Below are 72,089 nucleotides of genomic sequence, written 5' to 3' on the forward strand. Positions count from 1 at the left end.
AGTTGATAAATCTAATCTACCTATTGCTCAAAGAAAGGATATCCGAAAGTGCATGCTCATCTTATACAACAATATTTTCCCTATGGAAAATTGATGTCATCGTTCAAAGCCTTAACTGTTAAACTTAATCAAGTGATCATTCACGAGTCTGTAAATGAAGCTTTAAAGGATCTGAGGTGGACAAAGGCTATTGAAGAGGAAATTTAGGCACTCGAAGATAACAAGACTTGGGTCTTGACCGATTTACCTATGGGAAAAAGGGTAGTGAGTTGTAAATGGGTGTTCACGGTGAAATATAATGCCGATGGGATCATTGAGAGATTCAAAGCTTGCTGGTAGCAATGGGTTTCACACAATCATATGTGATTGACTATCAGGAAACGTTTGCTCATGTGGAAAAACTAAATATAGTCTATATTTTGTTATCACTTGCATCAAATCTTGACTGGCCTCTTCATCAACTTGACATTAAGAATGTTTTTCTTAATGGAAACCTGGAGGATAAGGTATATATGAAACAACCTCCTGGATTAAACACAAACTCTAGTCCAGTCAAGGTATATAAGCTTCTGAAATCCTTATATGTCCTTAAACAATCACCTAGAGCTTGGTTTGATAGGTTTACTAAGGCTATATTGCAATGTGGTTATCTTCAATGTCAATCCGGTCATACTATGTTTGTCAATACTTCTTAAGAAAATAAAAAAAAAACTATTCTAATTGTTTATGTTGATTGCATAATCATCATGGGTGATGATTCCTTGGAAATCTGAAAACTGAAGGCTTTTTTAGCAACCAAATTTGAAACCAAGGACCTTGATTTTTTGCGATATTTCCTCGATATGGAGGTGGTTAGATCGAACATTAGAATTGTGATTAATCAACAGAAGGACATCTTGGACTTACTTTCGGAGGCTGATATGATAGGTTGTAAGCTTGCTGAGACGCCTATGGAACATAATATGAAGTTTCAAACTAATAGAGAAAGTGTTCTCGTTGACAAGGAACATTATCAACGGTTGGTAGGGAAGTTTATTTCTCTTACAAGACCGGATATTGTTTTTTTTAGTTAGCATTGTAAGTCAGTTTATGCATGACCTAGAGACGAGCATCTTGCAGCAGTAATTAGGATCTTGCGATACCTTAAAATGGCACCAGGATATGGGTTGTTTTTAACAAGAATATGAGCAGGCAAGTGGAAGTCTTTACCGATACAAGATGAGCAGGAGAACTTACATCTCGAAGGTCTATCAGTGGGTATTGCACTCAAGTTTGGGGTAATTATGTAACTTGGAGAAGAAAAAATAGAATGTAGTGGTAAGGAGTAGTGCTGAAGACGAGTATTAAGCTTTGGCACAAGGAATTTGTGAAGGTATTTGGGTTCAACGATTGCTAAAAGAACTTCAAAATAAATCATAATGAGGATTTTGAACTTAATTATGATAATCAATATGTCATTTGCATTGCTAAGAATCCAATATAGCACAACCGAACAAAGCATGTGGAGATAGATCATCACTTTATCTTTGAGAAGGTCACAAATGGAACAATCAAGCTTAATTTTATCTCTACTCGAGAGTAGTTGGCTATCAGCTTGACGAACCTACATCCAAGCTGGGACTGTATAGTATATACTTACCAGCTTGAGGGGGGAGTGTAGATTGTAGATAAGATTTGTTTTATTTTGTAAATAGTTAGTTAATTAGTTTATGATATATCTCCTAGTTTATCTCTAATTTAAATTTTAAATTGAGTTTGAATTAGATTAGACTAATTGTACAAAGTCCTTAAAATGATGAGGATTTTCTTTTGTATCCTGACTTAAAAATAGAAAATTAAGAATTCTATTTCTGCATAAACACATACTCTTTTGAGAATTTGCAGACATATGACATTTAGAGTGTGACACAACTTTCCCCTAGTATAAACCATGAATTATATAGAATGTATCTTTATACTCTCAGTTGGAGACTTCTCTAGGTCATGTAAATTGACAATGGAGTAATTCCTACTACTAAGATGGAGGCATCCTAATTTTATTGGCCAGTGTTAGGAAGAGTTTCTAAAGGAGCAAAGGCACATTGACTTTCTTGACTCTTGGCGGATACATCTCGATGATGTTCGTGAGTGGAGGCATCTACATTTCCTTTAGATAATAGAGGCATTTTAGTTTATCTAATCAATTGATACAAAGGCAACTCAACGCATTCGATCAGATCGAATGCATCTCCACTATGACAGAATAATGGAGTTATTTCAATGTCATGGTAACACGATAAAAGATACAATACACCTCATTCTAGAACTAGAAGAGTTTAAAAAGTTTTAGAACTTAAACGAGTAAAAGGAGCCTAATATTTTTTTTATATTAGAAATGTTTGAGTGATAAACATTATGCTATAAGGAAGTTTTCCCTAACTTTGTTTAAGCAGTTAAGTTTTAGTGTATGATTTGTCTAATTTTTCCCTAGCCACTAAGCTTTACTTAACATATTATAAAATTATGTATATATTTTAGTTAGTGCGAAAAAAGATAACTAAGATAAGATTTAAACCCAAACCAAATAAAGAACATGAGAACACTTAAACTACTAAAACAAATACACTATTTAGTTAATAATAGAATAAATAACATATATATTTTAAGATTTAGTTAATACAAGATTTAAAAGAATAAATGTATTTGTACGAACCAAGTGACATCCGTGGTAAAGAAATAGATGTTATTCCTGAGGACTCGGGTTCGAGCACCATAGATGTTAGGGGTGTGAGCGATCATTTTCGAAAGAGTGAGAGTTTATCTTTAAACAAATATTGTCTTATACTTACCCCAAATTAAAAAAAAAATATTCACATTTTTTATATTTTTTAATTAAAATTTATTATATAATCATTAAATTGAGTATTTTTAATTTAGTTAATAATTTTATTTTTATTAAATAATATATGAATCATTTATATTTAGTTAATTTTCTATTAGATTATGTGGTTTAAAATATGTAATTTAAGTTGAAATATTAACATAATTAAAACAGTCTCTAGCTAAATGAAAAATAATTCTCAAATAACCTTTTCACGGCAAAAAAAATTTAAATTTTATGAGTAAATTATACTCATAATTACTTAAGTACGAGGAGATTTTAATTTGATCATCGATATTTTAATTTTGTCAATCAGATCATTTCACTATCGTTAGTAATTGATAGAAGAGAAGACGTGACAATTAACAAAAATTTTATAATTATATATTTAGTCTTCAATACTTAAGCATTCTTTAAAATTAGTTGTAATTTTAATTTAATAAATTGAATCTCTAATAAAATGATAACACATATTATTATTTGATTGGATTTTTTTTTATAATTTAAACATATTTAATACAATTATGTCTATACCTTATACTATAGTTAATAAAAAAAAGGAGGTGAGGATGGGAATCAAACATGGGTCCTAAAGATGAGTTGGGCACATCATAGCCACTGAACCAAAATAAACATTTGCGTTATGTGTTATAAAATTATGTATATATCTTATACTATAGTTTTTTTTATTAACATGGGTCCTAATGAAGTATATGTTTAAAGATAAATTTCAATTATTTAACATTAAGCGCTTATACCCTTGATATTTTTTGTGCTTGAATTCAGGACCTAAAAAAATAACAGTCATTTACCATCGAGATTACTATTCGTACCTTATACTATAATTAATACAATAAAAAATTGCCAAGGTGAAATTTGAACCCAAGCCAAATAGAGAACTTAAATGATTAAATAAAATCTAATATTTGGATAAATTTCGTATATGTTTTAAACTCCAGTTAATACAAGATAAAAATAAAAAATTGAGTTTAAGATTTTTATATTTTTAAAATTAAATTTAATATTTTTCATATTTATAATTTAATAGTTATATAATATAAATAACAAGTATATATATAATAAGATTCAAACCTCAATATTAAAATGTGTAACATTTCAGACTTGATGAACACGACTAAGATGAATCCACTAAGGGGACGTTTGGATCAAGGAAAAGATCATTATTGAGGGAATATTCTTTTCTAAAATCACATACTCATGTTTGATTCAAAAGCATTCCCATCGGAAGGTAATGAAACATTACCTACAATACCTTTTTTACCTTGTATTCTCATGAAACTCATTCCCCTCTTCTTATGTATTAAACAATTACATTCACTTTGAACAATAATACCTTGAATAATATAATTATTTCAAAATGATCATTTCTTTTGTATATAATTACACGAGAATAAATCTATTTTATTTATTTTTAATACTTATTATAAAATAATATGATGTATATAAAATAAAATGTAAAATAAAATATATCAATTTTTATTGATTTTTTTCATATAATTTGATATGATATTTTTTATACAACTCATACATATAACATAAATAAAAAGGTGTAGTAATCAACACATACTTACACTAGTGTAAGTATGTACAAATTTTATTAAAAATATTAAAATTAGAAATAACGGAAAATTATATTTTATCAACTTTCATATAAATATGTTAACTCTAATATTGAGAGTTCTATTTGTTAAAAAGGAAAATATATCTCAATAATAATTTGATAAAACATATGTTTTTTCTATTTTATATTCTTTCATCCAAACACTATAATCTTACATCACTGCTAAACAAATCAAACAAGGTAATACAACATCACCAATAAAATGTTAAGTAATTTAACATTCCAGTAATCTCATTCATAAAGAAATCTTACATTCCATGAACCGAACGACCCCTAAGTGGCTTCAATGATAAAATAAATTATTGTAACCATTCAATTAATTTAGAAAAGTATAAACAATTTAAACACGAATAAAACAATATAGAAGGTAACATATTTATATTAAACTAGTTTGATCTTTTAATTTTATATAAAATAAATAAATAAATATTATGGGTTTCATTGTAATCACTCAATTTTCTTTCCTAATTTCATTATAATGAATGCTTTATTGAACGCAACAATGAGGATGTTATTTTGACACGGAATGGGACTTTGTAGTTGTGAATCAGCTCACCAGAATTAATTAAATGCATAATAATGTGGATTTATGAATTTATATAATTATAAATGTATAAATGATTACCCTATGTCAACATATCACTCACGTTCATAAAAAAAATAATTTACTATATATTGCATGTAATAATTTTTTTTTATGAAGAACAGATCACAATGACGCTCACCCTAGCTCAACTGCTCTCTCATAAAACTGAATAAAGTTATATTTTAAACATTAAAAATGGACAAGTATCTTGTCTACTGTAATCGGATTTTGCGAACTCCATTATTAGGGTTAGGGATAAAAATATAATTTTATAATAAAGGGTGAATTATTAAAATTTTAAAAGGAAACAACTTCATAAAATTGTAGGAATAAACATAAATTATTAACAAAAAAATTAAAAATATATTAAAAATATATAATAATTTAAAATATTTAGGAGAAAAACTCTACTTTATTCTATTCTTTTTTCCTTCAGTTCCAACTATTCTGGACCGACCCGGATTGTACATGTAGTTTTGGTAGGTGAGCCTCCCAGTAGGAATTTTCTGCGTACACAAGTATTCAAACTTAAGACTTTACTTAATCAATATTAAACTGCTTACCGCTCGAACCAATTCATATTCTATTCTATTCTATTATACTGCTTTTCGGATCTATCCTGCTCAGGTTACATGAAACCGGTGAAGGTTTAATGAGACGTCGAACCCCCAAATAACCAATTTCCAAAATCAAATTCGCAAACGTCATAATTAACAATTATTTTTCAGTCTCATATCCTGTCTTCAAACACAAACCATGGGTTCCCCCCAAGATCTTGTCGACAACATCAAGCTGTCGTCGGTCGGACCAGGTCGAGTCGCCGGTTCAGACGTGGTTCATGACCTTACTGGCCTTGACTTAGCCATGAAACTCCACTACCTCAAAGCCGTGTACTTGTTGAGCGGCCATGCAGCGGAAGGGCTGAACGTGAAGAGCATAAAAGAAGCCATGTTTTAATGCTGCAACAATTATTTCGTGGCCTGTGGGAGGATCAGGAGATCGGAGCCGTCGGGTCGACCGTACATAAAGTGCAACGATTGGGGCATAAGGTTCGTGGGGCTGGTCGTTCGTATATTCTACTTCTTATGTATTTTTACATAACAACATAAATATATCTATATATAATTTTTTTGAAAACTAATAATTCATATTTTTATAATCTTGATGTATTTGTTTTTACGTTGCTGTTACTTCATTCTCTTGTTGAATTTTTTTTTGGTGTCGATGTTTGTGCATAATTAATGTATATATCCACCTAAATGCACTTCAATTCCAAATGCCTAGTCCTCTAGATTGGAGGACTAAATATCATTCATGGTAATCTTATATTACTAATAGTGGATTTTTTGAGGTATATTACCTGGAATGTCATTATCTCTCTTTCCTTAGATATTGTTGGATTACCGGCGTTTTGGACTAAAATGCCATTAAATTTTTTTCTTTAAAAATATCCTTATTCTGTAATTGAATAATAAAAATTATACGAAGGTTAAATTATAAATTTATCCTTAAACTATTTTATATTTACAAAAAATATCTATAATTAAAATTTTATATAAAGTTCAGGGGTTAAAATAAAATGTTACCATTTCATTAAACCTTTTTATATTTTTAATTTTGTAAAAAAAATTATATAAATTTAAATTTTTTAAAGAAAATATATAAATATTTTCTAACTTGTTAAAAAACCAAATATATAATAATGACAATTTGGTCAAATATACATTCTAATAATCTTTTATTCCTTTAACCAAACACGATGATCTTACATTCCTATTAAACCAACCAAACAAAAAATACAACATTCTCAGTAATCATATTTCTTGATAATCTTTTATTCTCACTGATAATCTTATATTCCGTGAACCAAATGTACGAAAAACCTAGCCAAACTAAATCCTTAGTACTCGTTCTTACGTGGCCAATCTTAATTGGCCGTTTGACTTTGTATGAGCACGATTCCACAACATTTTTTTATCCGTGTAACACATGGACCCACTTCTTCAACTAATGGGTCCTTTTTGGAGATAATAAAAAAGTCGGGCAGCGCAACTCACTGAGTCGAATAACTCGGGGTGAACTCGTTTCCCCTTTAACTCTTTCTTTTTAGGGCTTTGTTTATATACTTTTGGAGTTTGAGCTTTCTTCTGAAGTCCCCGAGGATTTAATCCGTCGTTTTACTCGCAGTTTCTCTTGTTTTCTCTTCTATGTTTGAAGCCTTATCGGCTCTCCTCGGCTAGATCTCTGGTTCGGTAGTTTTTTTTTCCGCCTTTAATTTTCTTGTCTCGCTGTTGTTAAAAATTAAATTATCCGTGTTTCAATTTAAATGATGTCGAAGGCAATTCGTTTTTATTTAGTAGAATCGATGGTTCTTCTTTGTTTTAGGTTTATTTTATTTAGGAGTTGCGTTTCGCATTTACTTCCGTTTTCTCAATATTTTCCGGGACTCTGCTTTTTTTGCTATATATATTGTCACGCAACCGCATGTGCATGCCTTAAGGATTTGTTTGCTTTTAAGCAATTTGTTAGATTTCTTGGTTCAACGTGAATTTTCGTGGGAAGAACTCTAATAGTTTGAAATTACCTGGAATATTTGCTTTATTTGGTTTTATCTTTTTATTCTTGTGCTGTTTTGTGTTCAATTTCAATTTGCTATAATTGAAGGATATCTGTTTCTCTATAGTTTTTTTTAATTTGTTTATGATTTAATAAATTCTAAATACCTTAAGCTATTGATGAAATTTTTGCATATTAAAAATAAAATTGGATTTCACGAGGTTAATTGGACTGTGTTATTGTTGAAGTTTCTGAAAACGAATGGAGGGGGGGAACTTTCAAAAAGTAAGATCTTGAGAGATTAACCATGTCTTCTTTCTACTTTGCAGCAGTGCTGATCTCGCTGTGGAGAAAGCATTGTGTGCCTTTTACTCAAATGTGTTTTTTGTACAGATTTTGAATGGATTTTAAAGGAGAGGGATTGTTATATGCTCTCAAGCATTTAAGTTTAGAAAGTGACAAAAAGCCCTTTGATGGTTCTCTACCATCTTTAGAGCCCCTCTCATTCCCTTCTGCTGCTTTCCCTCTTTCTATTAAACATGTCTTTTTTGTGAAAGCCTAGTTCTTAGGACTATCTGTATATTGTCTGTTCTTTAATCCTTAGTTCCTGGTTGAAGAATTTCCTTTGCCTCTAGTAAGCATCATTGGTCCCCAAACTCAACATACTCCAAAGGAAATGTGTAGCTACTAACAGGGAGTAATATGTCTTGTCTAAGAGATACTTTTACCATACTATGATCTTTTTTCCCTCATCGTTCAAATTTTCTTTCTTAACATTTAAAAAAAAGATGTTGACGATAATTTCTCTGAATTTTCGTTACTTTATTCTGTTGCATCTAAATAGCCTTTGTTAATGTGCAGTGTATATCCCTTATCTGTATCATCATTATGCTTGACTAATAAACATAAACTGAGGACTAAGAATGTTTTCCTGAAATGGAAAGATGATCTGGTTCATAGAGAGAATTCTTGCTTGTATTTAGCTTAAAAGAGGGTATATTAACTTTGTTATTTAAAATATTCTATTCTTGTAATCTACTATGTGAAAAAGGCTCCTGTTTCTAAGTAAGTAGTGTCATTAAAATTTCACATGTTTAATTGAGATTATTCTTAGAAATATTATTTATTGGTAATCATCTACAATCATGTGTGATTAACAGTGCCATTTAGGTTAGATGATTGAAAGTTGTGCATTCATGAAAATCTACATAAAGTAATTTGGAATCTCTTCTTTTTATTATGACTACTACTTTTCTCTTTAGGATGTAGTTACGCTTGAAAGTTTATGGAAGAATACAATCACCAAAGCTAGTGTTTGTCAATGTATTCAAAAAGTTCTGGTCAAGGAGATGGGCCAATTTCTGGGCCTGTGCGCACAAGTGATAGGCTCAGGAGAAGGCCAAAAGTGTATGGGCGTACATATTTGTATTACAGTCCAACCATCATTCGGACTAGGAAAAGCAAGACAAAGTCAAGGACAGTAGCTTCTCGCATTGCTAGAATGTTGAGCTCAGGGGATCGATCAGTTCGGACTTCAAAAAACAAGGTAACTTACGGATCCTTATCGACTGGATATACCATGATGACAGTCTTTTATGCAGTTTGAGGGAGAATTTTCAGTTCATGCATTTGAATCTTCTATGTAATTATAGTTTCTCTCCCTCTCTCTAAAATATATTGCAATTATTAAGGTGCTTATCTGTTTGTGGCTTTTGCTACTTTCTTTTGCTTCTTGAAAAGCTGCTACAAGACAATGTAAAAATTAATAATCTTAATCTTAATTTTAATACGGATAACTTATTAAAATGTGTTAGAGCAGCCTTGTAGTAGTAGTCCTATTAGTAGTAGGTATAATAGTAGTCTCATTTGTTTGGAGTCTTTTATGATAAGAAAGATAAGTCTTGTGAGTCTTTGTAATCTAGATAGAAGTTTATCTTTAAAGTCCTATTAGAAGTCAGCTACTCGGTCTATTTAAACTCTTGTAATCTCCTACTTCAGAAATCAGATTTTTTTCTTGTGTTAACTCCGTTATTCTTTCCTTCTCTGTCAATTTATTCGCTTAGATTTCAACAAAACTTGACACAGAGATAACACAATTTGTCTATGTGACTGTAGGATGTTTCATTTTGTTATCTAAAGAAATAAAAATATTATTTATTTTTCTTGTAAATAATGTTTGATTATTCGAACATGCTTTTTACTTTAGGAAGCAAAAACAATAGCCAAAAGGAGTTTCTGGTGGTTTTCTACTGCCATGATTAAAGCTGAGAGACTTTAGTGGATGCTTTTGTTTATTACTAAAAAATGGTTCATTTGTTTCTTAATAACAGATATGCAAAAGACCATCAACAATCACTTGTTTGAAGTGCATAGGATTACAACTTGTATTAATTTAGAGACTGTTTAAAATCGGAAGGACTTATCTTGACTGTTTAAAATCGGAAGGACTTATCTCTTCTTTGTGCCATGTATATAACCTACTTCTATTGTTAGCTCAACCTTTGACTGCTTTCGAGGTGGATACATCACTTGAACCTAGGATGGTCCATGCATTGTTAAAGTGAACTAGAAAACTATTTACTTTGTGCTAGAGCTTTTCCTAACCTAGCATAGAGCTTGTTTATGTTGTTAATATGAATTCATGCTTCATTCTTTCTGACACGTATTGGTGGATCTTGATATTAAGTTTTTGGGCCCAACTATATATGCGGTGCATTTAGTTCGCTAAAATGGAATAGGGAGTGAATGTATTAAAACAAGTTATATGCATATTTGTTTAGTTTAGTATGCATCATATGTTTGTTTAGTTTATTAAAACAATACTTTTAATTAAGATATCTTGTTATATTTTACCAATATAAAAACATACAAGCGAGTAATATACTAGTAAAGATAAGAACTTATGAAACTATAACTTTTATCGGTTCATAAATCAAAGGATAAAAACATTTGTATTCTTTCTTTTGATATTATTTGCAAGATACTCCGATATTTAGAGCTTGTTGCACATTTTTTAACAACTATTTAGCAAATACTCATTGTATAATAGGAACAAAAGAACCACTTGCAATATTATAACTATAAAACCCAATTAGTTTGTTAGTTTATGAATAATGATTGATAGTAAAATAAAAAGATAATAACAATGTATTTTTGTCTTTATCTTATTATAATTTATAAATGGATTAATACCAAAATAAGTGCCCAAACTATATCTAAATTCTCGAATAGGTGTCTAAACTATTTGTTGACCCATCCAGGTGCCTAACGTTACAAACGTTACCCATTTAGGTGCTTGGCCTGTCAGCGGCGTTAATCTCTCCGTTAAGTGACACATGTCACAATCTGATGGTTTTGATTTTTTTTTAAAACATTATTATATTTATAAAAACTCTAATTTCTCTTAAATTATAAAAAATCCCCCAAATCCTAACCTTAACCCGCCACCGTCCCCTTTCCGTCCACTGCCATCGCCGTCGATGTAGTCCCTGACTACCTCTTAGGCATACGCCGTCGTAGTTCCCTTCGAGATCGCATGGGGTTGCGATTTTCATCCTAGGGTTTGCGGGGTATAAAACTTCGATTCGCCGTCAATCTATCACGATTTTATGGGGGTTTTGGCTGTCGGGGGAGATGAGGTTGAGTGGAGCTTCGCCGACGGCAAAGGGCGATGGTCAATGTGGGTTTATGGGTTGAAATGAAGGTTTTTAAAGTTTTTGGGCTCGTTTCAAAATGTTTATGTTTTTCTTTAAAAATATATATAATTTTTTTAATTTTAAATAAAATTTATAAAATCACTAGATTGTGACATGTCACTTAACGGGAAAATTAAGCCCTAGATTCTGACACGCGTCACTTAACAGGAAAATTAAAATCGTAGACGGCCCGGACACCTAAATATGTAACGTTAGGCACCTGAATGGGTCAAAAAATAGTTTAGGCACCTATTCGAGAATTTAGGTATAGTTTGGGCACTTATTTTGTTATTAAGCCTATATAAATTGAAGTTATAGACATATATACAATTTATTTTTAGGGTACCTATTTAATTTAATATATAGAAACATATAAATATATTAACTAATGAACATTTTAAAAAATCTTGCGGGACTTGATGAAAATTTTTTAAAACTTTGGGGCAATGGAACTTCTCATTTTGGGAGTGGAGGGTGGGGGAAGGCCTGCCTTGGTCCCCATTTTGCTATGCCATTGGTGGTACTTGGGGTATCATATTACTTTCAAGTTCATTGTCCTTTTGCTTTTTAGATCAACTTATAGATTCCTTTTTCTCCGTTATCTCAGGCGTTTCTATTGGAGGGTGTGTTTCATGTTGGTTTTCTTGAATATTTTGCATCTTTGCACACATTTCATATTACCACCTCTTCTCTTGAAGCTTAATTGGATCAAATGATTCATTTGTCAGTGATGTCATGTATTCTGAATCTGATTATTTCTTAATCCTCTTTTTGCAGTCAGGCACACCCAATCTTCGGCGTTCATCCAGAAAGAGGAGAGTTTCTGTGAATCTTAATGGTTTTACTGATAGTTCTGGTTCTGGGGATGAAGACATGATGGTACCTTCCAAGCATGCAAAATTTTTGTAATTCAATTACCTTTCTCGGATTTGATGCATCATCAATATTATCACGTCATAGAAAGTGTATTCTATTTCAACTTGCAATTTTTTTTTCAGAGACCTTCATATCGACCTTTGAGAAACCGTGTTGATAACAGTGTTAGTCAAGATGAGTCTCCTTCTCCCAAACACAAAAAGATCATGGAGACTAAAGAAACTCCTCGTCGTGAAGGATTGCGCCCTCGTCGTTCAAAAGGAGTTGCAATTAAGCGAATGAATTTGGATTCTGGTGCTGAGCAAGACATTTCAGAGGAGAAAGCTGGTGAAGATGAAACTGAAAATGGGAATGATTTAGATGACGGCCAAAATGAGAGTGAGGGTGATGGAGAGGCTGAGGGTGAGGGTGAAGATGAAGGAGAGGATGATGGTGATGATGAAGACGGTGAAGAAGAGCGGGAAGGAAGGAGGCGGTATGATCTTCGAAACCGTACTGAAGTACGCAGACTTTCTATGGATGAGAGCAAGCAAAGAGATAGATCTCCTCGGAGGGTTTTGCATCAAGGAATGGGGACTAAGGTCAGTAGGGATGTTAGAAGGGGTGGCTCACGAGTTCATAAGCGTCATCGTCTAACAAGAACAGAGGATTCTGATGATTCTCTTCTTGTGGATGAGTTGGATCAGGGCCCTGCTATTCCTTGGGGCCGAGGTGGGAGCAAATCAGGACCACCTTGGTTGTTTGGGGGACTAGACATGCATGGGACAACAACATGGGGATTAAATGTTGCTGCATCTGGTTGGGGTCATCAAAGTGATGTTTTTGCCACGTTGACTTCTGGAATTCAGACTGCTGGACCAAGCTCTAAAGGAGGGGCAGATATTCAACCCTTACAGGTTGATGAAAGTGTAAGCTTTGATGAAATAGGTGGGCTTTCTGAATATATTGATGCTCTAAAGGAAATGGTTTTTTTCCCCTTGTTGTATCCAGATTTCTTTGCAAGTTATCACATCACCCCACCTAGGGGTGTCCTGTTGTGTGGTCCTCCTGGCACTGGTAAGACATTGATTGCCAGAGCATTAGCATGTGCTGCTTCAAAGGCAGGTCAAAAAGTCAGTTTTTACATGCGAAAGGGTGCTGATGTACTTAGCAAGTGGGTTGGTGAGGCTGAAAGACAATTGAAACTTCTTTTTGAAGAGGCACAAAGGAATCAACCTTCTATCATTTTCTTTGATGAGATAGATGGGCTTGCTCCTGTAAGGTCTAGTAAACAAGAGCAGATTCACAATTCTATAGTGTCTACTTTGCTTGCCCTCATGGATGGTCTGGATTCCCGTGGGCAAGTTGTTTTGATTGGAGCAACCAATAGGGTTGATGCTATTGATGGTGCCTTAAGACGCCCTGGACGATTTGATCGTGAATTCAATTTTCCTTTGCCTGGTTGTGAAGCACGTGCTGAAATACTAGATATTCACACTCGGAAGTGGAAGCAACCTCCATCTAAGGAACTTAAAGTGGAACTTGCAGCTAGTTGTGTGGGATATTGTGGTGCAGATTTGAAAGCCCTATGCACTGAAGCTGCCATTCGTGCTTTCCGTGAAAAGTACCCTCAAGTGTACACCAGTGATGACAAATTTCTGATAGATGTCGACTCAGTAAAGGTTGAAAAGTATCACTTTATAGAGGCCATGTCGACGATTACCCCTGCTGCTCACAGAGGTTCCATTGTTCAATCTAGACCGTTGTCTTTGGTGGTTGCACCATGCCTGCAAAGACATCTCCAGAATGTCATGAATTATATATCTGACATATTTCCTCCCCTAACACTGTTATCTGAGTTGACCAAGTTATCTATGCTCTCATATGGATCTGCAATTCCTCTTGTTTATAGGCCTCGGCTTATCCTTTGTGGCGCCGATGGTTTTGGCTTGGTAAATATTTTGCATCCACTTGATTTTGAGTAACTGTAAATGTTAAAGCCAAAAACTAAATATACTTACTGATCTAGTTCTACAGGATCATCTTGGACCCGCAATATTGCATGAGCTAGAGAAATTTCCAGTACATTCTCTTGGTCTTCCATCTCTTCTTTCGGATCCTAGCGCAAAGACTCCAGAGGAAGCAGTGGTGCATATATTTGGTGAAGCAAGAAGAGTAACACCTTCTATACTCTATATACCTCAGTTTAATCTATGGTGGGATAACGTGAGTGCTTCCTTTCATTGACGGACTTTTCATATCTGATTCTAATTAAATTGTATTAAGAAACGAAGTGCACTTATTTATTTATTTTATATAAATTTTCAGATACGTCAGTGCTAGTTTCTTAGCATATTTCTCTACTCTTTTTTATCTTCTGAGTTTAAGGAATTTGGTGTTGCAGGCACATGAACAGCTTAGGGCTGTTCTGCTTACTCTTTTGGAAGAGTTGCCATCGGACTTACCTATATTATTGCTTGGAACATCCACAGTTTCACTTGCCGATTTTGATGGGAATCCATATTCAGTATTTCCTCAGCGTAGTGTGTATGTCAAACTAGCCCTTGAAGTAACCTTTTTATGCATTTCTACATATATATTTTTGTGTTTTGGAAATCATATTCACCATTGGCAATCATCATTCATAACATAGGCTTGTAATCATGATGTTTTGATTTTCAGTAACTAAACCTGTCTTGTCCTTTCTTGCAAGAATGGATCTTGGCATCCCATAGCAAAATGCAGTGACAGCTCTCTTTTATGCTGATATGACGTGGAATGTTGAGATTTTCACTTTTTTCTTTAAAGAATTAAGTAGATGAATAGAATGATAATACTGTATTGCTGAACTGCAGAAAATTTTGTTATCATCATTGTTCGACTCATCATGGGTATTTATTTACTAATTTTTTCAATTAAAACTTAGTTCACCTGTTTTGTATAATTTTTATTGTCAGCTATCAAGTGGGAAAACCATCAACTGCAGACAGAACTTTGTTTTGTGACCGTTTAATTGAAGCTGCTATGTCAATATTGTTGGAGGCTGTGACCAAAAAGCCCCAGGAATCAGTATCTCTTCCTGAACTTCCCAGAGTGCCAAAAGTGACAACTGGACTGAAGGTCTCAGAATTGAAGGCCAAAGTAGAAGCTGAGCAACATGCTCTTCGCCGCTTACGGATGTGCCTTAGAGATGTTTGCAATCGGTAAAGTTACATGGTCCTATTAGAATCTATAACATATTATATCGTACTATATAACTTAGGCCACCAGTTTTTCATCCCTCTACCCCTTTTATCTTCCTTTCTATCACTTTATCTTGGTGATGGAAATTCTGTTTAACTGTGATACATATTTCAATTGATTTGGGTAGAATTTTGGACAAATAGTTTAGGGAACTGGAGCTCAGATTTTACTTTTGAATTAAAATTTCATAAATGGAAAAATTATAATGAAGATCAGAAGAATATCTAAAGGTTTCCAAAGAGTTATGTGTGGCACATTAGGTGTATTCTGTGGAATTGTTCTGTCAGGTGACCTTGAGATAAATTGTGCTTTTAGGAAAAGAAAAGTTGTGAAACTATTCAAAACTTTGAGAACAGAATCAGAGAGAAAAATTGACCTTTAGACATGCAATAAATCTAGTTTCTATATTTAGGCCTTGATCATGAATGGAAAAGGGGTTATTTGGTTTTTGATTTTTTCTACTCATTTCACATTTATCAACCCTTTTAGATTATGGTTGATCCTGTTGCAGGATATTGTATGATAAAAGATTTAGTGCTTTCCATTATCCCGTCACTGATGAGGATGCCCCAAACTACCACTCAGTAATCCAGAACCCTATGGACATTGCTACACTATTGCAGCGGGTTGACTCTGGGCAATATCTTACTTGTTCATCTTTTCTACAAGATGTTGACCTGGTTGTAGCCAATGCAAAGGTTTGGGTTTGTCAAATTTTAGATGCAGTCTATTCCGAGATTCTTTTTTATATTAAACTTAGTTGAACATGTACCTTGCTACTCATGGAGGGTAAACATTTGCACATTTACTAATACATGTAGGAAAGGATAGAGGGCATTCACTTGCTTAGTTTTTTTGAGATGTTAGATATATAACTAGGGCTCAAAATTTTGGAATTTTGGAGTTTATTGTTATATTTTGGGGCTCAAGTTGATTGAATCTTTAAAGGGAAAAAGTGTGGCTGGTTGCAGAGAAAGAAATTCCAAAGAATACTTTCGCGGCTGCAAGGTTGCAGTTTGGAACTGGTTCTGGAAACCCATTCATTAAGTGGGTAATAAATTACCTTTCAAAAAAAAGGGGGGGGGGGTTTAATAAATTTGCTGGTATAAGTTATCTGAAGTAGTTAATAGAAATGGGTAGGATATAGGAATAGAAAAGTAAAAGATCCAAGGTTTGATAGCGGTACCTCACCTGAAAATAGAGGTCCTTCTCTCAAGATGGAAACAGAAACTCAGAAAGGGAGCATTAGATATTCCTTGACATAAAAGCTTCAACAACTCAAAATCTTCTCCTCCATTAGGTTCATAATTTGTTATAGGAGAGTATCTACTAAATATGTAAAACAACCAATTCAGACAACCAAGAAAATAAACTTTAACCCTTGTAAAATGCTATAATAAACAAAAGTCAGTATCTAAGTATCATGTTTAAGCAAAGGATAGAGGAACTAAAAAGTGCACTTCTGACCATTAACGAAATAAATCTAGAAATATAAAGTCCTAATTACCAAGTAAAATATTTACCACATGCCATGTACAGAAGAGTAGGGTCTGAATATTTTACTTCATGTTAATTGTCTTTACTGTCAGTGTATTATTGTAATCAGTTTTTCCATTAATTTAAACATTAGATTTTATTTTCATGTTACTTGAAGAGATCACTTGGAAGTTCGTTTTATTGCTGGATATAAACCATAAATGATTCTTCTGCTGATTTCAGGACTGGAATTTATAACTAATCTTCCAGTGTATAACATGCACTACTGTGTGCTTCATTAATAATTTTTTTCCATTTGAAGGGTGTGTGGAAGTTTACATACTGAAAAAGAATTCATTAATAGGCCACATGTTCGTATTGCTTGTTTGGTTTTTAGCACTCTATTTATTCATCTCTTGTAACCATCACAAATTTGCCAAAAATCTTGATTTTCTGATAGGGTACCAATGCTTCTGTAAGCCAAAGTCTGAAACCATAGCATCCTCTGATTTGTCTTATTTTTTTGGCTTGTTTCTGGTGCCTGATTTGCTTTTACCTTCTTGAATTGCAGGCTTATAATGGAGATGATTATAATGGTGCTAGAATTGTTAGCAGAGCTTATGAACTACGAGATTCAGTTCGTCCACTTATTTGCTTTTGAATTTTATTCTCATTATATGGGGCTTTTTCCCCTTTCATTCTTTGCATAATATTTAATTTTTTTTCAGGTACATGGTATGCTGTCGCAGATGGACCCTTCACTGGTTACTTCTTGTGACAAAATTGCTGCCCAAGGGGGTCCAACACATGTGCCAGATGACATGGGTGTGACTACACTCCCCTCAGTACCTGTAGTGCAGCTAGGAACTGTCACTCGAGCAAGTGCCCGACTTCGCAATGTCCAGCCAGAGGCCAATCTTCAAAGTTACGAGGCTTTGAAAAGGCCAAAGAAGAATGCCGATACTGCCCTTTCAGGTATTTTGATGTCAACTATGTGTATGCATAGATTAGCCGGCTCTCATTTGGTGTCTTGATGAGGGTTTTAGGGTTTTAGGGTTTAGTTTGTTACATATTTAATTACTAAGCATTGGATTTAGTTATCTCAGTTGGTATCCGATACCAGGATAGGCATATGCTTTTACATTTATATTTTTAAAGGGCCTTTCCCTCCTAAAAGTTCCACTCAACCTTAAATCTCATTTAATTAAATTCACCTCTCAGTTAGGATAGGAATGTGCCCATCTACCTGCTCTTAAGCACCTGTCAGGGATATATTATCGTTTTATTTGGTGGTTTTATTCTTTTAGTGGTAATTTTGTTTTCCCATTGATGTGGAGTATTGTGAAAGTAGAAGGTTTTGGTGTTTCCTATTTTAGGTTATCATGGGAAGCAACTATACTCCATATTAATTTCAGAAATCTCATCCCATTCAATACCCTAATTCTATGAAGTGTTGACTATTTTTTTTCTTTGAACAAACTTAAGAAAATGAAATGGTAGTGTGGTTTGTGAAAACTTATATTATATGTACTCTAAATGTTCATATATGGCATATATTCAGACATGGTTATGAGAGAATGATCCTCCGAATATATTGAAAATTTTGGAAAGAAAATGGAGTATACCCATGCTTGACATATCCATATTTAACACATAACTTAGATGAAAACCGTCGTATATCAATCTTGATAAAGAACACTGTAGGAAATGAAGAATTATTTCCGTATTGTAGTTTCTTTGATCATGGTATTGTTTTTGTAGCTTCTGTGACATTTATATCGCAGTTGATTCTTTTTTCTACATTAGAAGTGTTATGATTGGCTATGTCTGGGACTTATCCCGTTAATCTATGCAGCAGAAGACAAATCACGGGTAGCGGATTCAACACTAACGAAGTCATCATCTCAAACCCAGGAAGCAAACGAGATAAACTGCGAGGGGCCTGAGCCTGGTTTCGGAGATGGAAACCAGCAAGAAACTTGTATGGAATCTGATGGTCAAATCGATGGGAGCGGATCCGAGGACATTAGAATATCGAGTGGTGAGATTTCTAAGCAAGTAGAAAGGATAAAGCAACTGATTCTGGAACGAACGGAAAACAAGGGAATTCCAGAGCTTGAAAGGGTGTACAGTCGTGTTATGAAAGACATATTTGAAAGTAGGGAGAAAGGAGTTGGAGATGATGCCAAGACATCAATTTTGAAGTTTTTAATGCAATTTGCGGAGGACGAGGCAAACTTCTGATCTCAAATGGCCTCTTCATCATTTAGGTTGGGTAGGCTGTTGTCAAATCGGAATTTTCTCTTTCTAATTCACGAAGGCCATCTCTTTTTCTGTCTCAATCGTACATACTGCACCACGCAGCTAAATCACAGTGAATAGATTAGTTTTCATCCGTAACAAATACTTATTATAATCGTAAAATATTTTGACCATAACATTGCTATTGCTATCATGCGCCGATATAATGTTGCGTTACTATAACTGAGTGGGATTAGGACGTTTTCCTTGCACCATTTTGCCTATGATGCCTCAAAATTGTTTTGATTATTTATTCATAAAAAAATGTTGTGATAATTTACAATGATTCCAAATATATAACTAGTCGGTTTAACCTTCCATTGCTTTCCAACAGTAGCAATAAACGTCGAGTATATTTTGTTTCTCTTATTCGAATCTGTGAACCCAAGCCTCCTTGTCTCTCTCCTTTGAAAATCTAGATTTTTAAAAGAACATAATTTAATAGTAAGCATATTTAATGTTAATATAATATTTTTTTTATTAAAGTGAGGTGATTCTAAGGTAGGTGTGTACAAATATCCGATATGAACAATTCGATCTGAAATTTATCCGGATAATTCAGATCGGATATCCGGTACAAAATTCGGAAAATCAGATTGGGTATGTATAGGAGAAATCTTAATTTCGGATTAAACGAATATTTCAAAAAATAAATGGGCCTTTAGCCTTAAGCCCAATAGCACTATCTTCTATGATCGTATGGAAAGTCCCATTCAGTCCCCCTAGAAAAGGCCACTGTTGCTTCTATGCTTTGTTCCATCTCCAACATATTCTGTTAGGAGAGTGGGGAGCTATTCTGGCATATGTTGCATGCATAGACAGAGCAACAGAAACTCGCCAACTCCATTGTTATCAAACCAACCATGAAGGCTGCATATAATTCCAAGTAAATAAAAAAAAAATAAAGGGAATTAATCGATTATATTTGTCTTCTTTTGTATGCACAGAGTTTTCATTATGAAAAACTTAAGTTGTCTCTATAAATGCATTAGAATATTGAAGCAACACTTAAAACTTGACTTATTGCTTCTTAAAAAAAAACTGATGCTTAATTATACAAGTAAAAGCACTTTAAAACTGTTCTATGCAATGCATAGATTAAATAAGCTCAAAATTTTCTGGAAACTTGTACAAAAAAACCATCATAAGGATGGAACAATACTATCCAGCAACATTAAGAATAGTTTCAATACTGCAGATTCACAAATGCCTCCTCTATCCGCTGATAGTTGAACACTAAACGGATTAATTCTAGGATAAATAAATGATATATTCAGATCAGATATTTGATCCGAAAATTCAAATATATGATTATTTCGAATCGAATTTGGATCACTCACCCTTTTAATCAATGAAATCGTTTGGTTTACGCATATTAATATAATAATTTCATGTTAACTATAAAAATTAAAGATTCATTTGCTATTACGTTTTTAAAAAACTTTTTTACTACCCTACTAAATAATCAGGGAGAAGCCAAGGAATTTTTATGGACCGAAAGTCCATGATAAAATTTTAAAAAGTTAAATAATTATTTTAAATTATACTTTTTATAAAATTTAAATGAATCGAATTAAATTTTATCATTTAATGGGTCAAAGATTCAAAGATATTGAATAACGAATATATAATAGATTTGTAAAGATAATAGGATAGTTAATGGAATGTTCAAAAATCAAATTGATATAGATTAAGCCGGTTTCGAGTTCTATTATGTATGTAGAAAATCCTCGCTGGGAGATTCGCCCACCAAAGTCAGGTGTACGATCCGAATTAATTAAGGCAAAGCCATGAGATCCGGGAGGACAAAGAAAAAAAATCAAATTGATAGATTCTCAACACTTCAGACAATCATTTATGGTGTTAGTTCGAAAAAAATATTCGATATTAAATTATCAAATATATTTATCGTAGAACAATTATTTCTTAGTTCTATGGCCCATTACTCATTACAATTATTTTTAGCTGTAATGAAAGTCATAACAACGGCATATTAATGTTTAAACTGTCCTAAGAAAATGTCGGAACAAATCTAACAAAAACCAATCACTTTCTTCTCAGATTCTTTAACCTCTCTAATACTAATAAAAAAAAACTTCCAAATTTAGTATTCTTTTCTTTTGCAATTTGCCAGGGTTTACATTTTTTCTTTCTCAAATGCTAGAACAATAATAAAAGTTATTTTCTTCTCACGGGATGTTTATGATTCCAAAAATGGAATCAAATCAAACTTAATTAACTACAATCCCTTCGTTATTGTCGTTGCCATCGCCTTTATTATCATCGTTAAATGGGAAATTGCATATCGGCGCCAAAAAAACTAGTAGATATAATATCGAAGAAATATCATTACAATTGCAAGTCGAAACCGAAAACCAACTCGAAACATGCACGTTTCGGCCACGAAGGTGGATGGAGATCGGTAAACTTACGCACTAGGGTTTTGAAGGATTCGTCGGGAAGCAACATCTTTGAGAGGTACAAGATCGGGGAAGAGTTTGGGAGAGGTGAGTTCGGGGTGACGAGCAAATGTTTCGATTTAAAAACCGGAGAAGCTTTCGCGTGCAAGAAGATATCGAAGGCAAGGTTGCGGGCGGAGATCGACATCGAAGATGTAAGGAGAGAAGTTGAGATCATGAAGCATTTGCCAAAGCATCCAAATATTGTTGCCTTTAGGGAAGCATTTGAAGATAAAGAGTTTGTATATCTTGTAATGGAGCTTTGCCATGGGGTGAACTTCTTGATAGAATCGTCACTAAAGGTCATTATACGGAACGAGCCGCCGCTAGAGTTGTTAAAACCATTTTTGGAGATTATAAAGGTAATATCACTAATCCATGGTTTTAATACGATAAATGTCCCTATACTATTTAAAATTTACTACACTTTATTTTTACAAGAGTTCTGGTACTTTTTATATTTAAAAAGCTTTAAAAAAAGGTAAATTAACTTTTAGTCTTTTATACTTATAATTTTTTTTTTATCAATTTCACCCTTAAGAAGCTGTAAACATAGATGATTGAAAATTGTATAGTTTAATTAATAATAATAATTTTTATTTGTTTTTAAAGATTAAAGTCAAATTGACAATAACTGTAAATGTAGGAGACTAGAAAAGTTATTTTACCTCTTCTACAACTGTCAGATCAACAATTGACAGTAAAATTAGACAGAAGTTAGAGGAAGGACCAATATTTTAAATTTAAAAATTGTGCAAGGACTCAATTTCACAAAATTAATATATGTGAACTAAAATTTAAATTTTAAAATGATACATGTACCTATTTAAACCGTTACCAATCAATCAAATCCTTTTTTGTTTTCTAGATTTTTTGTCTTTTCCGTCGTCTTTATGTGTGAGGTTTTAGGATATAATTTAAACCTAAAATGACATTGTTTGGGTAATTTTATTTTCTTTTTATTTTAAAATGCATATATTCTTCCTAATAAAATAAAAAAAAAATCGATGTAAATTTTGGTTCTTTCTTGGCTTACAAAATAATTAATTTTCGGTTCATAAAATATTGCTGATTCAAAATCTCAATTGCACGTTTTGTTTGTTAATTCTGGGGGATTTAAACTTAATTTAAAAGTCAATAATAAGAAAGACATATACAATTTTTTATTCACTAAAATGAATTAACTAGCATTGGAAAGGGCGAAATGTAAATATTTTAAAATGAAAAAAATAAGAAATTAACATAAATTCCAAGTAATTTAGTAGATCCCATAGAAATGTGCAATTAGTTGAATAACATTTGGTGCAGGCATGCCATGAACATGGAGTGGTACATGGGGATTTAAAACCAGAGAATTTCTTGTTGGCAGCCAATAAAAGCAATTGATTTTGGCCTTTCCATATTTCATAAACCAGGTACAATTTATGTTCAAATTTAAAGATTCATTTGTTTTATCCGATCAAGAAATGAAAAACGATGAACAAACATACGAAGCCCGATCGAATCGAATGAACCGAAATTCATCAGCAGGCCAGCAGTTCAATGACGTTGTTGGAAGTCCTTGTTAGATGGCCCCAGAGGTTTTAAGAAGAAACTATGGCAAAGAAGTAGATATTTGGAGTGCTGGTGTTATCCTCTATATCTTGCTTTGTGGAATTCCTCCCTTTTGGGCCGGTAATTATAATTTTATCATTGCATTGTTAAAATTTTAGTCCTAAAAAATATATAAAATTTATATTAATATAATTAAATCCTTATTCCATATATATATATATATATATATATATTATTAACAGTTGAATTTTACATTCATCCAACGGTCATAACTATGTATAAAACTATTTTTTTTTAATATTTTGTAAATGAATCCTAACCTTTTATATATATATTATTAACATCCAAATCATTGAATTTTTCTAACACTGTTGATCTGTGCTATTTTAATTTTTCTTTAAAATATATAAAATATCTACCACATTCGAGAGTCATACCTTTAATCCGAATAATAATATTGTAGATTGTGAAGAAGGCATTGCAAGAGCAATAATAAGAGAGAAAATAGATTTTCAAAGGGATCCTTGGCCTAAAGTTTCCAGTGAAGCAAAGGATCCAGTTAGAAGAATGCTGGATCAAAATCGGATAAGTGTTCAACAAGCTTTCAGTTTGTACGTTGTCTAATTCATTATTATGGTAATGCCTTGCATCCATAAAATCTTAATGTTGATAATCATGATGTGTACGATATGAAGAACATCCATGGATCCAAAACTTGGAAAATGCTCGAAATGTGAATCTTGGGGAACACGTGAGAACAAGGATTAAGCAATTCTCATTGATGAACAAGATAGTATATTGGAAAATAATAATATTGTAGGTTGTGAGTCTTTCAAGCTACCTTGTAATCCGCCTCAAACTAATCAAAGTCATATGTCAACTTTTAGGTACCTAGATGAAAAAGATAATATATTTTAGCCACTTACTTTGAAAAAAAAAACAATAATTTAACTTCTTGTATGAAAAATATAATAATATTATAGATACCTACTTTGACAAAAAAATTTCTTTAGGTACTTACATAAAAATATAATATATTTTAAATATTTATTTTAAATAAGCATTTTTATAAAAGAAAAGGCAAACTACACTAGATATCATTGAACTTTAATTTTTGTATTGGATTTTTTACTTAACTATAAATTGATACTATTGTAGCACTCAACTTTAGGTATTTTACCCTTTTATCCACAGCTGATAATCGTCACTCTTCAATGTCTTTTGCAGCTACCCTAAACGTCGATGAACTCACCTCCTCATTAGGGATTCAGATAGCGGCTACGTCGCGATATAACAACCGTTATATCGCAGTCGTGGCGTTGTTCGTTAACGATATTGTCCAAAATAGCGGTGTGAAGTGGATTCACACCAATAGCAATCGATAACGGCCGCAACATAACGACTAACGGCCGATCGCGGTGATAACAGACTGTTATTGTCACGGTGATAATTTAACTCTATATTTTTGTACATCAAATTCCTCCATCAACGATCGACACAATTCCCTCCGAATTATGGAGTTCAATTACGGAGTTCAGTCTTTTGATGCTACACTTTGTCGACACTTCCTATATTTTTTTAAAAATATATAATGTTAGTATTCTTATATATCGTTTATCACAATATTTACAAGTTTAATGATTACTTTTTTTCATGTGCATTCCGCCAAGCTTTATATTGTTGTCTATCTTTTTTGGACCGTGTCACATACAGTTCCTTCTCAGCATCAGTCATCGACTCCCACTTCTCCAACACCTCATGTTTTACCTGAAATTAAGCATAAATATTTCTTAATCAATACATTAACGCTAAATAATACTCAATGTCAATTTTATTTTACATACTGAACATATGTTGTAATTACCAGCTTCCTTCATCCTTTGGCATTTATTTATACTGTCAACACTTAAAATTTGTAATAAATTTAAAGTAATTAAATATTTTAATCCAATTACCATTTCAACAACAATTACACAAATACATTGATACTTACTAGAAGTACATATATCCACCCAGTGGTTGCTTTCGATTTACTTCATTGTTGATACTCTCGGACTCCATTTTAATGTCATCTTCGCGAGCAACAATTGCAAGATTCATTGATTTCATTTTTCCTTCATATATCAGTTTACGAACAATCAAGCATTAAATTAACTCAAATCAAATCAAATACAAATTACATACAGTTTATTCAATATACAAATATCGATAACTAATCTTGTAATAAAACAATTTCCTTCAAAGGAATGGGCATACTCTCTACTACAAGTATCAGTACATTTATACAACTTACAATATTATTTTCTACATATAATATTATATAAAAGTATCAATATTTATTTTCTACCTATAATATCACTTTCTAACTGTGATCGTTCCAAAATTCTTCTTTACTTTGAAAATCCCAAACTCATAAACCCTAATCCCTATTTCCAAATAATGTAATACTAAAAAAAACTAGGGTTTCCTTCAAATGAATGAGAATACTCTCTACTACAAGTATCAGGGGTTGTCTTAGGAAAGTATCAGTACATTTATACAACATACAATATCATTTTTTACCTATAATATTATATAAAAGTAACGATTTTTATTTTCTACCTAGATTATCACTTTCTACATGTAATCAGTCTCATATGTTTTTTTACTTTGAAAACCCCAAACCCATACATCTATCCCCTATTTTCGATTACTCTACTACTAAAAAACTAGGGTTTCGACAATATACTTTTCGATTCGACTGTAGCAACAAACAAACAACTACGCTTTCAAAAACGCTTTGCTTCTATTTCACAACAACTAATACGCTTCGATTTCGATTACTACGGCCGTCTTCTATTTATTTTCAGAGGAAATGTAGCTATGCCTTTGATATTTTAACCGGATATGTTATTTATATTTAATCGATATAATTACCCAAGTCTCGATACTTTCGTTTAAGGTATCGATACTTTCGATACGTTTTCATTTTTTTCTTTTCTTTTCAATTCCTAAAGTACTGATACTATGATACATATACTTATAAAAGTATCGATACATTCAACATATCCGATATTGCTTTACCGGTTTTGTCATATTGAAACCGGTTTTGTCAAATTTTAACCTGTTATATTGTCATGTATCGATAGATGTTTCTAAGGTATCGATACTTTCAAGTAGCTATTATTGCAATTATTTTAAATTTCTAAAGTACCGATACTTTGGTGCATATACTTAGAAAAATATCGATACAAATTTCAACAATTCCGGTATCTCTACCGGTTTTGTCAAACTTCAACCGGTTATATTGTTATGCATCGATACATGTGTGTAAGTATCGATGCCTAACGATAAGCTAAGTTTACCTTCAACATATCTCTTAGCGCTTTACTGGTTGTCATATTGAAACCGGTTTTGTCAAATTTTAACATGTTATATTGTCGTGTATCGATACATGTTTTTAAGGTATCGATACTTTCTAGGCCCTATTATTACAATTCTTTTAAATTTCTAAAGTACCGATACTTTGGTGCATATACTTAGAAAAGTATCGATACAAATTTCAACAATGCCGTTATCTCTACTGGTTTTCTCTACCGGTTTTGTCTGAAACCTGTTTTGTCAAACTTTAACCTGTTATATTGTTATGTATCGATACTTCTGTGCAAGGTATCGATACCTACTGATAAGCTAAGTTTGCCGGTTGCCAAATTTTTAAATATTTCTTCATATTTTCCACCTACAACATTATTATTACTCAACATTTCCGATAACGCTAAACCGACTTTATTAAATATCTTATTATATTTCCGATAATACCATATATTAACCATATATTAATCTACCTTTCTTCATACAACCGGGATTCCAAATTCACTACTACTTTTTCCTTTGAAGATGTACCGCACGAAACAGCAGCCTGCCACAAAAAGTACAACCCTCCTCTTTTGTACTCCACGAATTTGTTTGCACTATTCCAATTACAAATTTCCAACCATCCCATCGAATGAAATTTGTGGATTTCGCACCTCTACTTTGGAATTCAAAATTTCCGTCCATGTTTTAAATATGAATTGCGTTGCTTCCATTACATCACTATTTACACCTTGATGAGATATTCGCTATTTTAGAGGAGGTAAAAAAAAAAAAAGAATACGAGTTGTGTTGCTTCCAAATCAAGGGAAGTTATGGTCAATAGGGTATAAAAAGAAATTTGTGCATTTTTTATGATGTTCCTATCTATCTAACCATATGAAACCATGAACATGCTTACCGCCCCAACCCTTTTCCTGGAATGGGGTTGTTGCAAAGTACTCGTACATCATGATTTATTGGGTAAATCCTTTGGATGGACTGAAAATCCAAAACCAGAAATTATAACTTTTGAGCACGGCTAAATAATCAAGTAAATGATCTAGCCATGGCTAAATAATGTACACGACTTATTCAAAAATAAGTGTAACATTTTTGTTCGATGTAACCTCCATGCAAATATCCTCATAAAAAATATCCATGTTCCAGCATATTCGGTCACAAATACCGAGGATACCATACTACAAATATATGCAAAACTTTAAAAGATTTGAGATAATAAGTGTAGGACATATATGTATCTGCACTCCCTCCCCAATCCAAGTAACAAAAGCCTACTAAAAAAAGGTTATTCACACATAGCCAACATCTTTAAATAAATGGATCAAGTTAAAAGTATCAGAAATGTGTGAAGAGCGCAAACCTTGGTAGAAAAAACCAAGACCTGGCTGTCCCTAATTATTTGCTGTCACTGCTACCACCATGCTGTGTAGAATTTCCATTCCAGAACGGATTCCTATCGGAGAAACGATCATCATCTTCATTGCGTTTTAGAGTGTGAATATTGCTGCCATATCGAGTGGTCACAGGTCGCCTGTTCCTGCTGTCATCGCTGGCTGTTGAAGTGCTTCAATTTCTTCCTGACAAGTTATTCTGCACTGTAGGATTCGGACCTATAATTGCAACCAAGCCAGACAAATGAGAAAAGACTTCTCCAAGGCAATTTTTCCTGTATGTCACTGACTGATTTAACAGATTATAACCAAACGGGAAAAAAACTGCATACAAGAAAAATTAAACAGATAATACTGTTACCAAAATTCAGGCTAACCCCTTCAACATCAATTTTCTTATATTTCACTACTAATTTGTATCAGATCACGATCCAAGTTTTGGATCATTAATGATTTGTGACACACTGTTGTTCTGAATCCTTTTTTTTAAGGAGTACCCATGTGATGTGCATTCAGACATGGCTATCGACATATGATCAAGAATCCTCCAAATACATGAAAATATTAAACATACCCATGTCATATACATATCGATATCTGATCTGAGTCCAAGTAACACAGGATGCAGAAGATGTATAAAAGTAAGATTACTTAAGAAGGACGTTCTTGTTGTTAAATAAGATAGCAACTACCTTCTTGAGACTATATTAAAATTCTCAAAATCATAATTAATACAACTGTCTACAGATCAACTTAAAATAAGGGGAAAAGAGTAATATTCAAGTATATCACCTTCAATTATAGGTGGTATGTTCTAATCCTCATTCTACTAACCCTTATCTTCTAAGTAAATCTAGTGTATATACGGGATTGCTATCTTTTCTCTCTTGCCCTCTCTCTCCACATACAAAACATGTTTATGTGATTATGTATAGTGAAACAGACATGTATACTTCATCTAAATTAGTTTAGAAAATATTAAATAGGTCATAGAATAAACATTTTAATTCAAGATCTTCAACCCAGCAGAACAAAGAAATTGTCCTTAACAACAGAGTGACTCACTGTATTCCCGGATGCCACTTTGAGATTCATGTCCAGTAGTTGATGAGCTGGCACCACCACCACCAAGATACGAAAGAGGATTTACATACGACAGGATGTTTCTGATGTAAGAAAAATATCCTCCATTGGTTCCTGGAGAATCTTCAGTAGCTGTCAAATTTCTATTGTCGTCGGATGATCTTTGCCCTTGGAAACCAGAAGTTCTCCGACGGGGAACCACTATTAGTGCTTGTCTGTTAAGCAGACCCAAGTCCAACAAAGATTTACTCAAATCTGCAGGAAAGAAGAAAGCAATACTGGTGAAAGGCAGACATCTGAAAAGCAATATTCGCATAAGCATATTTTAAAGGCACGGAACATTCCTCAAATGTAAAGGCAAAGCAATGTAACAACATTTCAGCCAAGTTGAAAACATCTTCAATGCAAGAGGTTAACAAAAGTTCATCAGAAATAGTAAATACCAATATGCGATCACCATAGAACAGTGTTCACAAAAAGAAAAAGGGATCATCCCTCGTAGTACTGAAAGAATGTGACCTTCAAGTGCCAAAAAGAATTACATGTAATAAAGCACCTGAATAGAGCATCTAACATCCTATAATCTGCACAGAAATTCAATATTACTAATTTGCAACATTCTTCTAAACACCAGCTTGAGTATGGGCAAAGCTCAGCTAAAGTAATGCAATACCTGAACTAAGACAAAACTAAACAAGCCTGCCACATTGATTTTAAATATGTACATTGCAAGAACATAGCATACCTTGATCACCAAATATCTTGCGAGGATAAGGAATGGCAAGATCATAGGAGCCCAAGCCACTTGATTGGTTTCTATCCACATAGTCTTTAATCATACTCAGAGTGTGTGTCACAGGAAATTTCTCCTGTAGGCTACTACTGTCAGGTAATCGGATGTTTAAATGAACATCAGTTGGTAGGTTTGCAGTTGTAGTGTTTTCCAATGCATCATCTATGCCTTTATCCTTTACATGGTGCATGGCTTTCTCTGATTTCGCAGAAATCACTGGTGAACTTCCACTGGGACAAATTGGCTGATGATCAATGTCCTTTACCAGGATTAGACGATCATTGTCGGGATGAGAGGATGCATTCTCAGATGCATGACCTGCTGGATTTGAAGTGACAGAACTAATAACCCTTCTTGTTCCTTCATTGGTAATATCACATTGTTTATCCACAATATTAGCCAAGTTATCGGAGCTAAATGATTCAGAACTGATTTTTTCAACCAACTCAGGATTTTTCTCCTGCCATGTCAGGACAGAAAAAATCTTCTATCAAGCAAAGTTTTTAAACTTCCAAGGTACTTCCCTTCTTCCTGGTGAAGAGCACCACAACCTGGATTGAAGTCCAAGTGACCTCCTCCATCCAGAACTACCATGGTAAGACAAAAATTAGAAAGCAGTTATCAAGACAGCCAGCACTCGAAATTACCTGAACCGTGTTTCCACTATCTCTGTTTTCCTCTATCACCCCAGAAGTAACAGTTAGGTCAGATGCCAAGTTCCGGTCAACATCGTCCATTGTGGTTGATGGAACAGAAGCACTTGAAGAACTTCCTTGCTCAGACTGGCTAACAGCAGACACTCCAGAACCGGATGATTCATATTTCTTTGAAGCAAGTGCAGCACTAAGGACAGCTGCAGTTGTTTCCTGCAGTTTAGACCAGGAAACTAAGATTGCTAAAAAAACCCAAAAACAAAAACCTAATTGTAGTAAATGAGCATCGAGCATCTTCTCCCACATTGGAGAACTCCTAAAGCTCAATCATCACTAGCAAACCTGGATGTGAAGACTCAACCATGCCTTCTCTAAACTGGATGCCAATATTTCAGCACTGACAATTCCTTCTGAAAGAGTCCCACAAAAGAAAAATAATTTATTCAGAACAGCTTTCCCTAAATATTACATGCTTTCTCAAATATAGAAAAATATTTATTTAGAACACCTTTCCATAAATATTACATGCCTGCTCAAAAATAGAGAGAAAAGGAAGAAGAAAATATTAATACCACTTTGCCAAACTTGTACACCATTATATCCGATTGCTGTTACGCATGGGGCAGATTTCTGCGGGTCTGTATAATGTTGATGCAAGGATTTGTTCTCTCATTAAAACTGGTAACATATATGTGCAATAGGAAACAAGAACTATCAACTTAAACAAGTACACTATAAGTGTCCATTGAAATGGTGGACAAGGGAACTCAGCCCGATACCAAAAAACAGCAACAGGTTCTATCTACAAATGAAAGAAGAATCATGGTGCCCGCTGCTTTACGAGTGGCAAGGTGTGTACTGTATTAGTATGGAAAATGCAGTGACAGGAAGTCCAAAACTACCATGTTTGGAAGCACAGTAAGAAGAATACATGGAAAGAGTTAAACGAAAGCTTCCTTATACCTTTCCCATCCACCACTTTCCATCTTCTAACTGTTCTTTTCTAACAAAACATGGCATAAGAAAGGTAACACATCTATAACAATTATTATGCATTGCCACTAGATAGTATGCAGCAATTAAACAAAGTAGGTTTTCAACAGCATATAAATGCATATAGGGAAGAGTATAGACCAATTCAACACCGAATATTTAATTCACATCTTGATGCAAAATTATCACAGAAATTCCATTGGCATCAACAGTAAAATGTTAAAGTCCTAAAACTTAGCTTTTTTAGGCTTTATTTGATTGGGTGGATAGAATAATAGAAAGATAGATAAAAAAAATCTTTCTTGTATGCTTGGTAGGAAAGAGAAGTGAAGAAAAAATTATTTTCTCCCATCCATTGCTTGGAAAGATTGAAAAATAAGGGCGGGGGGGGGGGGGGGGGGGGGAATTACACTGTTTTACCATTATAATCACTGAAGTTAAAGATTAAAAAATTATTAGATAACTTGTAAATATACACATCAACTTACTCCACTCTCATTTACTGTCATCTACTTTTTCCAATTTGAAGTGATTTATTTTTGTTTAATAGATGAGGATAACAATACTCTTCCCGTTTTTCCCCTTCACAATTTTACTTCTGACCAAGCACACGAAAACTTAATTTTCTTTCCACTTTTCCACCCTTGTATTTCTCCATCCTTCCAAGTATACCGTTAAGTGTAACTATAAACTAATAATATAATTTACACTTGATAACTAGGATACATATGGCAGAAAAATTTGCAGCATCAGTGCTTCCACCTCGGATATGCAATAGAATGCAATACTTTGACAAAGACTCTTTCACCTGAATCCACCAGGATAAGATATAGAGCACAACTATAAGAAAACAGGATTAGTTTGAGACGAAAATCCTTGAAATGAATAATGAAAAAGAGAAAGAAATACTTTTAGGTCAGTCCATGTAGAGTCCTCCACGTTTTTCGACTCTGAATCTTCGCCTTAAATCCCAATAAGCATAAGAATTAGAAATCATAATCACAATGAAATAACAAAAAAATAGTATTTTTTTGTTCACACAACCTAAATCACAAAATAGTAAAAGGGATCAAATAAAGAAGAAAAAGTCACATGAAATGTAGACCACAAAAAGCTTCTTCTGGTTCTTAGCTTCAAGAATTGCTTCAGGAATTGAGCCTTTGAATGTAATAGATGACAAAGATTCGGACCTTTCCATCTGTCATCAGACAATTAGGCTCCGAAAACTCAAAATTCGCAATTAAATCACTCATTCGTTATCAGAATCAAATTAGATTGCCTCGAATCTTCAAGCATACACTTTCATGTGCACTTCTGTTTGTGTGTGCGTGTGTGTCACTCCAGAAATAAATTGAGCAATTCATAATTTCTAAAAACCCTAAAAAACAAACTGACAGTGCGGAAACCTGAATTATTTAGAACAATTAAAGATCATATCTAATAAAAAAAATATGGTGAAAATTTCTTTTATTAAAGGAGGGATCAACGAGAAGGATCATTTAAATTAAAAGAAACGGAAACAGAAAAGAATAAGCCGTACCTTTGATTGTAGAAACTAGAAACTCGAATTTCACGAAGGAATCTTATAATCTTAAGACCAGATAAATGAAGGGGTTCGAAGACTTTTGAGTTTAACAGTGAATATATATGAAAGATGGATTTATCCCAAAAGAAAGAAAGGACGGGCAAGTCATCCTTTTATACTTTTTGGCAGTAAAACAACTTTTAGGTCCTTATATTTTCAAATTTTGGTAAATTGACCTCTCTCTACAAAGATGAGCAATTTAATTCTCATTAATTTTGAAAAATATTAATTAGGGACAATTGATCGCAGAATTGGAGATGCATATTTTAGTGTGCCAAAACGATATTCGTATTGTGAAAAAGTATCAATATTTCATTGAGGAATATTGATATCTTTAAGTGGGTATCTATATTAGCTTGACAAATTAGTTAAATAAATTTATAAAGGATTAATACAAAAATAAGTGTCTAAAAGAATATATCGAACAATGTTTTAGTGCCTAAATAATTTTTCATTAAAATTATATGACTAAAGTTTTATCACTTAACGGTTTTTTTAACGATAGACATCTAAAAGTGTAACGGAAAAAATTTTAGTCACCTATTTTTAGAGAAAAATTATTTAGATACCAAAAGTTAATTTTAAGTATAGTTTAGACACTTATTTTTATATTAAGGCATTTATAAATTACTTTAGATTGTATAAGGCTCAACCGATTAAAGCATGCCCTTCATAACATACTTGAATAAGAAAACAAAGTGACGGTCTAGAAATAATTTTTAGGGTTGACACACATATGTTAATAACATAAAATTTTTAAATGGGACGAGTACAAATAAATTCAGGGTGACCACCATCCATGAAATAAGTAACCACTCGAAATGAAAACATAGATTTTAAGGTGGACACGAAAAATTTCAAAATGAACACCATCAATAAAATAAATAACTATTCAAAAAAATTTAAATTTCAGGATGTGTACGTGTCCCCGCGAGTTGTGATGGTACACGTTTGAGAATTACTTACTCGATTATATAGACATTTGTGACATTTACTTGATTACCCGACCTTTGTGAGTTGTGACATTTATACAATGTACGACCTTTATACAATTTATTCTCTTATACAACTGTGAGTGGTTTTCATGCATACAATACACGTGTTAACTATCTGATAAGCGACTTTGTTAAAGGTAAGCATCGATGAGGTCAAGCTACCACCGTGAGAAAAAGATAATATTGAACATAAATTAATAACGAGAATATTAACTTCACCTGAATAGTTATGTCATACATTAAATTATATGTTTGCTTATGCTTATGACTTTATGAACTATTATAGAATAGAAATATATGTTTCCTTATTTGTTTATGTTTTATAACTTGTATGAACTACTATTCTGTGGTTCATGATTCGTCAAATGAATGAGTCCTAAATTTATTGGTTGAAGAATTCACAGTGAATGTGTAACATATTCTTCCAAGTTCAATGTGGTCAAATAGAATATTGGAAAGAATTTGTAGTCTAAGATTTGAGTGGCCTTAGTGAGGACTTGATGAATTTATCTATTTGAGAAGTTGAGTTTTTCACTTTTAAAGAATTCATACCCAAAAATTTGATTGGTCATAATGAAATGAACTTGATGAGTTCAGCAAATTTCAAATGAGAGGTCGAGTTTAGTAAATGCTCTTAATAATTTCATATTTTTAATTCGTGTGGTTTATATTCAAATAGACTTGATGGAATCACATACATAAGTGTGAAGGACTAACCACCATATATAAAATATTTTGGATCGTATTTCTTGGATATGTTAATTGAGATTAAGTATTTATCTTGGATATGTTAATGTGTAGATTCGATTAAAAGCAAGTGCTGAACGAATTGACGTATAAAGATAGAGTGAAAGTGAAAATGAGTTGCTTAGGACTTAACTGAGGTAAAGGTGAGTGCAACTTACTTATTTTATATACGACTGGGGAATGACTTGCGATGAGTCAACCTCAAATGGGTTTGAATAAATGATTTATATATTGTTATAAATGTATTTTTGTATTGATTTATTAAACGATTTTGTTATGATTTTTGGGTATGAATTACCCAACTATTTTATATGATTTTGAATTATGTCATTATATGAGTATATGTTTTATATGAATAAATGATAAATTGAATAATGATATGTGAAATAATATGAGTAAATGTTCTACGTGAATAAATGTTGAGTAAATGCTATATGAAATGCTATGAGAAATTGTTTTATGTGAATAAATGATAAAGCACAAAGTATATGTTACTCGAATAATACTATGTGAAATAATTAAATGGTTAAAGCCCAAAGTACATGTTATGAGAATTAGGGGTATAGTTAGTATGCCAAGAGTCGAGGGTTCTACGCGGTCCTTCGGGACAAATTATACTCGGTCCTTCAGGACAAATCTATGTTGCACTTCTATGCATATTCTACGCGGCACTTCGATGCAAATTCTACGCTGGAGTTTTGACTGCAATTATAGTGCACAACCTTAATGTACTCACACACCTTAAGTTCTCAGTGATATGCGTTGGGCTAATAAAACAAATTGATATGAATTAAAAATTGTATAAGATTATAAGTATGTTTATGAAATGTATATTGATTTTCATATACAATGTTGATTGAAAATGTTTAATTAAATACTTTATTTTTATTCTATGCTCATTATGCCTCACTAAGTCAACGACTTAGCGTGTGATTATTTCACACGTAGGTTCAGAGGAGTAAGGAAAGTAAGTAAGTAAAGGTAGGACAACATAGCTTTGAAGAGTACCAGATCAGAGAAATTTGAATAATACGTGATTTTATTATTGGAAATTTTGTTGGCATGTACCATAAATATTTAAAGCGTAGATGTTATGATATGTCTTGTAAATACGTTTTATTAAGTTTTGCTTCCATTGTCAAGTTTTAGTCGCATTTTAAAAGAGTCAAAGAGTTTGAAAAGTCAATGTGGCACCTTAAATTTGTATCCGGGTCGGATATGGGTCGGGGGTGTTACATTTATTGGTATCAGAACTTAGGTTATGTCAAGTTTTTTTAAATAGACCGGTCGGTCGACTGTAAAAAATGTTTAATCTGTACATGCCAACAAAATAACCAAAATCTCTGATATGATATTGTAAAGAGTATGTTGTCTTTGCTATTATGGTTAGGTGATTATATATTAATATATGTTAGACTACGAAGGCTCCCAAAGTGAAGCAGGATATGGAATTAATGAGAGAAGTAGTAATTTGGCAAAGTGAATAACAGACACCTGAGGGAGTATTTTCTAGACGTTGGACGCTATTCTGAAGCGTTTCTAATCGTTTACTTCCCCGGTTATTAGAATGAATGTTGTTAAAGAGTTAAAAAGTTTAGGAGCATCCGAGTTTAAGGGAAAGCTGAGGAATGTCTTGTTTCTGCGGATTTTTGGCTAAATGACGTGAGAATTATGTTGAATGGTCTCCATTATTTTGAAATGGAGAAGTTGGATGAAATAGTCTCACTACTAAGAGGTCAAGCACGTGTATGATGGATTAATGTGATATAGAGAGTAAACATGTTTCCTACTGGGATTTTGGAAGTAATTATTATGTAGTTATTGTTATAAGGTTGTTAAGCCCTAATAGATGGTTGTTCGAAGTTAACGATTCTAAGAGCCTCAAAAGGATTGTAAGATTATAATGATTGAAAAAGAGAGTTAAGAAATGGGAAGATTTCATACGAAACAATCGCGAACGATTAATTTCTATGATTTGAATGCAAAAACGATTCGTATTGATAAAGATCGATTATGAAGGATTTCCGAGCTTCGCAGTTAAAAGTATTGATGCATTTTTATTTAATGTTGATCAAATATTAGAATTCGAAGAGATTAAGGCTAGTTTGAAGAAATATTTTTGAAGGTGAACTAGGTTTCGTTAATATTTTTGAGTTAGGGAATTGAATTCTTAATCATAGTCGAAAGTCAACGATAATTATATTTTCCTAATGATATTTGATTGATTAAGATAAAGGAATGACATCAAGTAGAATCATGATTAATGGTTTAAACTTTTTGAAAAAAGATAATGGTGGAATGGTAGGAAGTATAATATATGTACGAGTTGTGATTAAGTAGAAGTTTGAAAAGTTATTTTGAATTCGAAATCGCTTGGAATTAGTTGATTATTCAAAAGATTCATAGGAAACTCTTAATGACCCCTCCCCACTAAGAAACTTATTAATAAATGAGACAATAGTTATTTGGATCTGTAAGAAACAAGGAAATGCAAGGTATGTAATAATAAGATAAGTTGAAAATTCATAGTTTGGAAAAGTAAGTTAGAGAAATAATTGCAATGTCGTAGATGATATTTGAAAATGATTCTAAAGTAGTTCATAAAATAAAGCAAATGGGATTCGTTCGAAGTAAGAGAAATTTATTTCGAAATATGAATAAGGAGTTAGGAATTATTAGTTGATAAGAAGTCAGGAATTAGAATAGCAAGTCAGGTTTAAATGTAAATTTTGTAAATTGGATTAGAAAATTCGTTAGAAATTGTACAAGTTGAATGGTAAAAAGTACTTTATATGGTTAGATACGTAATTGAATCTAGTCTTTGATGGATCAAGTGGAAAAATTTTAAGTATAAGGAATAATACAAAATATTGTTCTTTACAAGTAGTGTACACTACCAAAGTTAGAAAGGTGCAATAAATTTTGTAATCAGTAAGGATAACAAGTAGTATGATGACGCCTCTTATACCAGTATAAGAAAGGTATTGGCGTATGAAAAAAAAGAGATTATCTATTGTAGACACACGATTTCGTCCGAACTTGCTTGTGATATTACATTATATAACTACGTGACCTATTTATCTTATATATTATATGGTATACACATTGCATATTTATGATGTTATATGGTGGGATTACATTGGATACATTGTATTTATATTAATATGCGTATACTATATGATATTATATATATGCACTTTACATTATTACATTATACATATTTATCATTTTATTTTATTGCTTTTTTCAGGCCCAAATATAATCCCAAAGTCAATTACAAATGATGACCCAACACCAATAACTACAAACCCAGTACAACAGTGAACCGGTAGTAGACTCAGATTTGGAGCCCGACGCGAACAAACCCAATCATCAACCTGAAAAGGTTAGGGTTTTGATCGGTTAGGGTTTCAAAACCCTAACCTTTTCTCTTTGTTCCAGCCGCCAAATATTCACCGCTGGATTAGGATGAGATCCAACGGTCCACATAAGAGCTCATCTAGGGTTTTACCTTCTTCAGCGCCGCACAGTCCATTTGCTAAGGGGAACCATCAGTCAAAATTTGAAGAGTCTTCCCCCAATTTCTTGGCACAACCAACGTCCAACAACACAAGAACACGTATTTTAGTCATAGTAAAACACTAAAACCGAACAAAAATAAAGGAAATTCTAGGACTATATATATGTATAAATTCGAAGAAAAAATTACCAGAAATCATAAGGAAAATACGCAAGGAATCTACATTTGTAAAAGCTTCGAAGAAATAAATAAAAAGGGTAAAGTTCTTACCTTTCTTGGTTTCGATACTTGTATGTGGGTTATTTTGTTTTTTTTCTCTTTGTTTTTGACTCGAAAAAACCCAAAAAAAGAGAATCAGCCGATGATCAGGGGAGGGTTTCGAGATCTTTTTTCTCAGATCTAGTCTTCTCGGAGACCCTTTTGTACAAAACAAAATCGTTTTTTTAAGAGAATACATGAAAAGCTTTCGAAAAATCACAAAAAAAAATTCTTCCGACGATGAACGACATCCAATGAGGCGGCGGTGGTCGAAATCTGGTTTCCTATGAACCCAGATGACCGTGTTCTTCAGAAATGAAGAATAGTTGAGAGAAATTTTGGGGTTGGGTTTTGATCGAAATGGGAAGGGGGGAGGAAATGAAAATGTGTTTCTGAAAATTGATATTTATAGTGACCCGCCAAACCGACCCATGACTCGATGACCCGACCGGATCCCTAAAAGATCCGCATGTTTTGTTAAAAAAGAGGGTTAATTGCAATTCAATCCCCCATTTTTTAAAAATGGTTCAATTCGCACCCCAAAATTAATTTTAACCCCGGTTGCTTTTTAAATTTTACACTCTATTTTGTTTTTATTTTAATTTAGTCCCTCCTAAATTTAATTTTCATTTTAATTTAATTGTTTTTTAATTTTATGTTTTTTAATTTATTTTTTTCTTTCAATTGCTTTTTTATATTTTGTTTTGATTTTATTTTTTTGCTTTCTTTTTAAATTGTTTATTATTATTATTATTATTATTTAATTTCTTTTTTCCCTTTTATTTAACTATTTTTTAGGTTTTTTATTTATTTTATTTATTATTTTATTTTTTTATTTAGCCATCTTGTTTCCTTTTTTTCATTTTCCCTTATTTTTCTCATTTCTTTTACTTTTACTTTTTACTTTTTATTGTTTTTAATTATTTTATTATTTTCTTCTAAATTTAATCTTTTAGTAATTATTCCTAATAATTCCGCAGTTAATCTTTTTATCTTTAATTTAATTGACTTTTTTTTACATTATTTATTTGCTGTGTATTTTTTTTAAATGGGCAATTTGTTTTTGTTTTTATTTCTTTTAATTCCTCATGCATATATTGTTTACTTAAAGCATCATAATTTAACATACATTTTTCCTTTTGATTATGCATTTTACTTTATCTAACATTTTTTTTGATTTTTTAAGGGTACGCTTTTAAATCCATTAAAGGTAAGTAATTTGGATCGAACTTTTATCTTTCAATTTAAATTACAATTTTCTTAATTAAGACAACTGGAACTTAATTAGTACCGAAAGGAAAGTCCAAGGGTGCTAATCCTTCCTTGACTATAGCCGACTCCCGAATCCAACATATCTTTGGTAAGATGCAGATCAGGCTAACGTTAATTTTCAGTTGTCTTCTTAAGTGAAAAGTGTAAGTTTAAATTTCAAGTTAATTTTTTGATCCTTATTACTTACATTTGATTATATTTTCAAATAAATAGTTGTACTGGCGTTTTCTTTTAATGGTTTCAGCTTATCAAACCTTTTTCCACCTAAGGCTCTATACCCGAGCTCTGAACCCTTTTAAGTAGGGGTGAAAACGACGCCTTCGTGAGAATTTATTCTCCGTGCGTGCCTAGCAAGTAGCATTCGAGATTCTTATACCTAATGTATTCGTGAGAATTTATTCTCCGTGTGGGTATAAGGGAATGTGTCATCTCGAGTTTAACTCAGTCCACATGATCTTGTAATGGGCTTAAGGCTAAGGGTCTGACAAACCCAAGGGGCACCGACAAGGAGAACTCGAGTACCTTCTTTAGAACCTAAACCGTGAGACTACAGAGAATTAGAACCTACCCCAAAACTCCATTTCAAAACCTATGATGTTTTTACCTTAATCATGCAATTTGTTATTTTTATTTTTACTTTAATTATTGTTTTTGTCTTATTAACTAATTTTCCTTTCATGTTTGTCTTTTTATCATTTGCATCATAAAAAGAGGTCATTGATCCATAAAAAGGTGTTCATTACACACAAATAATATGCATTAATGGACAAAGGGGTTGTAATGTAAGAGGTGGAAAACGCGGAGGTATGACTATGGTCCGAAAAGACTCAGAAAGAAAAGGGAGACAATCTTCAAGAAAACTATGTGTCAGAACTGGTTAACTATGCCTTTGTCAGCCTAAAGCAGAATGATGTTCAAGAGCTACAGAGAATCTGTGACAGCTGGAAGAGTGACCAGAAACGGAATTGTAGTTCAAGGTGAAAATGGAGAAGATAAACTATGAACAGTTTTTTAAATCTGTCAATTTAAAAGTTAAAAATTGGAGGGAACAGAATCTATCTGTCTGATTCTGAAATTGACAGGGTCCTAAGAAGCATTTAAACAAAAAAAATTTGGGGAGCAAGGCTCAGTTTGCTTAATGTTTGCACTGGCAGGGAGTAAGTCAATTAATCTGAAAAGGTTGGCGGGTCAGGGCCCCTCCCACCCTCTACGTGGTCCTGTCACTGATCACATGTAATTATGAAGTTCAATGTAACATCCCAAATCAGGGTCAGTGACTAAATTGCAAATTTTGTAAACTAGGTGCTCGATTTCGAAATAAGTTAAAAGTTCATGGATTTAATTGAAGAAAGTTGATGTTGGATTTAATGATTAAGTTTGGAAATATTAAGGGTACTATGGTAATTTTTTTAGGGAAGATTTTTATTCCCTTTATAAGGGTAATAAGCGTAGGAAGAGAGTCCAGAGCATTCTTCAGTCTTCTTCTTCCTCCTCTCAACCGTGAAGCCTGGTATAAGGTAAGTGGGTCTTTAGTTGGTTAATTCTTTCGTTTTAAAGCTTGTTTTGATTCTTGGGATATTAAGAAAGATTAAGGAAAGCTTTAGGTGGCTTAAACCTCAAAGATTAACAAGTATGAGAAATTAAGAAAAATGAGGTTTTTAAGTGAATTTTTGATATGGAAGGAGATAATAGATTGTGAAGTTGAATTTGACTTGTCAAGGGTTAAATTAAGAGATATGAAGTGATAAAATGGGTTTTAGAACATGTTGGAAATTTAGTGTGATTCTTGAATGCCATGTAAATGATAGAATTTTGAGTTTAAAGAAGTGATTATGGAGTAGAAATGAGTTTAAGTATGTGTATGAAAGTTAGGAATATTAGGGAATGAAGTATGATGTGTTGAGCTGAAATGAAAGATTTCGAGCTCAAAATATGATTTCTGGGCAAGGGGAACCGATACCCCTTCAAACGAACAAGAATTCCAGTATGTCATGGGGGAACCGATACCCCCATAGGGGGGAACGATTCCCCCTAAAGGAAATGGGAATATGGGTTTAATAAGTTCGTTTAAGTTGCTAGTATCAATTACAAGGTGTAGTATCTAATGATTACCTCGAAATGTACATTTATGTAGATTCTACGCATAAAGAAATTCCGGAACGTTTGGCAAGTAAGATCGATCAAGGGAAGATAAGAGATTGGAATGCTAGTGACCAGGTGAGTGCATATTCAATAGTATACGATGTGCGATGGGAATAAGACTTGCGATGAGTCTATTTCCTAAAGTGTTACACATGAATTCATGATTAAAGGCATGAGTGGAATATGCATGTATGTATGTTTGATTATATGGATGATCTGTTCTTTTATGTGTTAGATGATAAAGTATAAGTAATTACATAAGAAAGGTTATGAATTATATGAGATATAACTATGTGATATAGTAAAATATAATTATTATTATATGATAAGTGAAATAAGCTGGATAATATTGATCTATAGATGAAGTGAGAAGTGGAATATGCATGTATGTATGTTTGATTATATGGATTGATCTGTTCTTTATGTGTTAGATGATAAAGTATAAGTAATTACATAAGAAAGGTTATGAATTATATGAGATATAAACTATGTGATCATAGTAAAATATATTATTATTATATGATAGTGAAATAAGCTGGATAATATTGATCTATAGGTGAAGTGAGAATAGTACACTAACTAGGAGATTTGAACATAATGATAAGATGATCATCTAAGATAAGCTAGATGGGAAAGATTCATATGTTTAAATAAAACTATAACACATGGTGTATGATAGAAATTATGAAGTTATAGAAGATTATAGGAGTTATATGAAATTGAATTAAGTAAACAGATTAGATTATATATATATAAAGAAATAATAGAAGTGAGATATGTTTATAAGTCTGCCTAGATAATATGAATATGAATTATAAGAGTGCTATATGATTTATATTAGGATAATCTTGAGGATATATATATATATATAGATAGATATGAAATGAGTTATATGAATACATAATTGATGAAATGGTGGGTTACCTGAACAGTGAATATATATGTCTAAGAGAAGCATAAGATAAGATATAAGCAATGTGATATAGGTATATCTGTGCTCTAAGTGATATATATAGGTATTTCTATGATAATGTTACATAATATGTTATGTATGTTAAATGAATTATGTGATGGTATAAGAATGATATGAAATATATATGTGAAACAATATATGTTATGAGATAAGGACCTAGACTATAAGCTACGTGAAAGTGTTCTAGGTGTTTTGATAAATTATATGAAGTATGATCTTATGTGAACAAGATATGATAAGTATGTTACAGAATAAAGGTGATTGGATGAGAATGATAGAAATTATATGAAAATATGACATATGTGACATGTGAATTATGGAAGTGAATTACAAGTTATGTAAATATTTGAAATGAAATAAATGATAACGCCCATGTTATGTGTCATGAGAGCTAGGGGTATAGTTGGCATGCAAAGTCGAGGGTAGCGGTTCTTTGGGACATATGTATATTCTTTGGAACATGTGTGAAGTCTTGAAAGACATACTTGATCCATAGTATATGTATATGATTCTTAAGGAATTCTATGTGGTCCTTATGGACATTATATGGCATTACGGTGCAATTCTACGCGGTTCTTTGGGACATATGTATATTCTTTGGAACATGTGAAGTCTTGAAAGACACATACTGATCCATAGTATATGTATGATTCTTAAGGAATTCTATGGGTCCTTATGGACATCATTAGGCACTACGGTGCATTCTACGCGGCACTTCGGTGCAATATACGAGCTGTGGTGACAGCATTAGTGTACACCTCTATAGACTCACATCGATAATTCTCACATATGTACATGGGCTAATCCAGAGATATGAACAAATATATGTAGTGGTATGATAATGCTATAGAAATGATATGATGTTGTGTGTATAGAGTTGATGGAAAAGTATGTGATATATGATAAACTGAATGATAAATTATGTGTATGTATGGATTTACTGTAATTAATCGATGATTTATACGATATGAAAAAGCATGGAATGCTATAACATGATAGAAAAAAAACATGTATCAATATGTTTTAAAGTGCATTATAAGTTGTTATGCCTCACTAAGTCTTCGACTTAGCGTGTGATTGTTTCACACGTAGGTTTCGAGAAGAGTAAGGAGTGATGCGAAGCAAGACATGTCAGTTTTCCTTACCAAAAGATCAGATCAGAAATATTTGACAAAGTATGTATTTGGTTATGTATAAAGTGTGGCATGTAAAGTCATTAAGTACGAGCACTCTGATAAAGTCTTTATTTTGATTTAAATAAAGTTTTAAATTTCCCGTGATTTTTCTTAAGAGTCAAGGTTTGAAAAGTCAATGTGACACTTCGGACTGGTATCCGGGTCGGATACGGGTTGGGGGTGTTACATTCAAAGCAAATATGCTCTTGCAGACATGTACTTCTCGCATTGAAACGCATGTCAATGCCATGTTGTAAGTACACATGCTCGTGTACATATGATATTGAAAACTGCACAAAATATCAAAATAAGTATCAAAATAAGTACACTTATTGGGAGGATGGTTCACCAGAGCAAAGAGATCAAAATGTAAAGGCATTTTGCCAACTCACTTGTCCCTGTTAGCTGAAGCCTTTTGTCTTACTTCAGTTACTCTTTCGTTATCATTTACGAGGCCCAAAAGGCTTTGAGATATTTTTCGGACATTGCTACCTTGTTCTCTTCCACTGGAATCAATATACTGAAAATCGGACAAAGTCTGCAACACAGGAAATACTCAATTAGACAAAAATGTTTAAATACAGTGAGTTGCAGATTATATCATCAATACTGAATGACATTTGTTATATAGCATAAAGAAACCACAATTACCATTATTAGATACGTATGTCCTCTTATGTCATCTATGACACGCTCTGATCCATGAGCAACAAGGTAGTCCAAAACAGTCAGCCTGGGGCACACCAAAGCAAAATAGCCTTTCGACGTTGGTAGAGTTTGGTATGGGGGTAGTGGAGGAAAAGTAAAATTCATAAAAAGAAAACACAAAGCAAACTATAGTACAAAAAATGTGCAACTACTTTAACAGTTAAATGAGTTTTTAGACAACCACTTTCTAAGTTGCAGAAACCAAATTGTTAATAAATGCAACATCGCAACTGACCCCTCAACACAATGCTGACTTTGTATACATGACGCCAATTCTTTCCGGTGTCATTCATACGTTTCCACAGTACTGCCATGATTATCTGGTATTCAGAACTGCAAGAATATTAAAAAAAGGAAATGAATTTCCATGTAACAAAATAATAATGAAAATCGTAGATATTTTTCTCAATCTTACGAGCTTCTTGTTGCCAACGCAATATCTGCCAGGAGTGATCCATGAGGACCCCAGGACTCATTGCTAGTAGCATCAAGAACCTGAAATTCGAAGGGAAATAATATACATTATTTAAAGCAGAGAAATAATAGTTTTAACAGTATAACAAGAATATTGTCACTTTGATGTTTAGAGCTGTTAATCAAGAATACTATTTCTATAAAAACTTTCTAGGACAACATCCTTCCCGGAGAAAAGAAAATGTTTCGGAGCCATTGAATTCAATCAAGATTCAGCTCCATCAGCATCAAAGGCATTAAATCATAGTGTTGTAAAATATGATCGGATTGTAAAATATGATGATCGGATAAACAGTTGTAGAAGTGTGAAAAAACTATTTTAGTTTTACATTAGTGTAAGCTTAAGATATAGTATAATAAGCTCTCACGTGTGGTCTAGTTTATCAACAAAATGCACAATGTTTTAATGGTCAATACACATGGTGAAAGTAAAAGAAATTAAAGAAAACTTCAACCAGGCAGACTTATTTTTTATGCCTATTGCTGCCCTGCAAAAAACTGTTCCTAATCAAATTGGCCTCGCTTGGAAGGGTCTGAGGTGCTTTGTTGTCTGGCAAGGCAACGCAAAGCAAGGCACACCTAGGGACACACCTTCACAACACAGCTGGTTAATAAAACTTGAGAAGGATATACATAGCAAAATGGATCCTTCAGCAAATGTAAGAATCAATCCTTTAGTACCCTTCCATTAAGAGCTCCCAACATTCAATCAAAGGTTCAAAACTAGCTGCAACAGGCAACCACAAGATGCTTGATGGCTGATATTACTATGCTCTTCTAATCAAATTAGCCAACTGTCCAACCCCACTTTATATAGTATTCGGTTGAGAAGTGTCCATATGTACGCCTCTGACTGGTGAAGAACGCTCCTCATATAACATAGATATCCATCAAGCTACTATTCCATAGACTTCATTAACCTTAATTTTGTTCTTACACTTTTTATTCTATTTCCTGATAACAATATCAATTTGATCCCCTCACTGTCACCTCTCCATAATGCAAACAAATAACATTGAACCTTGAGACTGTCTGAAAGAACTCCTTCACAAATGTGCATACACTGGATTCCTCTTATCACCCCTACTCCTTTCCCTTCCCACAACTATGACTCCGTAAGTTTTGCTTGTTCTTCCTCTCTAAGCCTCTCTGTTTCCTTTCTATTACTAGGATATGCAGATTATAGAATCATCATTTTAATAACTAATATTGAAAGGAACTCAATTTTTGCAACTAAAATCCAGGTCAATGTCAGAAGCACATTCTTAGTCTAACATCTCACATAGCATGTCAACTAAAACAATATCTGGCTAATTTACTAAATCCCCCAGCCAAAGGAAAACGATATTCTGCTTCACACAACTGATCAATAGATACTTCAGTCATGCAAAAATTGACTTTATCGTACTCAAATGGACAGTGAAATTGCTAAACAATATTCTCACCGTCAATTAAAACAATATCTAGATAGTTTAGTAAATCCCCCAGACAAAGGAAAACTATATTCTGCTTGACACTACTGATCAACATATACTTCAATCAAGCAAAAATTGACTTTAACACTCAAATGGACTATGAAATTGCTAAATAATATTCTTACCTTCTGCTCTATTCCAGGAACTTTAAGAACTTTCTTATTAACCCCTCTCTTACTGCAAAAAACAAAGGGAAAAAAAAGAACATTTAGCCACCGGTTATTGCAAAAAAAAAAAAAATACCAAGGAGCAGGAATAGAGCATATTGATTTAAAAAACAAACAAGATTGCAATCATCTTTCGTAGATAAATTTGCTACCAAGGGATTGCTTTACATGTTTCAATATTCAGAAGAAATTCGGAAATATTATCATGATATGAGATTTGAATCTAATAATACACTTACAGGTCTCTAACAGTTTGACCAAAAACCTTCTTCATCGTCCCTGCTTTCAAAATGAGGCAACTCTGTCACATAAGAGAGTAGGAAACATTTGATCTTGAACAACTTCCGGGCACCACAATGGAATAAAATTATAGTCATCAAAACCCGTAAAGCTAGAAATGTTGCAATTTTGCAAAGAAATAAAAGCCAAAGGATTCAAAAGAAAATTTCAAGATCATTTACAGGCAACATAATCAAATCAAACTTGCATAAAAGTCCAATCATACGACATTCCAATTAATATATAAATTAAAAAGGAGTTGATTTACTAAATGAAAGAAGCTAACCGGCTTGGATGAAAATCTATATATCATAAATATTTTGACAGATCATTAGAGATAAAAGTCGTACTACTAAGAATCTTGGTAGTGGCAAACAATTGATAGAACAAAAAATGCAAACCATCAGAATCAGGAAAAAAAATCCAATCATTCATCGGGAACATTTTAGAACAAACATGGATTCAAGAAAAACAGGAAAAAGAATCTAAATGAGCTGAAATTAAACTATATCTAGAGAAATGAAAATTAAATCAATAACATCAGAATTCAGAAATCCTAATCCAATAAAATGTAACGAAACAGATCTAAATAAGAGCGGGGGAACAATAATAAACAAAAATCGAAACCTGAACCTTGGCCTGATTGAATCTAAAACTGAAACCGCAGATCTGAAAGCAAAAATAAAATTTTCTCTTTTTTATGTGTTAAATGGATCGTCTCAGTGAGAGAAAAATGAAGAGGAATCATCAAGAGTTCTCGGAACAAATTGGTGTAAAATTTTGTGAATATTTTACGCTAAACAAATGAGAAGTGAGAAAGAAATTCGTGCGTTTGTGTTTGGCATAGTGGTCACTTCAAAAGTTGGTGATGAGAGGTGTTTTGTGATTTTTACGTGATTAAATTAGCTTTAAGGTTCCTGTATTATCGGATCAGTTCAAATTAGTCCTCGTAATTTAAAGTGATCCAGTTACAAGTATCTCAAAATAACACATGTAGTTGGTGAATTTTAAATTTTTGTAATTACATTTTATTTTTATTTAATGGTATAATTGAAATTTTAATTCTGATTGTACATTTTTAAAATGAGAAGAAAACTAATTCTTAGCGTATTGAATATATCAAATTCAAATTTATATGTTACATTGAATATTAAACCGAAGGTTGTCTAGTTTTAAGATGACTTAATGAATCCTTTATTATTTAAATTAAATATATTTTATCGATTTATTTTTTAAAATTTTATTTAAACTTGTGGTTCCTCTATTTTTCTTCTATAAAAAGAAAAAGATCATTTCCTAATTTAACATACTGACAGTCTTATGTTTAACTTTGTTTTATATTCATCATTTCTCCCGTTAAAGGTAAAAACTATTACTATTATTTATTTATTCATAAAATAACAATATTAATTGAGTTCAATCATTTTTATTTGAATCTATGAATATAAAAATTACCATATTAATTTTGCAAATAACGTGACATTTTCATAGAAACTTAATTACTAATTTATATACTCAAGTTTTTTAATTTCTGAATCTAGTTGAATTTTTATAATTCATAAAAAAATTGATTAACAAATTGATGTATATGCTCATTGAGTCATTGTTTATTTAGAAAATGAGCGAATTGATCCATCTTAACAAAAAAAAAATTAAAATAATCTATCAATTTTTCAAAAAATAATTCCATAAATTTAATAAATGTATATAATTTCCATAGCTTTTTTAAATAAATTGTTCTCAAAACAAATTGTTTCTCTTTTAAATTAGAAGTTTGTGACTTCTGTTCATGCACCATGATGAGATATTTTGTTCAAAGAAAAGTTTTCTGACTACATTTTCGCATCTTATGTTGTATTTCAGAAATGTATAAGTTGGGAGGCCAGCATGGGGTACCAGGACCGCCAACAAATCCATTTTATGGTGCTGCTCCTGATCTCATCCGGGTGCATATGGAGAGAAAATTTTGGGTTCAAGTACCGAGTATGTGCAAAGCAATGCAAGTATGATGCTGCTGCAATTATTGATTTATTGTTACCATCATGTGTTTAACTTACTAATGCATTCCTTGAGTCCTTGTTTCTATTGTAGGATACATTTTTGTGGAAGCCTCGTCACTGTTTCTGGGGATGTATTCAATTTGATCATCAAAAACCATATTTAGATATATTTTTCATTTAATCGGATCGTCGATATTTTCGATTATTTTGTTAAATTAGGTGTTCGGCTGGGATTTCATGTCTGGCGGTGGCATTGGATCGACGTTCAGAGTTCGGCCGACTGGGATTCTGGCCCAAATTCTGCCAACTCGATCAAACTTAATAATGCCATATTCATGTTGTCTAATGCCAGATTCAACTGAAACAAACATAAGATCAAAGCATCGCATTCTTCACCAACCAAAACGAAAGACCAAACATCCATTATCCTTCGTAATACCATAAGGACATCGAAAATCAAATCAAAGCTTAAAGCATCACAAATATTCATGATTAAACAACACTAAGCTCTTGAATAATAAAGTGGCCGCCTGTACTCGTCAAAGTACTCATCTCGATTCGCAAAAACAATGGCGTAAAGAGCATATATTATCCCAGGAACATAGCCCAGATCGTTAAAATCAAACAAATACAAAACTCTACCTGCAAAACAGCACAATCTCAATTTCAATTTAAACCAAAAATAGAAACTTCAACCTAAAACAAAGGACAAATTTTACTTACGCTGCACAACCGTGCCTTAAGCAAACACCCAAAGGAGGGAGCAAAATGGCGATGAGCAGTTCACAGCAGATTTCGCAGCTTGAAGGCACCTTTTTTTTTTTTTGGCGATTCTGGTCGAGTAATTGAAGTAGTTCAACTAATATTAGCCAAAAGGTCCCTTCTTTATCCTCTTAACGGAGCTGAGAACCAGATGAAAACAATAGGGTAAACTACAAGTTTAGTACAAAAGTATCACTTTTGTTCTGTTTTACTACCTAAACTTTTAATTTTTTAAAATCATACCTAATGTTTACTTTTTGTTTCATTTTATTACCCGGCGTTTACTTTTTGTTTCATTTTATTACCCCATTGTTAACTTTTTGTTTCATTTAGTACCAAAAATTTTGACGGTGGGATACTAAAATGAAATAAAAAGTAAACTTTATGTATGATTTTGAAAAATATTAAACGTTTAGGTACTAAAACATAATAAAAGTGATAGATTAGATACTAAACATGTAGTTTACCCAAAATAAAATAAATCGATGCTCTAGTAAGAGACGGGTGAATTCACGAGATAATGTTCTCGATTTTTTTTTTCACGATATGGTGCACACACGAGATTAATTGTTGGAATGGGGTGAATTATACAGTGAGCATAGGACGCCATGCAATCCAGGCGATCTTGTAGGACGCCATGCAATCCAGGCGACATACGGGTTGACATACGAGCCATACGAGCCAATGGTTCTCCCCATGCATACGAGCCATACGAGCGTTCTCCCCATGCGAGGTGGCCATACGGGGTGACATACGGGTTGACATACGGGGTGACATACGAGCCATACGAGCCAATGGTTCTCCCCATGCATACGAGCCATACGAGCCAATGGTTCTCCCCATGCATAGGAGCCATACGAGCGTTCTCCCCATGCGAGCCATACGAGCGTTCTCCCCATGCGAGGTGGCCATGCAGTGGAATAGAGAGGTCGCCATGCAGCCTAGGCGACCTTGTAGGTCGCCATGTGGTCCCGGCGACCTTGTAGGTCGCCATGTGGTCCCGGCGACCTTGTAGGTCGCCATGTGGTCCCGGCGACCTTGTAGGTCGCCATGTAGTCCCGGCGCCATTCCCATCATCCATTCCCATCATCCATTCATGCAGCCATATAGATTCCTTCCTTCACGTGCTCCCCGCTGCTGCTGCCTACAGCTCCCAATGAAACCATGTGAACCATTTGAGCCAATGCATGCATGTGAAATAATTGGTACAATAATTGAACCATTGCTGCGTGAAATATCATAGCTGCAATTGTACAATTATTGGTGAAATAATTGAGGCAGCCGGTTGGTGAAATAATTGAGGCAGCCGGTTATAAAGAAAGAAAGAAAGGGAGAAGAGATTGCAGAAGAAAGGGAGAAGAGATTGCAGCCGAGAAAGAAAGAAAGGGAGAAAGGAAAGAAAGAAAGGGAGAAAGGAAAGAAAGAAAGGGAGAAAGGAAAGTAAGAAGAAGAAAGGGAGATAAGGTAAATTTTTTATTTAAATTAGTTTATTATTATAAATGTTTAATTTGTTAGTTTAGGGTTTAGGGTAAAACAAAAAACAGCTAATTAGTTTGTTAGTTTAGGGTTATATGATTGTTAGTTTAAGTTATAGTATACATAAATTAAAAATTATTTAATTAGTATATGTTTGATAGTTATATAGTTAAAAAATAATTAATTAGTTTGTTTTGTTAATAGTTAGTTATATAAAAAAATTATTTAATTAGTTTGTGTTAGTTAAATAGTTAAGTTATATTTGTTTGTTGAATTTATATTATATAAAAAATTAGTTAGTAATTATTAGTAGTATATTATAATGAAAAAATAGTTTATTAGTTAGTTTTAGTTATATAGAAGAATATTTTATTAGTTGTTTAAGGGTTTAGCGTTTACGTTTAACTTATATTTTAAAAAGTTTAGTTTGTTAGTTATTATATTATAAGTTATATTAAGTTTAGTGTTGTAAATTAGTTAGTTAGTTTATATTAGATTATATTAAATGATTTTTTAATATTGTTGTTTAATTTTTTTTACAGATTCATTACAATGGCTGACCAAATTCCACTGTTGAGGCTTGACAATGAACATATTTCAAGTCATTTGGGAATAATGGTGAATAAAATATTTGTTTAATGAATATAATTAATAAATATTTGAATATTATTTTATGATTGTGATAATTTTTTTGAAATATTTAATTGTAGGAGGACGAGCAGCGAGTCCTTCGTCTTCGACTACATAAAGTGCCCAAGCCACACCCACTAATAGAAGAAAATTTGCAAGAGGCTGGATTTTGGTATATCACATTTGTGCGAGATTACAAGTTGGTCCCAGGTTTGATCAGTGCGTTGATTGAACGTTGGAGACCAGAAACGCACACGTTTCATTTGCCGTGTGGCGAATGCACGATAACTTTGGAGGATGTGGCAATGCAACTCGGGGTCCAAACTAATGGGATGCCGGTGGTAATGTCACATGAGTTTAATAAGGTGGAACAACTTTGCAACTTGTTTCTTGGGAAAGCGCCCGTACCACCAGAGTGTAAAGGGTGGCGGGTGAGGTTGTCATGGTTGAAGAATGAATTTCAACTTCAATCAAATAGTACGGAGCACGAAATTATATATGCAACACGAGCATATATATTACAATTGATTGGGGGAATTTTGATGCCTGATAAATCCGGTAGTTATGTTCACACTCAGAATCTTCTTTTTTTAACAAATTTTGAGAATTGTAGGCAATATAGCTGGGGTTCGGCGATATTGGCGTTCTTGTATCGTGAGATGTGCAAGGCGTCATTAGTCGTGAATGATAATAATACAGTAGAAATCGGTGGATGTCTATTGCTGCTACAATCATGGGCTTGGCATAGACTTCCGTTTTTGACACCGATTAGTCGGACTGCGGTTGACTTTCCACTTGCCGGAAGGTAATATGAATCCTCTATTTTAATATAAAATATTAATTAAAAATATTATTTTGATTAAAATTATTGAACAAAATGTCTCTATTTTTGTTTTGATTGATATACAGATGGAGGCATAAAATTGAAGGCATAGGGTTGGTGCACAACAACATTAAAGAGTTCAAGTTGAAGATCGACATTAAGGCCAAAAAGGAGGTATGCATAATTTGTATTTTTTAATTATTATTTAAATTAACTATATTATCTGATTTAAATAAATTTTATTGTTTTTGTAATTTTACAGTTTAATTGGAGACCATACATGAATGAAGAATTATTTGCGTTGATACCGCACGATATTTTAGATGGGTTTCAATATTGGTGTGCTGTTACACCATTGATCAATTTTGCTTTTGTTGAGATCCAATTTGGGGATAGAGTGCTGAGGCAATTCCACTTCCACCAACCTATTCCGCGGAGTCCATGGGATCATGACCTCCTCCAAAACTTAGATGGTCGTCGTCCAGTGAATTGGGTTGAGACGCATGATGACCTGCACAGATTTGATGGTCGTCGTAAAGAAAGCGTTAATTGGGTTGAGAAGCATGCAACCTACATTAATGCTTGGAACAATAGGGCTTCATTCATGCCAACTCTTGACGCCATTCAAGACGACGACTTTAATTTGAGACTTCGGCTTACCTTGCTTATTTTTTGGATAATGGAAAGCCGTTCCTCACAACAATAGTAGAGAGGCGACAATTTTTGAGGTTTAAGAAAAGATTTGGTAAAGCTGAATACTCTCTACCGAGTGGGAGTGGGAGTTCATCTCTACAAACTGAAGCGGAAATGACCGATGTGGATAATAGCGCACCACAATCGTTGCATCACGCAGTTGATGATTCTACTGGCCCAGCATACATACCAGAGTTTGTGCAGCCTGAGGCACCCATCTATTCTCCTACGTTTTCGTCGACGTATGACTTTGAACACATGACAGTTCAAATACCCCCAATGAATGAGGGGGATGGGTACAATACTCCTGAGCCACAACGGCCACAACGTATCAGACGTCCGCCCCGACATTATCATTCAACAACACCCCGACATCGACAACAATTGTAAACTCGTTTGCTATTTATTACAAATTATTTATTGAAAGTAGACTACTTTTTTTAACCTTAACAATGATTTTAGTATCAAATCATTACTAGTATCAAATAATTAAATATTTAGTAAATCAACTATTTTAAATCATTAGTATCAAATAATTAAATATTAACAATAAATCCTTATTAATAATAATTAGTAAATCATTAGTATCAAATCATTAAATATTTAAAAATCATACATAAATTCGACTATGTATAAATTTAAACTCAGTAATCCACACTTGTACACTCATTTGTTAGTATTCTAAATAATAACTAAATAATTATTATAAAATCATTATTATAATTATCAAATCATTACTAAATCATCAAATCATTAAATATTTAAATCATTATTAAATCATTTTTATAATGATTATTACTAAATCATTATTATAATGATTATTATCAAATCATTACTATAATGATTATTATCAAATCATTACTAAATCATCAAATCATTAAATATTTAAATCATTATTAAATCATTTTTATAATGATTATTACTAAATCATTATTATAATGATTATTATCAAATCATTACTATAATGATTATTATCAAATCATTACTAAATCATCAAATCATTAAAAATTTAAATCATTATTAAATCATTTTATAATGATTATTACTAAATCATTATTATAATGATTATTATCAAATCATTACTATAATGATTATTATCAAATCATTACTAAATCATCAAATCATTAAATATTTAAATCATTATTAAATCATTTTTATAATGATTATTACTAAATCATTATTATAATGATTATTATCAAATCATTACTATAATGATTATTATCAAATCATTACTAAATCATCAAATCATTAAATATTTAAATCATTAATAAATCATTTTTATAATGATTAATAAATACATAGAAATACATATATGATTACTAATGATGAGGCCTATATCTTGGTAAATTAGGACAATTGTTTTTTGAATGGCCTTCACCCCTACATAATCCGCATCTCTTTGCTTGACCTCTCTCTATAGCATGAAAATCCATACTGGTATGAATTCGAGTGGACTCAGGTCGACCCTTTGGACTTCTGCGAAGCATTGGATTTGGTAGCCATTCATCATGATCCTTTTTGGGCCAATATGATTCATTCGGGATCTGTCTGAACACATAGCTGTAGACATTTAATATCCTACGTAGGTGGAAGCATTCATCAACATAAGTGTATGCACTTACACCAGCATACATACATGCAGCGACTGCATGAGCACATGGATATTTCCATGCCTGAAAACGACCACAATCACACCATTTGTGTCATAAATCAACTCTAAATGTTTGGTCTTCTCCTCCGACGTTACGACGTATGCACGACACGACAAAAGTATGACCAACTCGGTCGAAATTATGAACAACCATTGATGTTGCCAATCGCTCATTTGCTTCCATTGATTCCACCACTGTAGGAGCCCAAGTTTTACCTCTATTTATGAGACTCTCAATTTCCTTGCCTTTGTCCGACCAAACTTTACCCAGTCTAAAGTACGTCTCTTTCACCACACTCGCTATTGGGAGATGGCGTGTACCTTTTAGTACCGAATTAATGGCCTCAACAAGGTTTGCGGTCATATGTCCGTATCTCCGACCTTCATCGTATGCTTGCGACCATTTTTCCCGCGGTATTTTTGAAGCCCACTTCCAAACACGCTGATCATCGTAAAATACCTTCAAATTCTCCAATCTCTTGTCAAAATTTGGTCGACGTAGTTCATATCCTGTTCCATAATATATTGTGTTAAACCGCAATTAAAAAACCACGTAAAAAATACACAAATATTGAAAATAAAACTTACCCATGCTGACTATCTCGCTACGAATATGTGCGTTATGAAACTGGTCGATACTATTCTTGCCAATATGACGGATACAAAATGTCGGATATGCATACGGAGGTATCCAACGACTTCCTGGTCGTTCAATTGCCGCCAAAATACCCGTTCCTCTATCGGATATCAAGCAAACTCCATCTTCACGAACGACATATTGACGTAGATTGGTCAGAAAGAAATCCCAAGCCTCTGTTGTCTCTCCCTCAACAATGGCGAATGCAATTGGGAAGATATTTCGCTCACCATCTTGAGCAACTGCCATCAAAAGTACATGCCTATATTGACCATACAACCACGTACCATCTACTTGAATCATACGTTTGCAAAATGGAAATCCTTCAATACATGCCTTGAATGCCCAAAATAGTCTATGAAATATTTTCTTCCCTGGCAGAAGTTGACCTTCTTCGTCATATGCGGGCATGGTTTGAGACTTCACTATAGTTCCTGGGATAAATCGCTTCATTGCTTGTAGCAAATGTGGTAGCTCATTGTACGATGTATCCCAATCTCCATACGTCAACTTCATTGCCTTCATTTTCGCATTCCACACCTTGCCATATTTTACTTGATATCCAAATTGGCTTCGAATAGATGCAGCTAACACTGAACAAGATATCCTTGGATCCTTTTCAACCATCGCCTTCACGTATTCACATATTACATCGGAGTCCAATAGTCGGTGGTCTTGTTCGATGGAGTTTCGCAAACATGTGTGCGAACCATTGTACCTCGTGATGACCCAAACATCGTGCCTTTGATTTTTCGACACTCTGATCTTCCACTTGCACTCTGGGCCATATTTTACACACTTTGCGTATAGGGTTTTCTGGTTGGACTCTGCAACATGGACATCAACATGGCATTTGATGCAGTACTCTTTAATAGCCAGCGTAGCTTCATTTTTTCCTCTGAATTGCACCCCAACTGAAAATTCACCAGAATTATCGAATGATTCAGTCATTTGGTACGGAGGTAAATGTGGCATGTCTGGGAATTCAGGTGCCCTAATTGCATCATAATCTATCTCGTACATGTGAGGAGTAGCTTCATACGGTGTCGAAACTTCATCAATTGCACCTCCACCAAAAATATTTTCGTCGCCGCCCAAAACGGGTTCTTCAGTTTCTTCATCTTCGCTTGAATCATCATGAATTTCTCCCCATCGATTTTCAGCGTCAATATCAACAACCAATTCCGGTATGTTTCTCGTCTCATACTCTGCTGCTGTAGATGTCCCCCCAACTTCATTTACACTTTCCAATAGTGCCATAAAACTGTTCGGGAACCTGTATGTCGGCTCCTCAAACTGACTATATAAAGCCATTTCAGATGGATTTTGAGCCACACCTCTTGATGACCCAGGAACATCACATATGTTACGCACATCAACAAATAATTCAATAACTGCTATATTGGTTGACTCATGTAATCCAACCATGGTTCCAATATCATCATCTTCTTCAAGTGGAACTGCAGCATATCTGACTGGATTAGAGCATATCATAAACCTATACCTCAAACCATCAACTGCAGCTCGAATTTTTCTTTCTATCTTATGCTTCATTTCTATAAATGTGATGTCTTTTTTGAACATCATATTTATTGGTTTTTCAGACTGAAAAACTACTCCGACCTCATTTTCCATAATCTGTCCATTATAATGGACAATCGTGAAAAAGTTGTTGCTCATTTTCTCTACAAATAAAAAAATAAATTAATTTAGATTAAAAAATTAGATAAGATAATTTCATAAATTATTAAATAATATAATATACTATTATATAATGATCAAATAAAAGTTATTATTTAACTTGATTGATTGCTTACTAATAAACCTAATAATGATTTGATAATTACTATTAATCTAATGATTTGATATTAATGATTTAATAATAATATGATTTAGTCATAATCACTAATAATTATTTATTATAAATATTTAATGATTTAGATTTGATACTAATCATTTAGTAATTATTACTAATAATAATGATTAGTTTGATAATATTTTTTATTTTTTAAAAATATCAAACAAATTTGTTAGGCAAAACTGTCGAGATAATGTTCTCGAAATAATTGTTTCGCGAGATAATGCGTTGTCCGGATTATTTCATTCAATTAATTTTTACTTCTTACTAATATACACATACAATGTAAATTAAACAAAATATTTTTAAAACAACACTAAATATTTTTAAACACAATATTTTTAAAACGGAAATTATCTCGCACAAATTAGTTTATATAATCTAATATAAACTTACTAACTAACTAATTTACACATACACAACAACAAAAAATGGACAACAAAAAATAATAAATTACTCACGTCTTTATGCCTTCTTCCTTTACTTTCTTTTCCTGCCTTGTTTCTTTCTTCGAATCAATCTGTACGTGGGCAAATATTGTAAAATAATGTCATGTATGTGTAAACAAAATATTTATTTAAACAACAATAGCTCCCACAAATTAATTTTATATAATCTAATATATATAATATACCTTAAACTAATAAACTATTTCTTTTATAATATAACTTAGTTAAAATAACAAACTAATTAAGCACTAATTAATTTTTTATAATATAACTTCAACTTCAACGAACAACCTAATATACGTTTAAAGACACTAACAAATTAATTAATATTTTTATATTTAATAACTTAAACTAAGAAACTAATTAACTAATTTTTTATATAATATAATAATAACTTAAACTAATAAACTAATATAATATAACTTAAACTAACAAACTAATAATTTATACTAACAAACTAATTAACTAGATTTTAGTTTTACCCTAAACCCGAAACTAACAAACTAATAATTTCATATAATAAACTAAATTAAACAATAAAAAAATTACCTCAACTATGTTTGAGCCTTTATCTTCTTTTCTTCTTCTTTTATTTCTCTCGGCAAAGTTTATATGTGCTGGTTCTGCTTGTGCTTCTACCCTATACCCCATATCCTTTATATAAAGCAACTGAGCGTTAACTATTGAGCATTGAAAGCACAGTTAAATTAACGCTGCAATAACGTAACTATAGATGCAACACATACAACTACGGGTGCAGGAATCTCTGAGCTATGAGCTATGATGCAACGCATGCATGCACAGCTACAGGACCTTGGTCGCCGAGACTCCATGGCGACCTACCTAATATTTGATGGAAGAACGGGGGACCCTTTTGAACAACCTGTTATAATAGGAATTATCTTGAAATTAATTCATCAAGTTGATGATAAAATACATGGGCGTTCCAGTGGACATTATGCACTTGTTACACAACAACCACTTAGAGGAAGGTTTTCCCACGTCCAATGCACCATCCCCTCCCCCATGCATTCCCACCCCATGCATTCCCACGTCCCATGCATCCCCTCCCCCATGCATTCCCACGTCCCATGTTGATTGCATGGCGACCTATTCCTTTGTAAAATACACACAGGTCGCCCGGATGCCATGGCGACCTCCAAGGTCGCCCGGATGCCATGGCGACCTCCAAGGTCGCCCGGATGCCATGGCGACCTCCAAGACCACTGTATAATTCACTCCATTCCAGCAATTAATCTGGGATGTGCACCATATCGTAAAAAAAAAATCGAGAACATTATCTCGTGAATTCACCCAGTAAGAGACACTTGAATCCACCTAATTTAATGTGAACGGTTCATTTGTTTTGACTATAGTTCCAACGAAATTTTAGGTGATTAAATTTACAGAATTTGTAATTTTTTGTTTTTTGTTTTCAAATATATTTAATTTTGAATTTTAAATATTTTTATAAATTTTAATTTCTTATTAAAATTTTACACAATAATATTATTATTAATACGTAGTAGTGCTACAATATTATATAATCAGAAGCTAATATCATCAATAAAAATTATCAAAATGGTAGATCAAATTAAAGTTTGAGTATTAATTTAGGAGTATAAATTTAAGTCCCTAAAACATTTTTTAATTAATGTCACGTGTCAAGTTTTTAGAATTATACATAGAAAAAATAGAATACTTTAAATACTTATTTTGGTAAAAACAAAAATAAGTTTAAATACTTATTTAAATAAAACTTTGTTTTAAATACTTAAATGAGAAAAACAATATATTTTAGATACTAATTTATAATATAAGCCAACTAAATACTTGACAGTCATGATACTCCTTCAAACAAACTACCAACAAAAGTATCATAATTTTAAGGCTTAATACTAAAATAAGTGTTCAAACTATGCCTCTTTTTCCAAATAGGTGCCTAAATTATTTATTAACTCATCCAGATGCCTAACGTTACAAACGCTACCCATTTAGTGCCCGGACCTTCAATGGTGTTAATTCATCCGTTAAGTGACACATGTCACAACTTGGTAATTTAAAAAAAATTATTTAAAATTAAAAAATTCAAATTATATATATATTTTTAAAAGGAAAACACAAATTTTGAAGTAACCCCAAAACTTTGAAAACCTTCATTTCAACCCCTAAACCCACATCTGTAGCTACCTTTTACCATCGACAAAGCTCTACCCAACCTCCCTTCCCCCCGACAACCAAAACCCCCATGAAATCGTGACCGATCGACGATGAATCAATGTTTTATACTCTACGAACCCTAGGATGAAAATCGCGATCCCAAGTAATTTTGACGACCAATCGACAGAAACTACGACGGTGTATGAGTAAGAGGATGACAGGGACTTTTTCGGTGGTGGTGATCGTGGTTGGAAAGGGTGGCGGAGGTGGATTATGGTAAGGATTTGGGTTTTTTGGGTTGTTTTATAATATAAGAAAAGTTATTTTTTATAAATATTGTTGAGTTAATCGATCGATGGAAGCGGCCAAGAGGGGGGTGAATTGGCAATTAAAATTTTGGTGGAAGCTTTTGCAGAAAATTGAAAGTAATTGCACAGCGGTTTAGAGTGGTCAACTTTCTCAATCAAAGTCTACGTCCACTACCTTAGCTATCCACACTAAGGATTTTCCAAAAAATTCACTAATTTGTTCTTTCTTTTGAGGCCAAAGAGATAACCTTACAACTCCCTCAAGAATATACCCCAATTCTTGAGAACACTCTTTCTTAAAGAGAAGATTACAAATTTGCAAACTTACAAGGAAATCCTCACAAGGTAGAATGTTTGCACAATTCTAGAACAAAGAAAAGAACACTAAAAAATGAATACAATTGAGTACAAGTAGTGTTCTTGAAAGCAAAATGAATATTGAATGAAAAATAGGCTTGAAATGCTCAAACTTGAGGTTTGATGCTTTCTCTTTGATTCTCTCTTGATTCTAGTTGATTGTTGTTTCTTGTTTTTGATCAATGGCTTCTAAGCTTGTTTAAATACACCTTCTATGTTTAAGTGTGAAAACAATTAATATTAGTGGCTGGGAGCGTCTCATGCATCGATGCATACTCTAGGTGCATCGGTGCATCAAGTGTAAAATTCAAATATTTTGATCATTAGACTCTCAGTGCATCAGTGCACTAAGAGTGCAACGATGCATAAAATGCATTCGATGTTTTGAAATAGCCTGAGTGCATCGATGCATGGTCTTGTGCATCGATGCATCAAATGCACTAAGTGCATCGATGCATAAAATGAATTCGATGTTCAATTAATTCCATGGTGCATCGGTGCATCACTTTGAAAATTTTATTTTAGGCTTGATTTTGGTTCAAAATACTTTGTGAAAATTGTTTCAAAAATAGTTTAAGTATAAAACACAATTTTACACATTTAGTAAGGTTTGAAATGATCTTGAAAGACTTGGAGTAATAATTTGATATTCGATTAATTGAATTGAATATACTTTAGAAAATCATTTGAAAAATCTTAAAATTCATTTAAACTTAGTTTGTTATATCGAAATATCAAATTGTTTTCAACAATCTCCCCCTTTTTGATATAACAAAACTCTTGAGTAATTTTAAGATTTTCTTTGAAAATAAGTTTTGAAATCAATTTTGAAATTACTCCCCCTTACTATAACACTTCTCCCCTTAAAAACTTTTAACACTTAACACTTCTCCCCCTTTTTGTTAAATAAAAAAGTCTCAAAAACTGAGTGAAAGAAGGCTTTGAAAAACATAGCCAATTTATTAAACATTTTAATTGAATATAGCTTAAGCTGCTAAGATCAAAGATCAAACGAGAGGCTAGCCATTAGTGTTCATAATCAATATTCAAATCAAATGTGAAATGGTAAATTGGTCATAATGCAACTAAGATGTCAATAATGCAAAACTTAATAAACATGAAGCTTATAAATATCAAACCAAATAAATAAAAAGTTCAAACATCCAACAATAGTTAAACAATTCAAAAATAGCAAAATGTTTTAACAATCCAAGTTTTAAGTTTTAATTCCAAATACAATCAAAATAAAATAAGTCTAGTCATCCATAGAAGGATCGGGAGGCGGAGAAGGAAATCGGGCTTGCATCTCAAGAGAGAGAGCATCCATGCGTGCAAGCATCACCCTTTGAAACTCCATCTGACGAGCTTCCAAAGTGTCTACGCGTTGATTTCTTGCTTCGTGAGTAGCAGTCAAGTGGGATTCGATGGAAGCATACCGTAGATCAAATGTCTCCTAAAACGAACGAAAATATGGAGGCATTTGATCCTCTTGTGGAGCTGGTTCCGGTGCAGGCTCGTCATCGGGTACGTGATCATCGATGTCTTATATAAGCTGTTGAAATTCAGGATCATCGTCAGTAGCCGGAGCCGGAGGAGGAGGAGCACGAGAGGAGCTAGGAGCAACTCGTGAGGAACTAGCTCCCGGAGTTTGCTTACCGGGTCTAAAAACCCATTGACCGGTTACCTCGTCTTGTTTCCAATCCGCTTTCTTCAAGGATGTGAGATTGATTGGGTTTTGGAGAGGAATATGATTGTCAAGAGAGACATCCAGACTGAGTTTGATACAACCATAAACAAATGTTTCAACATGTTTGGACGGGATCATGTTTACGGTATCGACTAGTACACTAAAGATAATATGTGGAAGATTTATTTTGATCTTATTCTTAATACAATACATCCACCATAAATCCCTAGCACGAAGAGTGGAGTACCTACCCGCGGATGGTCGAAACCACCACGAGATCATTAAATGAAGAAAACGATCGTGATGAGATCGAATGGTACTAACACTAGCGTTTGGGAGATATGGATATTCCACAGTTTTTTTTCGTCATATACACCATTGTCATCTTACCCAAATTTTGAAGCTATAATTGCGGAATCAATAAGAATATATTGTCCTAAAAGGTAGGATCTAATTCCTATAATTCCACATTGAGTTTCATTTTGAATACAGACCGCATTAGAATAGAAAATGCGGACTAATTGATGAAAGATGACAGGTCTAAGAGAAAACAGTTTATCAAACTTTCATGTTCTAAGAATCGGGAGGTATTCAAATTTAAAGTCTAATATGACTTGTAGAGATTGAATACGTTCTTCCCTAATTCTATAAGATTGAAAAGAATCCATGTACCTATGGTACAATTCTTCTCTCCGACGTTCATGCATATTAAAACATGTACTAATTATGGTCTTTTGAGGATTGTTTGGGTTTTGTGGTGGAGGAATGGGAGGACGATTTTGGTTTGACTGACTCGAAGAGGACCTAGGACGTTTGGGATTTGACATGATTTAAAGATCAGAAAAAAAAAAGAAAGAAATAGATAACCTGCAAATTGAAAAACATGTAGGCACAATAATCAATCCCAAAACTCAATTGAGTCCTCAATAATCAAGGTTCTCTAAAACAATCCTAATGGTCAAAGTTTTGAAAACTATTTGAAAATATCATTGGAAATATTGCAATACATATAGTTTTCATAAAAACATTATAATAAAGTCAAAAACATCAATGATTTTCGAAAATATTTTTTTTTATTTCGAATTTCAAAGAAAATTTTGAAAAATTGTGTGTTTTTGATGAAATTTGTTGTAAAATCTAGTTTAGAATCATCATATAACCAATGCCCGATATAATGTTCATCCTAGAACTAATCAAAACTAGCCCTAAGATCGAAAATTAATAAAATGAGTTTTTAGAAAAGTTTACCTTGAAATTTCAGATTGAGAGTGATGTATTGATGTTTTGCACGAATTAATGATTGAAGCAGGATTAGGAGTTGAAAAGCTCGAAGATTCCGATAAAAACCAAGGTTTTGGAGCAATTTTGAGAGTAGGAAAGAGAGAGGAGGCGAACGGCTAAGAGAGTTTAGTTTTAGGTTTTGAAACAAATGAGAAAATAAGTCTTTTTAACCTAAAACCCGACGGATGCATCGATGCATGCCCCTGTGCATCGATGCACATTCAAGGCGTGCATCGGTGCATCACCAAGATGAATCGATGCACATTCAAAGTGATGCATCGATGCACTGTTAAGTGAATCGATGCATTAAGCACAAAAATGTCAAAAATCTGTTTTAAACACTCAAAATGCTAAATTAATTAGCTCTAGTGGTTTTGGTAACTCATATATTGAAAATTAATCATGTTCAATCAATCAAATTATTCCTTAAACTACATTTGAACATAAAATTAATTTTCACCAAATAACATAAACTCCCCCTAACTAATAGCATAGAATGCAATAAAAAATTATTATTATAAGCATTTTTCATTTATTCTTAAAAGTGCTAAAATTATTTTAAACACTAAGTGAAGATAGGTTAGTTAAACCTAATTTTCTCCTAAGTGTCCAAAATCTTTCCTTGTCTAAAGGCTTTGTAAAAATATCCGCTAATTGGTGCAAAGTATCAACAAATTTTAGAACTACATCTTCCTTAGTGACATGGTCTCTAATGAAGAGATGTCTTATTTCAATGTCCTTAGTTCTAGAGTGTTGGATGGGATTTTAGTGAGACAAAAAACACTAGTATTGTCACACTTGATAGGAATGATACCTACTTCAATTCCATAATCAAAAAGTTGTTGTTTCATCCATAAAACTTGTGCACAACAACTACCGACTGAAATATATTCCGCTTCAGTGGTAGATAATGCAACACAATTTTGTTTCTTTGAAAACCAAGAAATCAACATATTTCCAAGGAATTGGCAAGTATCGGAGATGCTTTTCCTATCTAATTTGCATCCTCCATAATCTGCATCAGAAAAGGCATGCAAGCTAAAGCTAGAGTCTCTAGGATACCAAAGTCCTAAACTAGGAGTGTCCTTAAGGTATCTAAAGATTCTCTTAACAACTAGTAAATGTGATTCCTTAGGGAATGATTAAAATCTAGCAAATAAGCAAACACTAAACATAATATACGGTCTACTTGCAGTTAGATAAAGCAAAGAACCAATCATTGACCTATATAATTTAACATCCACACATTTACCTCCTTCATCCAAGTCAAGCTTTGTAGAAGAGCTCATTGGAGTGTCATGAGGTTTCCCATTTTCTAGTCCAAACTTTTTGAGCATACTTTGACGTATTTAGCTTGATTGATGAAGATGCCATCTTTTCTTTACTTGATTTGGAGTCCCAATAAAAATGAGAGCTCCCCCATCATGCTCATCTCGAATTCGCTTAGAAAATTCTTGGCAAAGAACATCATTAGTAGAACCAAATATTATATCATCAACATAAATTTGAACTACTAATAAATCTTTACCTTTATGCTTTAAAAACAATGTAGTGTCAACCTTCCCTTTTGAAAAACCTTTTTCAATTAAAAAGTTTGATAATCTTTCATACCAAGCTCTAGGAGCTTGTTTTAAACCATAAAGTGCTTTTGACAATTTAAAAACATGATCCAGAAATTTTGAATCTTCAAAACCTGGAGGTTGTTCCACATACACTTCTTCTTTAATAAAACCATTTAAAAATGCACTTTAACATCCATTTGATATAATTTAAATTCATGAAAACATGCAAATGCTAATAACATTCTAATTGCTTCCATCCTAGCTACGGGAACGTATGTTTCATCATAGTCTATGCCCTCTTCTTGAGTATACCCTTGAGCAACAAGTCTAGCATTGTTTCTCACTATATTACCACTCTCATCAAGCTTATTCCTAAATACCCATCTAGTACCTACAATAGATTTATTACTAGGCCTTACAACTAGTGTCCAAACTTTACTTCTCTCAAATTGATTTAACTCTTCTTGCATATCCATAATCCAATGTTCATCATTTAATGCTTCTTTAATATTCTTAGGCTCTATGCATGAGATAAATGCAACACAATTACAAATATTTCTAAGAGAAGATCGAGTTGTTACCCCTTTTGATGGATCACCTATGATTTCACCATCCTTGACATAGTTGTACTCTATTGGGTAAGATACTTCCCTTTCTTCAATGGTTGGATTTCTGAGAGGATCATGAGTTTCCTCATCTTTCATTTCTTCCTTTGATGATGATTCTCCAACGTCATGTCTAACGTCATTTGCATTTATAATACCTATATCATCATTCAAACAAGAATCCTTCCTCGGAAGGAGATTATCATAAAAAACAACATGTATAGACTCTTCTACAACTAAAGTTCTTTTATTAAATACTCGATAAGCTTTAGAACTTAAGGAATAACCCAGAAAAATTCATTCATCACTTTTAGCATCAAATTTGCTAAGATTGTCTTTACCGTTGTTTAAAACAAAACATTTACATCCAAAATGATGAAAATAACTAATGTTAGGCTTTTTATTTTTAAAAAGTTCATATGGAGTTTTCTTCAAAATAGGCCTAATCATTACTCGATTAATAACATAACAAGCAGTATTTGTGGCTTTTGCCCAAAAATATTTTGGCAAATTATTTTCACAAAGCACGGTTCTAGCCATTTCTTCTAAAGTTTGATTTTTCCTTTCAACAACTCTATTTTGTTGAGGGATTCTTGGTGCTGAAAAATTATGACTAATAGCGTTAGAATTACAAAATTCAGTAAATCCAAGATTTTCAAATTCAGTTCCATGATCACTCCTAACACTAGTATAGATTAACCTTTTTCGTTTTGGATTACTTTTGAAAACGTGATGAATTTTTCAAATGCTTCATCTTTAGTACTCAAGAATAGAACCCAAGTATATCTAGAATAGTCATCTACCAAGGCAAATGCATATTGTTTTCCACCCAAGCTAGTAGTTCTAGATGGCCCAAAAAGATCTAAATGGATCAATTGCAATACTCTACTAGTTGATACATCATTAATGGATTTAAAAGAAACTCACTTTTGTTTTCCTTTAGCACAAGCATCACATATTTTATCATTATCAAATTTCAGTTTAGGCAGCCCTCTTACTAAGTCTCATTAAATTAACCGTTGCAAAACACTCATACTAGTATGTCCTAGTCTCCTATGCCATAACCAACTATCATGCTCATCCTTAACAACTAGGCATAAATTAGTCATATCAATAGAGTCTAAATACACCATGTATATGTTTCCTATTCTATGACCAACAAGCATAATTCGATTAGATGCAATGTCAATAACTTTACAATCATTGGTTTCAAATATGACATTGAATCCTTTATCACATAATTGATTAATACTTAAAAGATTATGCTTTAATCCATTCATATATAAAACATTCTTAATTTGTATGGAAGAGGTATTACCTATAGTGCCTATACCTTCAATGTGACCTTTTGAGTTATCACCAAAAGTCAATTCTCCTCCATTTTTGGCGTTAAGCTCAATAAACTGACTTTTGTCCCCGGTTATGTGTCTCGAGCATCCACTATCAAGGTACCATGAATTTGAATTTGTTTCCCGTGCCTTATAGCAATGCTTTTTTTCCTACAAACATAGATTAATTTCTAATTTTTGGTACCCAAATTCTTTTGGGTCCATATTCATTAGTTTCCAAAATCCTAGTCCCCTTAGGTATCTATTTGTGTAGGATATCTTTATCTTTAGTAGTAATGAGTCCTTTAGGAACCCATATACTTCTAACGATTTTTCCATTAGAGGTTCTTCGGGGACCTCTATGATTGTAGTTTTTAAAACTTTTTCTAACAAAGTTGGATTTTGAATTTTCTCCTTTTTCAAAACGTTTTGTTCCAACTTTATCAAAAGAAGCTTTAAGATCATCAATTTTCTTTTGATGATCATCATTGACCTTTGAAAGTAAATTTTGAAAATCCGAATTTTTCTTTTCAAACTCTTCTAGTTTGATTTGCAAATCTTTGATTTTACTTTCAAGATCGTTGTTGGTTTTGGAAATGAGTTTATTTTCATTTTTCAATTTTGAAACATCATTTTTATATTTTAAAAACAATTTCTCATAATCCGAAGCCAACCCATTATATTCCTCTAATAGCTCATCATAAGATAAATCATCAAATTCAGATGAGTTAGAGGTTACCTTAGAATCTTCCCCGAATGCCATCAAGCACAAGTTTGCTACTTCTTGTTCCTTTTCATCGGAACCTTCATCATCGCTCCATGTAGCCACATGAGCCTTGTGCTTATTTTTTGATTGACCCATTCTCTTCAATTGTGGACAATCATATTTGACATGCCCCGGCTTTTTGCATTCATAGCAAATGATTTGGTCTTTCTCTTTTGGTTCATTTTTTAGGCCTTCATTTCGTTTGAATTTTCTTCCTCGGTAAGGTCTCATCATTTTTCTGAACTGTTTGGCAAACAATTCCATTTCCTCGTCATCGTCATCTTCATCCGAATCACTCTTTTTTTGTGTGGATTTGAGAGCAACTCCAATGTTTTTCTTCTTCTCCTTCTCCTTTGGTGTCTCTTCAATCTTATCGTGGTCCACCTCATCTTCAAGCATCATTTCATGAGTGAGGAGGAAACCGATTAGCTCTTCAAGAGTTAAGGACTTTAGGTTCTTAGCCTCAATGATTGCAGTCTTCTTGGATTGCCATGATTTTGGAAGTGAGTAAACTAACTTCCTCACAAGCTTTTCGTTTAGAATGATCTCTCCATATGATTTGAGACCATTGATAATCGTTTAGAATATATCCGTCATAGCTTTGATATCTTCATTTGGTTTCATCCTGAAATTTTCATAGCTATGTGTTAGAAGACTAATTTTAGATTCTTTTACCTTATCGGTGCCTTCATGAGTGACTTGTAGTTTATCCCATATTTCTTTGGCGGTTGTATAAGATGAAACTCTTCCATATTCATCTGGTCCAAGAGAACAAAATATGATATGGATGGTTTTGGAGTTGAGTTGGAACATTCTTGTCTCTCCTTCACTACACAATCTTGGATGAGTGAGAGGCTTGATATATCCGACTTCTACAACATTTCTTGCTCCCATGTCACTGGCTTGAATGAAATACATCATCCTATTCTTCCAATAGGCATGGTTGGCTCCATTGAAGAAAGGAGGCTTGTTGAAAGGCATCGAATTGAGACCAGAGTCGACGTTTGAAGTGGAGGCTATTGATGACTTTGATTATCGATGTAACTCTTCCTGAATCGACTCAAGAGGCGATTAAACTTTCAAATAAGTTAGGCTCTGATACCAATTGTTGAGTTAATCGATCGATGGAAGCGGTCAAGAGGGGGGTGAATTGGCAATTAAAATTTTGGTGGAAGCTTTTGCAGAAAATTGAAAGTAATTGCACAGCGATTTAGAGTGGTTCGACTTTCTCAATCAAAGTCTACGTCCACTACCTTAGCTATCCACACTAAGAAAGATAACCTTACAACTCCCTCAAGAATATACCCAAATTCTTGAGAACACTCTTTATCAAAGAGAAGATTACAAATTTGCAAACTTACAAGGAAATCCTCACAAGGTAGAATGTTTGCACAATTCTAGAACAAAGAAAAGAACACTAAAAAATGAATACAATTGAGTACAAGTAGTGTTCTTGAAAGCAAAATGTATATTGAATGAAAAATAGGCTTGAAATGCTCAAACTTAAGGTTTGATGCTTTCTCTTTGATTCTCTCTTGATTCTAGTTGATTGTTGTTTCTTGTTTTTGATCAATGACTTCTAAGCTTGTTTAAATACACCTTCAAATGATTATGAACGTTGGAGATGCTTAGTGGAGTTAATAGAGCCGTTTAAGTGTGAAAATAATTAATATTAGTGGTTAGGAGCGTCTCATGCATCGATGCATACCCTAGGTGCATCGGTGCATCAAGTGTAAAATTTAAATATTTTGACCGTTAGACTCTCAGTGCATCGGTGCACTAAGAGTGCATCGATGTATAAAATGCATTCGATGTTTTGAAATAGCCTGAGTACATCGATGCATGGTCTTGTGCATCAATGCATTAAATGCACTAAGTGCATCGATGCATAGTATGTGCATCGTTGCATAAAATGCATTCGATGTTCAATTAATTCCATGGTGCATCGATGCATGGATTGGTGCATCGGTGCATCACTTTGAAAATTTGATTTTAGGCTTGATTTTGGTTCAAAATACTTTGTGAAAATTGTTTCAAAAATAATTTAAGTATAAAACATAATTTTACACATTTAGTAAGGTTTGAAATGATCTTGAAAGACTTGGAGTAATAATTTGATATTAGATTAATTGAATCGAATATACTTTAGAAAATCATTTATAAAATCTTAAAATTCATTTAAACTTAGTTTGTTATATCGAAATATCAAAATGTTTTCAACAAATATCATAATAGTTTTAATAGTTTTTAAAAAAAATAAGTTTAAAAATCGCTAGATTGTGACACGTGTCACTTAATGGGGGAAATTAACAACATTAACGGCTCGAGCACCTAAATGGGTAACGTTTGTAACGTTAAGCACCTGGATTAGTCAAAAATAGTTTAGGCACCTATTTAGAAAAACCGGTATAGTTTAGGCACTTATTTTAATATTAAGCCTAATTTTAAATTAATCTTAAAATTTATTTAGCAAATAAAGTGGGATTAAAACAATTACAAATTATAAAAATCCATAATTTTTTCAATATATAGTACAAAACGACAACGTTTTGTTTACCATCTTAATATATATATCCTATGGATATCAGCTAACAAAAGATTAAGTAGTTCATTTGGTGTCTGCTCAACATGACTATCTAGCTCAGTTGGTAGAGTACAAGGTTTTTAATCTTGAGGTCGTGGGATTGAGTTCCACGGAGGGCATTTTATAATTCAGAGGTCTTTTACGGAAGCTGCTTTCAACTGGTGGGGTAACCTACTATCTTACCTCCCCTTACCTCATTAGACATTAGATATGAGAACAAGGGACATCTATTTTTTTGGTGTCTGCTCAACCCAGAGCATCCTTTCAGTTCGCATGGAAGCTAGGTGTGCCATCTGATCAGCGCAACAATTTCCTTCCCTCTAGGTATGTCGAACTTCCTTAGCACATCCTTCTTTTACCATTTTTTACAGTCATAAGAATTTCATTTTTCATGTTAGTCGATCCACCTCATTGTATCGCTTCGACTGCCCATCGAGCATCTACTTTGACAACCAAGTTTGTCGCTCCCAAGGCTTTCGCAAGGTTCAATCCTTCTCTTATACCCCAGATTTTGACCATGGCGATCGTTGTTTTGCTAAGATTTGCCATAAACTCGTGCACCCATTTTCCATTTTCATCTCTTATCAGACCACCTACGGTAGTCGTACCCGTGCTTACTCTGTAAGCCCCGTCTGAGTTCAAGATCCAGTGTCCACTTGGTGGTTTTCTCCATTTTACTCATTTAGGTTCACATTTAATCCTCTATTTTATGTTGTTTCTTTGCTTTGGTGATTTCTTTTGCCATATTGTTGTTGTAGTTTATCAACTAAATTGTGTTGGGATTATTGTTTTTAAATATTGCTTCGTTTCTGGTTTTCCATAAGCTTTATATGATTGTAGAAAATTGAGTTCCCCTCCCTATTCCATCTTTGGTCATTTTTTTCAATCGACAATTCCATCTCACACATTCTTCAAAAACCCTAGATTCGAAGCTCATATCTTGACTTCTCACTTCGGTCTTCGTTACTTTGCACTCTCTCAATATGTGTTCAATCGATTCGATAACTCCTTGGTAATTTTTACACTGGTTTTCTTGAGTCATCTTCTTTTTGACCCGTATTTCGTTTGTGTTTAGTCTATTCAGAATAGTGAACCAGATAAACTTTTATTCTTTCAGTAGTATTAACTTTCCAAATCCAACTCAGATCCTTATCTGTTGGCTCGAAAGACTTGCGTTCACTATTGCTTTATATGTTGATTTTACTGAA

The 72,089-nt window shown here is 33.1% G+C and overlaps 3 protein-coding genes and 1 pseudogene across 10 annotated transcripts; 2 read left to right on the forward strand and 2 right to left on the reverse strand.

Annotated features, from left to right (window-relative positions):
• Positions 1-7,230: 7,230 nt before the first annotated feature.
• On the forward strand, positions 7,231-19,255 carry LOC120142113 (ATPase family AAA domain-containing protein At1g05910-like). 5 transcript variants are annotated; one of them, XM_039156873.1, is made up of 11 exons: positions 7,231-7,335; positions 8,907-9,190; positions 12,117-12,218; positions 12,338-14,146; positions 14,232-14,420; positions 14,599-14,741; positions 15,152-15,397; positions 15,949-16,135; positions 17,485-17,550; positions 17,642-17,888; positions 18,769-19,255. In XM_039156873.1, the coding sequence occupies exons 2-11, from the start codon at positions 8,966-8,968 to the stop codon at positions 19,155-19,157; spliced, it is 3,603 nt and encodes a 1,200-aa protein (XP_039012804.1). In that variant the 5' UTR covers positions 7,231-7,335; positions 8,907-8,965; the 3' UTR covers positions 19,158-19,255. The 5 variants fall into 5 exon arrangements, with proteins under 5 accessions (XP_039012804.1, XP_039012801.1, XP_039012795.1 ...); XM_039156870.1 differs by having other exon boundaries at positions 7,233-7,340; XM_039156864.1 differs by lacking the exon at positions 7,231-7,335 and having other exon boundaries at positions 8,801-9,190.
• A 2,249-nt stretch (positions 19,256-21,504) lies between these two features.
• Positions 21,505-24,463, forward strand: LOC120138971 (annotated as a pseudogene).
• A 3,424-nt stretch (positions 24,464-27,887) lies between these two features.
• LOC120142147 (plant UBX domain-containing protein 11-like) lies at positions 27,888-33,090 on the reverse strand. Its single transcript, XM_039156885.1, has 10 exons — positions 33,044-33,090; positions 32,587-32,694; positions 32,404-32,456; positions 32,221-32,302; positions 31,074-31,139; positions 30,844-30,911; positions 30,496-30,714; positions 29,801-30,308; positions 29,038-29,310; positions 27,888-28,191 (listed from the first exon to the last, which is right to left on the reverse strand). Exons 2-10 carry the CDS (start codon positions 32,690-32,692, stop codon positions 28,148-28,150), a joined length of 1,419 nt encoding a protein of 472 aa, XP_039012816.1. The 5' UTR covers positions 32,693-32,694; positions 33,044-33,090; the 3' UTR covers positions 27,888-28,147.
• Positions 33,091-44,331: 11,241 nt separating this feature from the next.
• LOC120139192 (clathrin interactor EPSIN 2-like) lies at positions 44,332-48,102 on the reverse strand. 4 transcript variants are annotated; one of them, XM_039154516.1, is made up of 8 exons: positions 47,898-48,102; positions 47,225-47,264; positions 46,944-46,995; positions 45,285-45,364; positions 45,105-45,202; positions 44,813-44,894; positions 44,554-44,699; positions 44,332-44,451 (listed from the first exon to the last, which is right to left on the reverse strand). In XM_039154516.1, the coding sequence occupies exons 2-6, from the start codon at positions 47,257-47,259 to the stop codon at positions 44,890-44,892; spliced, it is 270 nt and encodes an 89-aa protein (XP_039010447.1). In that variant the 5' UTR covers positions 47,260-47,264; positions 47,898-48,102; the 3' UTR covers positions 44,332-44,451; positions 44,554-44,699; positions 44,813-44,889. The 4 variants fall into 4 exon arrangements, with proteins under 4 accessions (XP_039010447.1, XP_039010444.1, XP_039010438.1 ...); XM_039154513.1 differs by having other exon boundaries at positions 47,225-47,286; XM_039154507.1 differs by having other exon boundaries at positions 47,225-47,376.
• Between the last annotated feature and the right edge of the window lie 23,987 nt (positions 48,103-72,089).

Source organism: Hibiscus syriacus, unplaced genomic scaffold (assembly GCF_006381635.1).
Source record: "Hibiscus syriacus cultivar Baekdansim isolate YM2019G1 unplaced genomic scaffold, ASM638163v2 tig00002237_pilon, whole genome shotgun sequence".
NCBI classification, from domain to species: Eukaryota; Viridiplantae; Streptophyta; class Magnoliopsida; order Malvales; family Malvaceae; genus Hibiscus; species Hibiscus syriacus.

Bases quoted from the DNA above. Each gene is read 5' to 3' on its own strand.
- LOC120142147 (XM_039156885.1), bottom strand. From the start codon at position 32,692: ATGGAAAGGTCCGAATCTTTGTCATCTATTACATTCAAAGGCTCAATT. The intron at 32,457-32,586 runs GTGACTTTTTCT...TTGGGATTTAAG, and splicing joins TTTTGTGGTCTACATTTCAT to GCGAAGATTCAGAGTCGAAA. The intron at 28,192-29,037 runs GTGAGTCACTCT...TTGCAATTATAG, and splicing joins AAGTGGCATCCGGGAATACA to GTCCGAATCCTACAGTGCAG.
- LOC120142113 (XM_039156873.1), top strand. From the start codon at position 8,966: ATGTATTCAAAAAGTTCTGGTCAAGGAGATGGGCCAATTTCTGGGCCT. The intron at 15,398-15,948 runs GTAAAGTTACAT...ATCCTGTTGCAG, and splicing joins CTTAGAGATGTTTGCAATCG to GATATTGTATGATAAAAGAT. The intron at 17,889-18,768 runs GTATTTTGATGT...TAATCTATGCAG, and splicing joins TGCCGATACTGCCCTTTCAG to CAGAAGACAAATCACGGGTA.
- LOC120139192 (XM_039154516.1), bottom strand. From the start codon at position 47,259: ATGAAGAAGGTTTTTGGTCAAACTGTTAGAGACCT. The intron at 46,996-47,224 runs GTAAGTGTATTA...TGTTTTTTGCAG, and splicing joins GGTCAAACTGTTAGAGACCT to TAAGAGAGGGGTTAATAAGA. The intron at 45,203-45,284 runs GTAAGATTGAGA...ATATTCTTGCAG, and splicing joins GCGTTGGCAACAAGAAGCTC to TTCTGAATACCAGATAATCA.